General features: G+C 35.7%; 1 protein-coding gene across 1 annotated transcript; it reads left to right on the plus strand.

Moving 5' to 3' along the window:
* Positions 1–19,519: 19,519 nt before the first annotated feature.
* Positions 19,520–52,352, plus strand: LOC141680399 (uncharacterized). The gene is made up of 9 exons (XM_074486635.1): positions 19,520–19,855; positions 43,412–43,467; positions 45,675–45,942; positions 46,054–47,549; positions 47,793–48,303; positions 48,562–49,275; positions 49,405–50,133; positions 50,816–50,870; positions 52,240–52,352. The coding sequence occupies exons 1-9, from the start codon at positions 19,520–19,522 to the stop codon at positions 52,350–52,352; spliced, it is 4,278 nt and encodes a 1,425-aa protein (XP_074342736.1).
* The last annotated feature ends 19,737 nt before the right edge of the window (positions 52,353–72,089 follow it).

Consider the following 72,089-nt stretch of genomic DNA (forward strand, 5'->3'; position numbering starts at 1 on the left):
TGATGATTATATGTTGATTATTGGTGGTAGTATAAAGATTTAAGGCATAAACGAAACTCCGATCGTAACCGTAATGTCGTTAAAACGAAGAAAACATAACTTTAAGTTTCTGCAGAAAGTCCCGAAGATCTAACTGTAGTTTCTTGAAAAATAACCTTGATTATTATATAAAATGTTATAAGGATCGTTTAGGCGCTTGAATCGCTTGATTCCGGTTTACGGATCAAAAGTTATGGCCGTTTTACTAAAAAGTGATTTACGCGACAAAAACTGCTACGAATTACGAACTTCGAAAATATAAAGGATCGGCTTAAGAATGTTCATAAATCATGAAATTTTTACAGAGAGTAGTATATTGAGTTTCCTAACTGCCATAAAAATTTCAAAGGAAATTAATGATGTTTCAATTTTATAAAAATATCGGAGCCGAGACCGCGCGATTAGAAACCGTAGAATCCATAAACGGAACCGACGACGAAAATGAAAATGAACTTAAGATAATTTGAAAAAGGAAGCGACCATGATGTGAATAAGGACTTAAAAGAATAAGGGTAATATAAGTTGAGAGGGTGCATAATAATTATAACATGAGTGCGGGTAGCCGTAAATTAGAACGAGACCTAACGAAACAAATTGTGTTTATGATTATAGATTTACGAGCGGAACATAGAGCATCCTCCACCTCGAGATACCCAGGATAGTTTACGAACCAAACTCCATTTACTGTTGTGTTGTGAAAGGATTGTTTTATTATCATTGCATAAATACCATGCTTGCCATGATACGTAGTAATTAAACTTTTCGCATAATATAGCGATGTTGTACGATAAGTAAGTATCGTAGAATGTTTAATTCCGCTTTAAGCGTGACGTATAAGTATAAGACAGTGAGTCGGTCGGGATTTTAAGACAAAAATCCGGTGATCATCCCGGTGATATTATAGGATGATTAAAAGTCCATAGTTGTACGGTTTAAAAGGACTCAACGTCCACTTACAAAATACTAAACACCTCGAACTTTTATTAAAACAATTTCTAAAGATCATATTCACTCAGCTATACTTTATTATTCGAATAACAAATATCTATTTACTATTCATTTATTATGGGAGAAGTATTCTCCAGTGAATATTTATTTCAGACTCGATTAAATATTAAAGATTATTAAATTACTTGAACATAAATTAGTTGAGAAATATTATTTCAAATATTCTTTTAAAAGTATAGTTATTCGAGGTTTAATTATTCAACGATTAATATTTGATTATTAAGCATTAGTTATTTAATGGTTTAATTATGATTTAAAAATCATAGAACCTGATTCAAAATACTTTCTAATTTTCGGAAAATTATTCGAATAATTTCAGATCGTCGGAGAATATTATCTCGACTTATTTTTAATATTTGGATTATAGTTTCAAAAGAAACTCCCCCTTATATAACAAATATGTTGACAACGGTCAACTCACATCCCTAGTACTTCTTCCGAAAATTCGCGGAAGTATATATATATATATATATATATATACATACAAATCAAAGTGTACCTATCAACAAGCAATATGCTTGGGGAACAATATAAGCTCCAGATTGATGATGAGATTCTTACAAGGAGAAGGAGGGGTAGACTCCAGTACTTCGTGGACTGGGGAGACTACACATTTACTACCACATGAGAATGTATCTTATATACTGATGAACATGTGGAGTATGCGTACCTGAGAGGGATGGACGTAAAACCGTGTCTTGAGAGGGATAGACACGAAGTGTGTACCTGAGAGGGACAGACACAAAAAGGCCCAAATACGGCCAGGGTGATAACCAATAATAAAAGGGAATCGTCCATCTACATGTAGAAAAGGTTACTATTTCCGTAGTACGACTGATCATCGTATACGGTGGCTCCGATGAATGTCCTATTCTTCCAATTAGAAATGTTATGCAATATCGTAACCCAAGCCTAGGTGCTGGGTTTACTATTAAGGTATTCACAGGATAATAAATCCACTAAAGAATTGTTTTCATAAGAAGGTGTATATCACCAAGGAAAACTATTTTCAAATAAAACATAATTATCATATATGATGTTTTACGTGAGTTATCATACAGTCATTTTCATACTGTACATTTTTATGCTAGGCATTATAGCTCACACTTGTTTTTTTAAATTGACACAACACAACAGTGAATCAAGATGCCTACCATGAGAACCACAGCCAGGAAATGGGTAGGAAATGGCCAGCTGTTCCGTAGGTTGTTTGGTGCTGTATCACAGGTAGTCCGAATAAGATGGATTGGTTTTCAGTTGTTTTTAGTTCGGCTTATTTATAAGTATGACTTATGTAAGGTAATAAATAAGAAACGTATATTTGGCCACCGGACTAGCCTTACTTAAAGGTTATTCCCCGGTAAGACTTAATTACTTTTGGGTTGTAATAATTATCACTTTGTGGTTGATCTACTCTAGTAATGAATGGTTCATTTCCAAGATAATAACCTGTAAGTGTGTGTGTGTGTGTGATAAGTGTGGGGTCTTAAAGTGTGAGTATTTATATATTGTGATGCGAGGTATATGGTTTATAGTGATTGAGATGGTGTGGCCTCTGAGATCCCTGACCATGGATTTTAGGGCACCACAGAATTGTTGCTGGTAGAGCTTGAAGTTGTGAAACAAGAAAATGCATATCTAAAGAACAAGCTCAAGTGTGCAAATGAGATTGAAGCTGTGTTAAGGGAGAAGTTAGAAAAGAATGAAGTCAAGTTGAAATCTTTCAGAAATGCTTCTGAATTGGTTGGAAAATACCATGAGAAGAATAATCCATGTGCAAATATTTCTTTTGGTCTTGATTATGATACCTTGAACAACAAGAAGAAAGCTGTAGGTGAAACAGGGAAAGCAAATGAAAATGAAGATGTTCAAGCTATGCTGAAAATGGTTGGCTCACCTTTGTTCAAAGCATGTGAGTTAAATTTCAGTGAAGAGGAGTTGATCATAAAGCAAGAAATTGCTGATGAAGACAATGAGAGGAAAAGTGCAGAAACAGCTCAAACTTTAAAAATTAAAAAGAAGCTCATAGATAACGAAGATTCCATGACACCTGTCAAGGAACCAAAGACTGAAGATGCAAGAAAGAAAAAGAAGAATAGAAATGGGAAGATTGGGATAAACAAAAGCAACAATTTTGCTTATGTTGCAGATGCTCCAAGAAAGAAATGTGAAAAGTGTGACTCTATGAATCACCTAACTCACCTTTTTAAAAAGGTTATTAGTAAGCCAGCTGAAGGAGGCTACAAGTTTAATGAAGCCAAAGCAAATGATCCCTTTTCATTTTGTAATAAGTTTGACTGCATTTCTTGTAACTTAAAAGTAATGAAAAGTTGCCACAAGCTGATAGTAGATCTCAAAGAAGTCAGTATTGGATCTACAGCTGCAAGGGAAAATGCACAAACATCTATGAATGCTATTCTTTCTGAAACTTCTAACTCTACTTCTGCTAAATTAGTTAACAAGAAGAAAGTACCCAACACATCTTGGGTTGCTAAACACACTTAAAATTTATTGTGTGCAGAGAAAAATGAAGAAGGTCATATGGATCATAGACAGTGGATGTTCCAGGCATATGACAGGTGATATGGCCCTGTTATTACAGTTTGAGGAGAAGGCTGGCTCTTTGGTGACCTTTGGAGACAACAAAAAATGATTCACAATGGGATATTGCAAGATTGTTTCTGGAAATGTTGTCATTGATGATGTAGCATTGAGAGCTGGTCTTGAAGTAAATCTTCTCAGTGTTAGCCAATTTGCAGACAAAGGTTTTAAAGTCTTATTTGACAAAGAAGAATGTATTTTCATCAGCAAGAAAACAAATGAAGTTGCTCTCAAAGGAGAAAGGAAAGGAAGCTTGTTTGTTGTAGACTTGGACTCAACAAATGAGAATGGAATTTGTTACTTCTACACCAAGGCATCCATAGAGCAAAGCAAGTTATGGCACAAGAAACTCTCACATCTAAATTATAAGGCAATCAACACTCTGGTCAAGAAAGAGTTAGTGAGAGACATGCCAAAATTAGAGTTTTCTCAAATTAAAGTCTGTGAAGCCTGCCAGAAAGGAAAAATGAAAAGATCAAGTCTCAAGTCAAAAGCTGTGAATTCCATAGGTGCACCATTGCAACTTATTCATATGGACTTGTTTGGGCCATTGAATGTCTTATCAATTTCAAGGAACAAATATGCACTTGTGATGGTGGATAACTACTCAAGATATACATGGGTAAAATTTATGCATTCTAAAGATGAAACTCCACACATCATAATTGAGCACATAAAGAAGAGAGAGAAACAGGCTGAAGATCAAAACTTTGTGAAGAGATTGAGAAGTGATAATGGAACAGAATTCAGAAATGCAACAGTAAGTGAATTCTGCAGAAGTAAATGCATTGTTCAAGATTTCTCTGCTGCTAGAACACCTCAACGAAATGGGGTTGTTGAGAGAAAAAAATAGAACACTAGTAGAAGTTGCAAGGATAATGCTGCAAGATGCCAATCTGCCAACTAGTATGGGAAGAAGCTGTAAACACTGTATGCTACACTCAAAACAGATATCTCATTAACAAGGTTTATGGAAAATCACCTTACTCAATCATATATACGAGAAAGCCTATTGTAAAGAATCTTCATGTGTTTGGAAGCAAGTGTTGCATTTTAAAAGACAACTCTGAATATGTGAGAAAATTTGACTCAAAGGTCTTTGAAGCATTTTTTCTGGGATATTCATTGGAGAGAACTGCCTACAAGGTCTATGTGATTGATCAAAAGAAAATCATGGAGAGTACATATGTGACTTTTGATAATGACAAGTGTCCAGGCTTGGAATGTCTTGATGAAAATGAAGCTGAAGCCCTTGCATTTGAAAATCTCAACATTAACAGAGATTCTGATGAAGAGGATGAAGGCAATGCACAACAGATGATGAATGAAGAGACTACTGAACATGAAAATTATAAAAATAGAAGCTCATCTCATACACCTGAATTTGATTGCATAAACTCAGGGGGAGAAAGAAAAAAAGAATCTACCATTCATATAAATAATGAAGAAAATAATGAAGGCACCAGTCAAGAAACTCATACCAGGAAATGGAATAGGAGTCACAATCAAAATGCAATAATTGGTAATCCTAATGCTGGTGTAAGGACTAGAAGTGCAACTGCTAATGAGTGCCTACATGTATATTTTCAGTCTCAAGTAGAGCCCAAGAAAATTGAAGAAGATCTTGTGGATCCTGATTGGATATCTGCCATGCAAGAAGAGCATAATCAGTTTGAAAGGAACAAAGTTTGGGAGTTAGTTCCTGCACCTAAGAACATAAGTGTAATTGGAACAAAATGGGTGTTCAGGAACAAGATGGATGAGAATAGTATAGTTACCAGAAATAAGGCAAGCTTGGTTGCAAAAGGCTACGCACAGGAAGAAGGAATTGATTATGATGAAACTTTTGCTCCAGTTACAAAACTTGAAGCAATAAGGATTTTTCTAGCATTTGCTGCACATTCAAACATCAAAGTGTATCAAATGGATGTTAAGAGTGCCTTCCTAAATGGTGAGTTAGAAGAAGAAATTTATGTGCAACAACCACCTGGATTTGAAGATCCAGAATTTCCAGATTTTGTGTACAAGCTACTTAAGGCTCTATATGGACTAAAGCAGACACCTAGAGCTTGTTATGACACACTGACATATTTTCTACTTAAAGATGGTTTCAATAGAGGAACAATAGATAAGACACTCTTCTACAAGCTGCATGGTGGTGATATGATCCTATTGCAAATTTATGTGGATGATATCATTTTTGGTTCTTCTAATGAGAAGCTCTGTCTGAGATTTTCTAAGCTTATGCAGAGTGAATATGAAATGAGTATGATGGGGGAATTAAGTTACTTTCTTGGACTTCAAGTTAGTCAAAGAAGTGATGGGATCTTTATCAGCCAAACTAAGTATGTTAAAGATTTATTGAAATTTTTTGGCATGGTTGATTGTTCACCTGCATCTACACCTATGTCTACAACAACAAAGTTGGATGAATATAAAAAGGGCAAGAGTGTTGATATTTCAAGCTATAGAGGGATGATTGGATCATTGCTTTATTTGACAGTAAGTAGACCAGACATCATGTTTGCTATATGTATGTGTGCAAGATTTCAAGCCAATCCAAAAGAATCACATTTGATGGTTGTGAAGAGGATTTTCAGATACTTGAAGGGGACTCCAAACTTGGGATTGTGGTATCCTAAGGGAACTGGTTTCGAAACTGTTGGATACACAGATGCAGATTTTGCTAGATGCAGGGTTGACAGAAAGAGTACTGGTGGAAGCTGTCAGTTGCTTGGACAAAGACTTGTATCCTGGTATAGCAAGAAACAATAATATGTGTCAACTTCCATAGCTGAAGCTGAATACATTGCTGCTGGAAGTTGCTGTGCTCACGTGCTTTGGATTAGAAATCAGCTAATGGACTATGGCCTAGTGTTACACAAAATTCCAATCATGTGTGAAAATAATAGTGTTATATCTATTGTAGCTAATCTAGTTAATCACTCTAGGACAAAGCATATTGATGTAAGGTACCATTTTATCAGAGAACATACTACAAATGGTACCATTGAGCTTATTTTTGTTCCAACAGAAAAATAATTAACTGATATTTTTACTAAACCTTTGATGAAGCAACTTTCACTAGACTTGTAGGTGAAATTGGAATGCTTAATTCTTCATCCTAAGGCAAGAACTCAGTTAATGTTTTGCAGCAGATTAATTTCTAGTAAATCAAAATTAATTTGATTTAATTGGAAATTAACTGAAATATGAATTATAAATATTTCTGAAATCTCTGCATATTTATTTTTCAAAAATGCAAATTCAGCTTGGAATTTTTTAAATTCTAAGAAAACTGTCTAGCTGTTAATTTACATTCTTAATATGTAAAATTAACACAAAGCAAAATCAAAGTGATCAAAAGTATATAGAGAACTGAGTTCTCGATAAGCCTAACTGACTTATTGACAAGTCATTTTAAGACTTCTCGAGTGAGTTCTTGATAAGTCAATTTACTGACTTCTCGAGTGACTTCTCGATAAGCTTTATTATGACTTATCGATAAGTCATTGTAGAGTTCTATAGTAGTGTTAACTCACAGAGTTCTCTACAAGTATAACTTCTATACTTATAAATAACTCAGAACTGAAATAATTTAATTTAATAAATTATTTTGGTAAAATACTTTTGGCAAACTTATTCTGATTTTATTTTGATTTATTTAAATCAAAATTGAAAACAAATCAGTCCATTTTGGACAAACTGGGTATTTACTTGACATCTCGATAAGTTAATTTTTAGTTCTCTACAAGAATAAATAAAATGACTTATCAATATGTTTTTCACTTTTTAAAATGACTTCTCGACAAGTATACTCCAAACGTCTATTTTTGACTTCTCGATATTTCATTTGCTTTTACTATAAATACCCAAACATCTCGATACATATACATACTTACACCTTCGAGAACTCTAAGTGACCTAGCTTTTTCAATCCAAAACCGATTTCTCTCTCATTTCAACTCCTTTCTCACTAATTTTTCTTGCCCACTAAACTTCATACTCATAACAATGGCATCAAACAATATTGTACCCTCATACTAAAGGTGACTAACTTTCTTGCATTATTATATGTAAACCAAGCACCTGAAACTTTCAAAAGTTTTGTCAAGTTCTTGTCCGAGACTTATTTTGTAGGGGATCTTACTGCCTGTGCTTTACTTGGATGTGTTAGGGGATTTTTGGAACACAACAGTAACAAGGACAATTATGCATGAGAACCAGGCTGTATCAATTGTAATAAACTGTACAATAAACTGTACCCTCCTTATGTCATCAATTTGCCACATGTCTTTATCTTGTGGTTTGATGATGTCATAATCCCTTGGATTCTTATACAAGCTGGGTTCTTGGTCGCTTATTTGTTTTACAGTTGTCTTAACTCTCGTTCCGGTTAATAATTTGGGGGATCATATCCGGGATCTTATTACCTGGGCTTCCCTAAACTTTCCTTAATATTTTATACTCTTTTAATGATCCTCTCTTATAATCCTTGAATTTAAATCCTTTTAATCATGTTACCTTATACTTAATTCTTTCGGTATTTGGTGGATTTTCGGGAAAAATCAAAGTGTCCGGATTCGAATTCTAACGACCTTTACATACACTCATTTAGTTTATTGAATACTAATACGATCTCAGAACTTCCATAACAGTACTCTTATATAGTGTGGTCTGATAATTTTTCTTAATCAGTATAGTCAACAAAATTTACTATTCATCAGGGTTTCAAAAATTTCCAAAAATTGGGATTATTACAGTCTCCCTTTCTTAAAAGGATTCCGTCCCAGAATCAAATAGAAAACAATTGGGGATGCTTTTCTAGCATCGCGCTTTCTAACTCTCAAGTCAATTTTCCCACATTATGGTTCTGCCATAAAACCCTGACTAGCATGATAACCTTGTTCCGAAGCACTTGCTCCTTTCAATCCATAACCCTTACTGGTTGCTCCATATAGGTCAAATCTGGTTGCATGTCCATGCGCTCGTATTCTCCTATATGTCCGACATTCGGATTATGCTTCCTTAATATTGATACGTGGAACATGTTATGAATTTTCTACAGGCTCGGGGTAGGGCTAGTTCATTTGATAACTTCCCAATACGTCTTAATATATCCAACGGTCCAACAAATCGTGGACTTAGCTTTCCTTTATTTCCGAACCTCATCAATCCCTTCCAAGGGAATACCTTTAACAATACTAGGTTCCCTACTTCATACTTTTTGTCCTTTTGGGCCAAACTGATATACTTCTATAGTCGATCTTGGGCTGCTACCAGCCGTCCTCTGATTAGATGTACTATGTCCTTGGTTATCTGGACCACTTTGGACCTGAGCATCTTGCGCTCTCCAACTTCATCCCAATATAAGGGAGATCGACGTCTTCTTATTTTTTATACAGGGTCTCTTAAGGCGATATTTCGACACTGTCATATCATCTATCATCATAAGAAAACTCAATCCGTGCTAAGTGATCATTCCAAAGTTCTTTCAATTCTATCGCACAGACTCTCATTATATCATCTAGCTCTACAGCTTTCGCTTCTCAATACTCATTCTTTTCTTATTCGTAATCGTTACTATCTTTCGTACCTAATATTGTACTGGTTACACTTTTGCTTGTTAGCGTTCTATAACCCTTTAATAAACACATCAACCTTAGTATCATGAACGCGTTAGAATCGGAATACCACCCAACTGATACTACTTCATTTCTAACTGCTTCTATCTTTGAAAGCTTGGTCCATCATATAGAAGTAAAAGAATTTATTGAGAGATCACTATGATCATGAACACTTGTTATATCGCATAGTTAGTACAGAAGGTGGCCAGCCTTTAGTACTTGACAAGTAATTAGACAACATGTGGTATCCCACTAGGCTTCTATCACACAGATAGATAATCATTCGGCAATACCCCCCTTCTGGAAGGGTTGTTCTTCTCAGTTTACACGAAAATGAAAAGAAGAGAAAAGAAAGAATTTGAGAGAATCATACAAAAATATTGCCACAAAATATCTGGCTTGGAGTTTACCTCTGAACTATAGAGGTTTATCACAGGAGAACAAAACATATATATGTATATATCTTATCATCAAGTATTATAGCATCGCAATTCATATTCCTGAATATTTACTATTCCGTCCATCATCCTATGGACCCATGCTCTCGCTCGAGCTCATAAACAATCATCTTTGAAACTCCCTCGACATCGAAACTCGAGTAAGGGGTTTCATTCTAGACATTATTGTTACTCGAATTCTATGCTTCCACTGCAACCTTCCTCGTACAATAATACGACTCTCTATTCATAAAAAGGAATAAATATGCAATATGTAAATAATCCATTAGTTATTCTATCAATGATAATGTATACATCACCACGACCCGATTAGTGGTACTCAACCTTAACATCCATTATAATACAACTCTCACGGTTGTAATCAGCTCATTACTTGCAGAATCATTGCTGCATTACTATAGTCCACCGCGGACCTACAGTAGTTATTCGTTTCCCTTGGAATCTTAGTAGCTAACAATACGAAGTTCATACCTGCCATATCGAATTCTTCTAAAGAGGTAACATAATCACCATTCATGGTTCATGAAGAACACTCATGATCCTGACGTATATACATGACATGAAGCAGATAAAATTGCAGAAGAGTTTCAATGAAAGCAACGATAGCAGGTTAAAACCATTATTAACCATATGTCTTTATTAGGAGACATGAAGCTCAAAGGTTCATTTAGTCCTTTCATAACATGGTCCTAGCTTATCTCAAGATAGGGCCTTCTAAGATAGATAGCCCGCTCAAGGCGATTACATGAATTAAATCTTTACCAAACTACTATGACGGTTGAGTATCGCACAATCATCAGAAGGAATGTCAATTTTTCAAACCATAATACAACCTTCACGGCTTTAACCATCATCACTGTATTTCTCTGGCACGAGCGCCTATAATTGCTCTCTTACACTTAGAGTGTCAGCCACTTTATCGGCCTTTCCTGATAGTAATAGTTCCTTATAATCAATGTCTTTTGAATGATCTCCAATTAAATTTTCTACCTCATTTCCAATCACTGCTTGTGTGAAAATGCTCTTCCTTAAGCTTTGGTGAGAAAAAAAAATCACCATTTTTCCATAAGTTATTGCCTCAGTCTTTAGAGGTTAACATTATCACGAATAACTCTCGATCATACTTAGGACGTCTCTTATCTTGGGTCCTTCTTGTTTTCACCAATCTCAACCTTAATTGGGTCAATCTATACTTTCTTATAGTTCAACACGTGCCCACCTGGCATTATTATAATTACGTAATATTTCCTTTATCAAAATTTCTATTCTTCAGAACTTTGAATATTACCTTTCTCCTTGTAAGACCTCTAAGGTTATCCTTGAATCGTTCCTCCTGTATTCCCTAGATACAGGGCATATCAAAATACCATTTACTAATACTAGAACCATTATCTCTGTACTTCTAAAAATTCCTCCACTGATCCTTAAAGGTTGTTGTTACCCTAATCCTTTCCGATTCATACTATCGAAACTCATACTGTCCCTATTAAGGGTAAAATGCTAACCTTTATGCATTCCCCTAGGATTCATCTCAAGTTATCGAGGTTCTATCCTTAATTCCACCTTTAAAAAGGTACTTGCATCCTTCAATGGATAAATCAAGTCATATATCCCTGATAAGGGTATCTTATTCAATCAATCCCACCTCGATAGTCTATACCTAATTTCACAATAACATCCTTATCCAAACTGAGGTCAATCCATATGGCCTCCAGAAGATAACAATGGATATCCGCTTTTCTTTCCTGATTTGGTAATGATAACAGTGATGTTCTGGAAGATATTGGTTGTGTTCAAAGTGAACTTTTTAGTTTTAATTACTCATTTACCTCTTTATTTATCTTAACAATCATCTCAATGTTAGGATATCTTTTGTACCCGGTGTCTCCTTTTGGGTATCCAGTCACTGGTGTTACATACACCTCATATTCTTGAAGGTCACTTCCTTCATCCAATTTCCTAATTTCTTGCTATCCTGTCTCATCGGTCCATCCGTGTTTTCTAATTAGCCCATCGATCTATCTCAAAGTGTCTTCGAATACTCCCAACTTAAAGGGGATAATATATATATATATATATATGTATATATATATATATCATTTATGCCTTCAACCATCAACTTTAACTCATGGTGAATCACCCTCATCCTGATGATCACACACTTTTCTATTTCTATTACTACGAGTCTTTAGGGTTTCCTCATACCTAACTCCCTTATCATTCCTTAAACTCTATTGCCTTTATATTACTTTCCACTTCAGTTTTTTTATTATAATCATTTCATGAACCCATTAATCATTGACTTCAAATATCACGTCGTTTTGGGATTCGTGTCCTCAGGATGAATCTTGCCAACTGTTACAACTTAGATTCATAATTCATCATACTCGTCCGCCTTTGTTCTGACTCTAAAGCTTTTACACTATCTCTATAACCTTGGGAAGTACTTTCCCGAAAACAATTGACTGAACTTTAATCGGTTTATTATAACCTCTGGCCCCGTGTCTTTCTTGGCCTTTCACCAGCGGGGGCCTCTCTCTTAGGAAGGTAAGTGAAAAAAACAGTCTTTTGTGCTTCGTCAATCATTTAGAATCTCAAATGATTCCTATATTTCCTTTAGCCAGTCTCCTGCCTCGACTGGGTCAACCTGTTCCTTGGAACTCTAAGAGTTTAGTGACTTAAAGGTCATGAAAGAATTTCCCACCGCATTGTTTCCTCAGGGTGGTGGTTGGGGGTAAAAGTATAAGTTTTGTTTAGGTAGGTCCATGAATTGCCCCATAGGAGTACTATCTTGGTTCTCCCTATCTTGCTCGACTTCTGTTTTCTCAGTATAAAAGGTTTCATCCTTCTCCCATAATCAGGGTTATCTTATACGTTAAAATCCTTGTTATCCACTTCATTATGTTATGGGTTCTTTCTTTCTTGATGGCGACCTCCCTGACTATCATATTCAGGGTTTGCCCTAAATCTTATTCCTCGAACTATGGCTTTCATCTAAGATCCCGTCCTTAAGCTTTTGAACATTTGGAACCCAAATTCTGTAGGAATACCTCATTACTCCCTCATCATCTTTCTCGGTATTAATCTCTTCTCTATTCATTGGCTCTCTTCCTTCATTCATCACTTTTTCTTGGAACAATATGATTTTTTCAAATAACTCGGGCTGCATTACAATCTCAAATAGCTTTTCAGTACCGGCTCCGATTACCTTCACTTTTATTTCCAATTTCTCAAAATCTTTTATCAACTCTCCCAAAGACATTATCATCTTGAGTCTCTCCTTTCTACTAAGGGCATTAGCCACCATATTGGCTTTCCCTGGATGATAAAGAATCTCATAATCGTAATCCTTGATTAGCTCTAACCACCTACTCTGGTGTATGTTGAGCTCTTTCTGCGTGGAAATATACTTGAGCTCTTATGGTTTGTGTAAATCTCGCACTTCTATCCATACAAGTAGTGCCTCCAATCTTTAGGGCAAAACTATTTCCGTGAGCCCAAGATCATGGGTGGGATATCAAATTTTATATTCCTTTAATTATCTTGACGCGTATGCGATTACCTTGCCGTGCTATATAAGAAGCACCCTAATTCCTTATGTGAAGCGTCACTACAAATCAAAAAATCTCCTTTTCCATCCGGCAACGCCAACATAGGGGTCGTCACCAATCTTTGCTTCAGTTCTTGAAAGTTGTTCTCGCATTTCTCTGTCTATTCGAACTTCTCAGTCTTACGAGTAAACCGCGTTAAAGGGGCTGCTATCTTTGCAAACTTGAACGTACCTACGGTAATAACCGGCCAATTCTACCTCTTGTAGTCACCCTAACCACGATCATCGATTTCTTAACGGTCCTTTCTTCATTCTTGTCAGGATCTCCCACAGAATCCTCTTCAGCAACAATCCCTTCTGGGATAACATCCTCAACTGCTACATCCTTAATATGAACATCATATGGTCCCTCGTTAGGGTACTCCATTGGATCCACAATCTGATCCCCAATATATAGTAAAACATCATCGTGTTATTGCTCTTAAACATCAGGGTTCGGAGTCCCTCTACCATATACGATAATGATCTATGTTACTATCACGATATTTATAAGGGTTCCCGTAAGGGCTTTAATTGTCAGTAATACGTTAGGTAGTCCGACTATGAACTTGGAAAGAGTTCTTATTATCTTAGTGAACTTATTATTTTAACGACGCATCATCTCTGAGGTTTATAACGCTTAGCTCTAATACCATTTCTGTAACACCCCCAAATCCGGGGTCGGGGATCCGGGTTATCACGAGTTCCATTTCCCTTAATAACACTCAATCTTAATAAACAACCAACTACTGCGTACTGTGACTCCACAATATACACACACACCACAAGTTATAGTCTCATAGATGAATATCAAAAATAACACAAGTCATTTTATTCCACAATTATAACCCATTACACCTTAAAAGGGTTTCTGAATAAGTTTACATATTCTTTTCCATTATTACCATTCATAATATACATAAGTCTGGTACATCAACAGTTGGAAAGCCTAGCCTATTGGTAGTTCCTACCTCAGCTACAACGACATCAACGCTTGCAGGAAACTGCGGAACATTTCCTATCCGCTCGTGAATTGGGAGCTTGGTCCTGTTCATCTTGTCTAGCTGTTGTTGTGTGATAAAAGAATAAAGCAAGGGTGAGCAACAAGCCCACCGAAATGATATGTATAATAATTAACAATATATGAGCATTCTCATAGTACTCATGAAAGTCTTGGTCAAGTAGAAATGAACCAAGTTTGATATCTTAATGCGACGAAGTCACAAAATATTCAGTATATATATATATATATATATACGTATATACTTTTCAAAATCTTTGAAATCCTCTGAAATGTATAATATACACAGAGTTCCAGTTTATAACTGTATAAAAATATCGTTGCAAGGTGATCTCATATATCTAACCTTGTCTCAACGTTTTTATGAAAATCTTTGTCATGCATAAGATAATCATTAACTAGATATAAGTTGAAAAGATGAAGTTACAAGATACTCCAATATACTTATATCTTTTCCGAATACTACTCGAACTACCACCGTTCAAGCTATAATCAGTTTCAAAAGTTCATCACATAGATGAGACTACAAGATAAGACTTGAATATATTCAATCTTTGAAATATCATTCAAAAGAAATGAAGCTACGAGATACTTCATTAATCCCGCTATATATATACACACCTATATATATACATTTCATACACTCTTCTGCTATGGAAGTATTAGCAGAGTTGTCATTCCCAAGAATTTTGGAAAGAAGAAACTTTGGCATAAACCTGATATCTTGCTGATCAGGCAAAGATACCAATTAAGTCACCTTTTCTACTAGTAGATGGATGAATCCCCCACTGGTCATCACCTTGGCCGCATTAGGACCTTATGCTGGACTGCCACTCAGCCACTTACGCATTGATGGACTCCCACTGAGCCACTTATACTTTCATGAACCCTCACCGAGCCCATGTTGCTTATGCCGACGCATTTCGATTGGGCTTACTTCCCGAATGTTGGGCAAGTAATCAAACTTTTTTATCAAGTTAGCAACTTCATTGCTCCAAAAATACATCACAGAGCCGGATCCCTTAGGTTTTGAGTGAGTATTTAAATCCCCTTCAAAAGAAAGATCTTAAATCTGAAAATGAGTTTTGGGATCCGCTCTAACTTTTAAAAATCATTTTGAAGACTCGAAAACATTTTAAAGAATGTTTATAGTAATGATGATTTAATAAAATAAATCATTCCAATATGTTAAAAAATATTTGAATATTATTATTTAAATAATAATCCCATAAGGATAAGCTTTATAAAAATAATTGAAGTAGAAGTTTTAAAACTCATACTTGAAATGAATAATAAATAACAAAAGATATACTTATACGAAAGTACGATCCTTATTTGAAAAATCGAAAATAAGTTTGATTATTATTCAAAATCATCGAATATACCTTATTCGATTAATAGGTATAGAAAACTATATATATATATATAAATATACATATATTATACTCGAGAACATCGACTCCCGGTTTAGAAAATGTTCACCTTTGGGTCCCCTATACTAAGGGTATACGCAACTACTGCTTATCTCTAGCATAGGTATTATGCAGTTTATAAGCATTTGAATTGATAATAGAATATCAAGATTACGAAATAGGCATGAATATAAATATCATATCACATGCTCCAATATATCGCAAGACTTTTCTAATAATAACCATGCACTTATCTCAAGATAATGCATCAATATATTACATCACAACAACAGTATAACAGGTAAAAAACTTGCTTGAGTGTTCCGGGGTAGGCTTAAGCTTAGAGTGGGTCCGGTAACCTATGAACAACAACATAAGCCAGAATTAAACCACGGTCACTTAAGAAACTAGACTTTATTCACTTAGACCCTAATGTTCGCTTTTGCGCTAATGATTTACATAATTCGCTCGAGTACCCTCGGCTCCACCATTTTTATAAAATTAACCATTAAACGTTTTAAGGTGAACTTTTCGCGAGTACTTTACCAAATGCCTAATCCACCTTACATAATTGTTTTGTATTTCAATTAATCATTTAACAGTCTCAATTATGATCTCAAAGTTACTCGAGGTTTCGGGGTTCGCTCGCGGAACGCCGTTACTTAAAACGGTCATTTCTCGTCGCTCGTAACTCGGATTTAGGCGAACGACATATCAAAACAAAGCTCGTAATATTAACTATATAAACATGGCAAAGGTCAGAAGCTTACGGTGAGTTCATGGGTCCTAAAGTTAAGCACATAAACAGTTAAGGAATATCAGGCATTATGACGGCTAGAACTTAGCGATTTCCAATATTTTTACCACTCCAAATCAATCCCTTCCAACTACAATCCATCCACAACTTCAAGATTCAAAACTAGGCTACTGATCTTAGCCAAAAAAAGCTCTGGATCCTCAATCCAATTCAATATTATACCATCTCCATAATCAACTAATCTACTTAACAATCAAAGATCAATTCAAAATTAATCATTCAAACAACTAATCATCCATCCAAACCATCCCAAAATTCAAGCAAACAAACTTAGTACTTAAAGGTCCAGAAGTTTTATACCTTTATTTGTGAGGGAAAAGTTTCTAGGAAGCCTTAAAACCTTGATTAATCCTTATACAAGCTTGGATCTCACAAACAATCAAGAAAACACAAAGTTAGGTTTTAAAGTTTCTAAAAGTACAATCGGAAGAATTGTAAACATGAGGGTCTTATCTTGCTTATTTGGACGAGACTTGTGAACAAGAGTTGTAGGCCATCTCAAAACCTTTCCAAAGAGCTATAGAACATAATATTTGAGTGAGTATTGAAGGAGATATGGCAGTTTGAAGTTGCTGGTATTATTTTGGCCGAGAGCAATTTTGAAGAAATGAAAATGCTTCTTGTTTGTCTTTGATTAATTATGTGGTGGATGTAAGTTTTGGTTAACTTTGTGTGGCCAAAATTCAACCTAAGCAAAATATCTACTAATCTTGCTTACATCACCCTCCTTATATCATCAATTTGCCACATGTCTTTATCTTGTGGTTTGATGATGTCATAATCCCTTGGATTCTTGTACAAGCTTAGTTCTTGGTCGCTTATTTGTTTTACGGTTCTCTTAACTCTCGTTCCGGTTTATAATTTGAGGGATCATATCTGGGATCTTATTACTTCGGCTTCCCTAAACCTTCCTTAATATTTTATACTCCTTTAAGGATCCTCTCTTATAATCCTTGAATTTAAATCCTTTTAATCATGTTACCTTATACTTAATTCTTTCGGTATTTGGTTGATTTTCGGGAAAAATCAAAGTGTCTAGATTCAAATTCTAACGACCTTTACATATACTCATTTAATTTATTGAATACTAATACGATCTCAGAATTTCCATAACAGTACTCCTATATAGTTTGGTCTGATAATTTTCCTTAATCAGCATAGTCAGCAAAAGTTACTATTTATCAGGGTTTCAAAAATTTCCAAAAATTGGGATTATTACAAGAGAATTCTCTCCAATGCATCTTGTAAAGAGTCTGCACAGCCAACACTTGATCAAATTCAAGTGTATGGTAGAAGAAATAAGGATGGCACACACAGTGAAAACACATCTATTGAAACTCCCTCATCCATTCAGGGGAAGCTGTCAACACTCACTACTGAACAACAACTCTTAATCTCACAAATTTCTTCTTCACATAGAGCACTTGAATCCATTTCTCAAGTGCAAGCTCATTCAAGTGACTTGGTTCAAGAAACCTTGCTCACCACCCAGAAACCACAATTAATTGGTGAGAGGCTACATGCCGGGGTAGACCTTGATGACACCAACACCAGCATGGGGGATTCATCAGTTTTTACTAAAGACCCCATGGAGATCACAAATGCACCTTCATCTGCAAATCAACCCTCACAGGATGTTAGGTTTGAGGGTAGTACTCCTGAGAGGGAGCTATCTAAATTCTCTCCAATTCAATTAGAGGTTCCTGTTCCAGGAACAATTCCCCTCAACACCCAAGAAGAAATTGTATTATCAGTTGATGCTAGGAGTACAATTGCCAATGATCTTGTCATAGAGGAGGCAAGAATAACACATTCAGGTGACAGTGTGGTGCAAGACACACAAGGGTTTGAGACTGGTGCACATGACAGTAACCCAGTCAAATCCCCTCCAATTCAATTGAAGGTTCCCATAACTAGTGTGGTACAACAACTTGTCATAACCACAGTACCTACTGTGAGTCAAACGGTGACTTCTGTCACATGTGGTTTTGATCCAACTCCACAACCCTCAACCTCAACAACCACACCTTCTCTCCAACTAGCTACAAGAAGCTGCACCTCCATATAATCTTGAAGATTTCAGGGTTGATCAGCTGGCTGGACTTGCTCAGATCTCTCAACAACTCTTAACCTCAGATTTGTCCAACCAGGATTACCAAGCTATAATGCTCTCATATCAAACAGATGTCCAAGAACAACAAGACAAAATTGTTAATAAAGCTGAACAGGATGGCAACTGTGATGCTTGGTTGAGCAAGGACTACAATCTGGAGATGGAGGGATTCTTAGCTAAATTCAGGGAAGCAATGCTAAAGCCCTAACCCCTACTGAAGTCTATGATGCCATCAGCGAAGTTTTCATAGCCCAACTCAAAGCTTTCCATCTCTTTGGAAGATCTCTAGAACTCAAGCTGAATGGTCATGAAGACAAAGTAAGGAAACTGATAAATGAAAAGACGGATGAGATTATACCTTCACAAGTTAAGATCACTTCCAAGTTTAAACATTTTGCTGATCAAATAGCGTTGATGGATGTGACTACTATGGAAAAAGATGTCAAGAATCCCAGACTATCTTTTATTGCTCTCCATGAAGTGGTTCAATAACAAATTACAAGCTCAAATGACGCAAAGCTAAAGTTGAATCAGCTTCACCAAAGCAGATATGAGCCTTTTACATTGCTTATGGAGGGTATCAAACAGGCTGTGACAGACACATTTGGACCTTCTACTTCATTAGGCTCTCATCCACCTACCTCTACATTTACAAATCTTCAAATTCAGTCTCTTCAAGGTCAAGTCTCCACTCTGCAAGCTTCAAATAACTAGCTCACAGCACAAGTGCATGCTCTCACTACACTGGTGCAGAGTCAACAGAATGACATTCAAGCCTTGGTGGACTCCCACAAGCACCTCCAAATGCAAAACTTTGTTGCTTTAGGAGCCATCATGGGAAAGATCAACATACCATTTCCTGCACTTCCTGAAGCTGTGAGACCTGAAATTCCTACTCCCCTTCTCATGCCTTCCAACAAGACTAATGGGGAGATAGAGGCTAGGATATCAAGATCAAGATCATCTACTCAAAATGTCCAAGCTGCTGAAAAGAACAAAGTTCAAGAAGTAGATATTAGAATGGAGAGGCTCATTAAGGCAGCTGGGGGACCAAGTCTGAGCAGGGAATTTGATGAATTGCTCAAGGCTCTCAGGGCTTCTCTTAATAACAATTTCGTCACCTACAAAAAGGCCTTGGACAAGACAATAAATTCAATAATGGTGATCTTGGTGACTAAGGACAATTTTCAGGATAAAAGGATTGTGATAAATCATAATGACGTAGGGGGTAGATAGGTGTATGCAAGTGTCCCTTAACTATCTTATCTCTAGGAGGGCATCTGAGTTGGACATTCTGATAAGCAAAGTTAGAATGGTGATTCATGAAGACACTCTCTTGCTAACTAAATTGAAAAATGCTCAAGTGGCTGCTTTTCCTGAAGCATACCTACAACCAAGCAAGGGAGTGGCATACATCTGTCCTACCACCAAACACTTTAAACACTTTCAGATTTCTAAATAATGTGTCATGGCCAACAAAAAGCTAATCATGATTCTGGAGACTGAGTTGAAAGCCAAGAAAAACAAAACTGTTGAGGATGAAGAAATGATTAAGTTATTGAAGAGATACCTAAGTAACCCAGAAGCCAACTTACCTAAAACTCAAATCAATAAGGAGAACTTGGATGATGATGAGCAGGAGAAAGATGATCAAAAACCTTTTGGCTCAAATCCAAGTCAATCCTGTAAGGCAGCTGGAAGTAAGGATGAAACGGAGAAAGATGATGACAAGAAGAAAGGTGATGAGAGAAGAAGGAAGAAAAAATAGGATGGCTCAGAACCACAACAAACCCTAAAAATCCAAACAATTCAAGCTCAACCTTCAAAGCCAACAATCTCAAACATCAAACTACCTCAAACCTCTAAGCCCAAATTCCTATACAAACAAACTGCTAACTTCTTTCTGAAAATACCAATCACCAAAAGCCAAACATATCTCAAAAAAATCACAAACCTACCCTCTGTAAAGCCATCACTCAAAATTAACTACAAGTCTATTGGGAGGAAACCTAAGAAGGCCAAGCCTACTGAAAAAGTGGAAGTCACTAAAAGGGCCATCTGGAATTGTTTCAAGCAAAATGATTTTCTACCTTTAAACTGGTGCATCTCAGATGAAGATTATTTCTACAACTAGCTGAGGAAATAGTTAGAGTCTGGGTTGTAACTCTAAGGGAAGTAAAAATCTACTATGAAGATGGATCATTCACATTTGTAGGTTGTACCTTAATGGACACTCTCTCTCCCACAGAAATCAAAAGAGCGAAAGTTTACTGAAGGATAAGGATACTGCTACAAGAGCATGGAGATCTATTCTAGATGAATGGATGATAGTAAGGGAGGAAAGGAAAGCAAGGAATAAGGTTGAATATGAGGAGAAGATAAGGAAGTATGATGAGGAGATTGAAATGTTCATTAAAAGATCATAAGAACTCAAGGCAAAAGGAATGAGTAGAATTTCTAAGGATGGAAAATTTCTGAATATCAAAGTTGGCAAATTCACAAAATTTAGGATTGATATGATAAATGGTTATCCAAAGCAAGGCAGACTAAAACTTGTGGAAGCTCTAGAAGAGACACCTGTAATAGAAGAACTTGAAATTCTTGTTTACTTAAGGGACCTTATTAAAGAAGAAACAGAAGCAAAAATAGTCTTCACCTAACGTATAAATGTTGTAATTAAGTCAATTTTTATGTATTAGTCTTATTTTCCATTGTAGCTTGGGGTTAGTCTTGTTAACATGCATGCATTTGTGTTAAGCAATCTTCTCACAAATTGGGGGAGATTTTTGTGCAAGACATGCCTGTACAAGAACAAGACTAAGTCAATATGGCAACCCTAAGTAAGTTGTATGATAATCTATGTTTGTATTATGTATTGTAATTCTTAAGTCTGTAAAAATGTTCAAGGGCAGACTTGAGTCTTTTTCTGTAATTATTGTCAAGCCTAAGAATTCTATCTGGAAGAAGATCAAAAAGATCATGCCTCAGAAGAATTGTGAAGAAGCTTGGAGTTGAATAAATCTGTTTTGGGAAAAATATTCTAAGTCAAGATCTCTACAAGTCGCAGATTACGTGTTATAGAGAAGTCAATCGAGAACTCCAGAATGACTTATAGAGAAGTCAGGAAAACTATAACACCCTCCAAATATGGGGTACATATTTGAGGAATTATTAATACTAACTACTTAATGAACCTGTACAAGCATAAAATAAATAAATAATTACCCCGAACTACTACTACTCATGATCTTTTCAAGGTTAAGGATTCAAAACAAGAACGACAAACCAACTTTATTACAAAACATTCTAAACAAACTGTCTCAAGAACTCTCTTTATTACAAACCATTTTTTTTCTATTCAAAATTTTAAAACCAAACATCTTTTATTCAAATTACAACTATCACTTATCCTGCTACACCTGCTCTGACAACTCACAGCTCTCTTCTGGGATAGGGACAAACACTCTTAGAATTAGAGGGTCCCGCATCTTGACCCGCTTCTTGACTATTCAGGTTCTGATGGGTTTCATTCTAAACCTTAACTGAAAAATAAGTTGAACAACAATAAAAGGGGGTGAGCCAAAATTGCTCAACAAGCCTGCAACAATATAGATATATAGTGTAAATAGAGAAGGATAAATATACCGATAATTTGATGGTTTGGACAACCATCTGTTTCTGTAAAGAATAATAAATACCATTGCTGGCGAGTGCCAAATGAATGAGACTGGAAATAATAACCAACATATGCACTATAACCCGTTGATCAGTCATGATACAGTGCAGATCTATACCCAACTGCATAGATCCAACCAACATATGGGGTACCCAGGAAACTATGGCCTAATAATCAAGGGTCCGGTTCATACCCGGCCCGTATCGTAACCATCCAGTCCATAGCTTAACATCCGGAACAATCAGTATGCTTTTGATGTATCCCAACATCAGGATATATCAGAGTATATGTAAATAAGGGTATAAGTATTGGAATATGAATAGAGGATTCATTGAATTAGGAAAAATCAAGAATTGAAATGAAATAGAAACAAAGAATCAATAATTGTGTATCAGTGTTTGTGAACAAGAATTATCAAGGTGTAATTGTTATGGAAAGTTGGATGTAATTCACTATTCCGAACTTAGAATATGGGAAAAACTTGCCCGGTGCGCACTTCACTTCGTATGATTCACATCCTTCTATCTCCTGTTTGACTCGCGTTATTGGTACTGAATCTATCAAGGAAAGGTACTCGTTTAGATGACTTACTTCATACGCAATCTCAGGTTGATACCATGTAGCCTTAATCATCTACCCATACGATTCTATCCGACTCACATATAATTATAACACATAGAGGTCACATAATCACATAAATCATATAGCACATAAAGCACATAATTAATTTTAGACTTATAATTATTTTTAGAATCCATACTAGACTTATATTCGCATTAACAAACACTATCTGGCTCGATTCCTAATTTTTCGGGTTTTATTAGACTCGTTTTTATCATAAATAGGGTTTATAAACAAATAATTATCATAAGCCGACTAGCTTTCGATATAAATTATGATTTATAATCATTTTTAATGGAATAATATCATTTTACTGAGTCTAAGGGTCTTCGTTTTGCTCAAATCGGATAGACGGTTTAACTATTACGCAATAAACAAGATTTAATTAATTATAAATCAACTATAAATAATTAATCATAATTATTTAAGAATTATTATATTTTAAAATAATTATTTCCTAATTTTTAGAATTAATTACAATTTATTACAAATTATATAATTAAATTGATTATTTATAACTAATTAATCGATACGAATAATTATTACGAAATCTGATCGCATAAATAATTAAATTAATACTCGCACGATAATTTCCAAATTCTCGAAACATAACTCGAATAACTATGAGTTACTCGCTTAGATTGATTAATTAACGAATCACTAATCGAATTATTCGATCTAATTACTTAATCTTATTTTTTTAATAATTAATTAATTATTAAGTAATTAATAATTGAACAAATAATTAGATAAATAAATAAATAATTAACTAATTATAATTTTGAATTTTTAAATTAATAAAATAATTTAAAAATTATTTATAAAATATTTCAGATTTTAAATCTGATTTTTATTTGATTTATCTAATTTACAAAAATTATTTTCTAATTTATAAAAATAAAATAATTAATCAAAAATACAGAAACAGTTTTTAGAAACTTCAATTGGTGTTTGATGGATCAAAATCGGGTCATAATTTTCAGAAAATGGGTCTTCAAGAATTTAAACGGGTCGGGTTTGCAGGTGATCAGAAACTGGAGAAGACGACCGGAATCGGCCGTCGTCCGGCGAACTTTTCCGGCAACGTCTCCGGCGTACACAAAACGAAGCTATTCCGATCGTTCTTGGCTGGAATCGATGCAACATACTCCCATGAACTCGTTCAGATCGTCAACAACACCATCCCGTCACCCCCTCGATTTCTTCGGCCAAACAAGCCCAGAAACCGGCCACAACCGCCGGGTTCCGGCGAGAATCTTAACCCCCTCAAAACGCAACCAAATCGATCCATTTATATCTCAAAACGGTGCTCTAAGTATCCAGAATCGTTTTCAATAGTTAAAATCAATCAATAACACACATAAATTCAAGAAAAATGAAATAAAAAACACTAAAAACTAAGAACTCGGCCCATCACTCCTGGGGTTATAAAATCAAAATAAATATATAAAATCACTCCTAAACTCAAGATAAAGTTATCTGAATCAACCAATTAATCAAACGATTTCCCAATCGAAAGCCCCTAATTTCAGTCATAAACCCTAAAATACAAATTGAAAATCAAAGCAACTAAATCAAAAATTGATGATATAAACAGATGAATTGAATATCTCTATACATCTTGGTTCTTCCGAGATGAATTCAATATCTTGAGTTGTGAGCGTCTTGTAAAATTTTTGCCTTCAATCCTGGTACATTAGGTATCCAGATTCTCGAAGCAACTCGAAAAATTTCCTTCTCATCTTTCTGGCTTGGAATTTCCTCTCCTGACAAATTGTCAATTTCATGATTCATTACTTCTTCTTGACACCTTCTTATCTTTTCCAATAATTCTGGCTGGAATGTCATTGCGTAGATCATTTCAGTGGAGCTTTCTGGAACACGAACTTCAATTTCCAATTTATCGAATTCTTTAATCAATTCTTCTGAGGATGTTAACCAATTCAATCTTTCCTTTTGACTCAACGCATCTGCTACAACGTTCGCTTTACCTGGATGATAGTTGATTGACACGTCATAATCTTTAATTAGCTCTAGCCAACGTCGTTGTCTCATGTTGAGTTCCTTCTGCGTGAAAATATACTTTAGACTTTTATGATCCGTGTAAATTTCACACCTTTCGCCATAAAGATAATGTCTCCAGAGTTTCAGTGCGAATACAATTGCTGCTAATTCCAGGTCATGCATCAGATATTTTTGCTCATGAGGCTTTAATTGTCTAGAAGCGTATGCAATTACGTTGCCATGCTGCATCAAAACACATCGAAGCCCTCGATAGGAAGCATCGTTGTAAATGACAAAATCTCCTTGATCATCAGGTAACACAAGTACAAGTTCGGTTGCTAGTCGATAATAAAATTATCTGGCCCCAATTTTTATAATTTTTGGGTATTAATTATGAATTTTTAAATATTCAATAAATACAAAATATATGCCAAAAATTCCCAAAAATTGTGAATAATAATACAAAAATGCAAAGAAAAATGATGTTTGATAATTTCATAATCATATAAAAATAAAAATGTGATTTTTGTGGGACTTTTGACACCCGAAGGGGCCAGGAAAAGGCATTTTTCGCGAAAAAGGTAAATATGTAAAACGTCTAGATGTTCAGAGTATCGATGTGGTATAGGACATACTTGGAAAAATAGGGCCAATGATTTTGTTTGAAATATGGGCTTTTAAAACACTGTTTGAGCTGTACGGATTTTGATATAAAACATATAACTTATAATAAAATACTTGATAAATACACGAAACACATTCCGATCAAAACAGACAACACGGAGCACATAACAATTAGGGTTTTATGACTCAACACACTTAATCACATAAAAATACACATAAATTATCTTTATTATGCTATAATACAAGCGAAATTTCCCGGTTGTTACAAAAGCTACTAGAGATCTCAGAGATATCGACAAGCCAAATTAAAGACATGAAGATTGAAGATATCGACAAGTCATTTCTTCACTAGAGAACTCTAGAGATATCGATAAGTCAATATATCACTAGAGATTTCTGAGATATCTGTTACGACCGGCATTTTGTGTAATATTATTTGTGAACTTTGTATAATATTAGAGCCGATTATAAATATACTTAGTGATTGTACGTTTGTGTGAATGGAATTTGCTGCGTTATAAATTGCTTTATGTAGATTATAAATTTTTCAAAGTAAGATTTTTATTATTTGCCTTTATTTTTGATTTATAAGGAATATTCTACACCTTGGGAAAAATTTTCTTTTTTTAAAATTATTTCATTCACAAATTTCAAAAGTGATCTCATAAAATTTTTAAAAATCCAAGTTATTTTATGGTACAACTTTTATAATTTTTAGAATATTAATTTTATTTATAAAAATTATTCTTTACAACTAATTGTTTATTTAATTTGCAATTTACTCTTTTGCCCATGCATGCAAATCACTTCTAATTCAACTCAAGGGCACTAGAGTCAATAAACACCCCACTAACCACTCATACCAAGGCCATTTTACTAGAATACCCTTGCATGCAAGTTTGTTTTCAAGAAGAGAAGGGAGGGAAGGGTAAAAACACACTCCACTCACAATTTGTATATGAGTAGTTTCATGATCATACTCAAACTCACACTCGACCAAACTCACTCTACTCTAACTCAATTCTCTCTTTTTCTTTTCCCCCCCCTCTCTTGCTTGCTCTCGGCCGAAACCCCCATCCCCACTCCCTTCCATTTTTTTTCCATCCCATTTCTCATCTTCCCTAGTGTAATTCCCCTACCCATATTTATTTCATATACTTCCCAAGAATTTTATGATTAGGAGATAAGGTTTCATGGTTGCATGTGTAGCTTTTGTGTGATCTCCAAAGAGAAACTCTTGATTCTTGTGAATTTAAGAGCTCTCTATGAGATACATTTCATATATGTTTTAACCAAGTGTTTTATGGAGAAACCATGCCTTAAAAACCTTTGCATGCTACTTAAATTTCACTATATAATCATGTTTATCAATGCATGCTAGTTTTAAGATGTTAATATGATGATCAACCATGTTGTGTATGCTACTCTTCTCGAAATCATGTTTTCATGTTTAAAAGTCTATAAATTTGAATTATTTGTGCTTGAAATAGATTGTTACCATGATATATTGCTTAATAATAGTTAAGAGAAGATATATTTCATAATTATTAAGGTTGGGTAATAGGTTCAAGTCGAATTTACAAGAATTTAAACTCCATGTTTAGCCGAAACCTTGTTAAGTGTTTTCCATGAGTTGCATGTTGTATTTTTATTTGCATGTAGGTGTTCTAGGGCATGGATGATCTCCACTCTTGTTGAGGAACTAATTTAGGATATTGATGCACTAGGTTTGCTTTGGTAAAGGTTGGATGCTTGGTTAATAAGTGGGAGTTAAGGTGGAAAGGGTTTAGTTAGTGTTTGCATTTTTCCAGAATTTTTGCACTAGTTTATGGGGAAGTTTTGACTGGGAATTTGTTGTTCACTTTGGGAATTTTTGCACTAGTTTGTGGGGAAGTTTTTCACTAGGTGTTTTTTGGAGGTTTGTAAGACGTTTGATTAGGTGCACGAGTGGAATCACAAAATCTGTCCAGTAGGGGACAGTTTTGTTGCAACTGGAAATCGAAAGTTTTGACCATGTCATAGGTAGCCCCTCATTAGGCCCTGTTGGGACTTAGTTAGAGGGAGTGTCAGAGGAGTTTTTCCAACCATAGTTCATAGGATTTGAGTTAGAATCATGTGTCACTAGTTAGTTCAAGTCAGGACCTTCTCTGTCCAGAAAAAACAAGGGAACCATGGACTTTAAGCTTAGGCCTAGGGAGGCCCAAGCTAGGCCTTTGAGCCACATCAAGTTTGGGAGTTGCCTTATGATCAGAAAAGTCTAGTATAGAAGTTTTGGAGGTAAACTTGAAGTGTAATAGTGTCTAATGCACCCAAGAAACCATAGATGCCATTCTAAAATTTACCATAATAAGCACCTTCACTTACCAAATAGTTTTAGAGTACTTATGAGTGAGGCCTAGTTTGACCACTATAGTTTCAAGATAGAAAAAATCAAGAAGAGTGAAATACCCAAGTTAGGGTCAATAGGAATTGGATGGTTTAGTAAAGGCACATCGAGTTAGGAGGCCAAAATTTTGAGATTTTGTCTAGTTTAGCGATCAAGTGACTTAAGTTGTGGAGCGAGATCATCCAAGCCTAGTGTTGCAATATGGTGTGTGTGATATTATTTGGTACTTAAATATGGTATGTGAGCATATGTGGCTATGTGTACTATTATGCTTATAAGGTGATTATAAATTGCGTGTATATAGGCCTAAGTGCCATTGTGTTTAATTTCGATTTGCAAATAGGTTGAGTTGGTGAGAATATATTATAATGAGGCTATTATTAATTGTGTAGGATCTCGAGACGAGGGTAAACTTGCCATAAAGGTCGAGTAAAGCTTCCAGTTGCTCCTACCTGCCAGTCCAGTCCAGCCTTTCTCAAGGCAAGTGATTCAACCTGCCTTTTTCGTTTACACTGCAAGTGTGTGATAACTAGTTCATATATATGATGCGAGTATTTTAATTCACCTTGATATACATGAACCAAGTGGTTTCGAATCTATATCTGTAGTATATGAAAATGACATGAACCCTCAAGTATTTATTTCAAGTAGTTTAACTTTACTTGAAGATTGCTATGCAAGTAAATCAAAAGTCCTATCATGCTAGTATACCCAAGTAATTGTGATGTTGAACCATGTGCAAAGTTATACTCAGTAACCTTATCTTAATACCTAAAAGTAAGTTATTCCTTAACAATTATCCATGATTGTTTGATAACCCTATCTTTACCCTAAAGCATGACACTCTGTTATACCTTGAGCTGATGTTCATTTTCTCTTTTTATACCTATATCTCTTATGGAATCAATAATGCTCACCTTCTCTATATTTTAATACCTATACCTCATATGGAACCATTGATTCTCACTTTCTCTATAGAAACCTTGCAAATTCTCTTGATAAAGTATGGTTTAGTGGATCTATTTCTAGTACTTCAAAGTTAATCTAAAACCTTGTTTAAGATGTTTATTAATTATCAATCGACATCAGTTTTTCAAATGATTAAAAATTTGGATTTTCAGTCCCAAAGGGGGGTAAATGTTTTCTTTAAATAGTGGATCTGGACTGAGACGCGAGTCCTTTCCACACTTAAATTGTAGGCTTAAAAGTTGCCTAAGGATCCCATTAATGTTTTACTTCGCGGCTGATCACCGGCTGTAATTCGTAGCGTCATAAAATTGTTTTTGATTAAGAATTGATTTTGGAAATGTTTTGATATAACAAATGATGACATCACCCAAAAGTTCATCTCTTGTTATTATTAGCTCTATCTTCACATTGTCATATACCTCGATTTATGTTCTGTATCGTATTGTTTAGCACTTGTTGAGCATTTGGCTCACTACTTGCTTTCACCCTGATATTACAGCTAGCAGCTTTCAAGTAGACAGCACGTAAGACTTGTGATGCCGATGCGTATGTTCGAGCTCAGGTAGAATAAGAGATAGTTTTGTGCGAGGACTCGATATTAAAACTAGTTGTAATAGTTAATAGTGTTGGGCTGTTCCAAACCCTAAAATGTAAGATCTTGGATTCAGTTGTATTTACTTTCTTTTAACTATTGTAATAGTTTGTATATTATGTATTGTTAAGTTGGGGGTGTGACAGGTTTTGGTATCAGAGCTAAGGTTTAGAGTCCCTGGACAACCTAAATAGGTTATAGGATATATGTATAAGTTATAGATATTATGCGAGAGAGTAGGTCAAGTAAATATATTATTAATACTCTTCTTATATATCTATGCATGATTTGTTAGCAAAAGGCGCACTCCTCGTCATCCTGTGGGTCAGACGACAATATTGCTTCCTCCGTGTATGCTGAGTTGAGGCGCGAGTTTGACATGCTTCAGGGCAAGTACGACCGACTGATAGACCGATTGAAGAACGTGTATCCAGACAGCCGAAACTATGAAGGGAAGCCTAAGGAGCAGATGACTGTGAGACTTGAGAATTTGGTTCAGTACGTCAACACTAAGCTTGAGGAGATGCCATCGCACCGAGACCGTACCAGCCAGTATATCATCCAGATGGTGGTGGATGAGCTCCAGAGTATTGTGAAGACGCTTCGAGAGGAGAAGACTACCAAAACCCCATTTTGATGGAGTGGAGCCTTAGTTCTTTTCATTATCTACCTTTCATGTTGTTGTATTATCGATCTATGTAGAACTCCCTGTTGTTCCTTTAAATAAGCATGTTATTCCTAAATTCAGACCTTATTCTAATCTTGATGTATTGTGACCTTAAATTTCAATGCACTATCGTTCCGTTTGCTTTCAATTGTTTATTTTACGCCTTTATACGCATCACCCTATTTGTTTAATTTGAAACTTGACCTCATATGTGAATAAGAATGCCATGCGACACCCTCGAATTATTTCATTATTCATACCTGTTTTGACATAACTCTTATTTCAAGATCATGCCACCCAAAAAGAAGAACCCAACAACCACATCTACCACAAATCCAAATATTCTTTGATTACTGGAAACTTACAACAGCAAACAAACGCTATATCTCAACAACAACTAACTCTTCAACAACAATTTGAAAACCAAGATAACCAACCACACCAACCACCTGATCCACCAGTACCACCTCGACAAGTTGTTACTTTCAAGGCTTTTCAGAATGTGAATCCACCTGCATTTCATGATACCACTGATCTAATAATAGAAAACACATGGATTAAGGAAATGGAAAGAGCTTTTCAATTGGTACAGTTAGGGGACGATCAGAAGACACCATATGCTACTTACTTCCTGAAGGGTGAAGTCATCTATTGGTGGGATTCAGTAAAAGCTATGGAAGGAAATCAGCAAGTTTCTTGGTAATGATTTAAGAAGTTATTTCTGGAAAAGTATTACCCTAACTACATGCAAAATCAGATGGAGCTTAAATTTCTTGAATTGAAGCAAGGGAGTATGTCTGTACTGGAGTATGAGAAGAAGTTCACAGAGTTGTTAATGTTTGTGACAAAGTATGCCAGCAGTGAGGAGGAAAAAGTAAAGAGATTCCAACAAGGATTAGAGTCTTGGATCAGAGATCGAGTGGCTATGTTTGAGCTTGATACTTATGCAGGCGTAGTGCATAAGGCTACTCTGATTGAGAGTAATGGGATATAGTCAATGAAGGAAAGGGATAACAAGAAGAGAAAGGTTCCATTCTATGGAGAAAAGTCTGAAGCCAGAAACTCACAAGACAGGAATATGAAGAAGATTGGATTCCATAAAGGCGGAAATTTTCAAAAGAAGGGAAATTTGAGCAAAAGACAAGAATCAAAGAGGAACAACCAGGCAAACCAAGGACAAGTTGGAGAAAACAGATTTCAGAGACCAGAATGCAAGCATTGTGGAAGAAAGCACCCCGGAGTGTGTAATAAGCTGAGCATAACATGCTATAAGTGTAACCAGAAAGGACATTTGGCAAACGAGTGTAAGATGCCGAAGCCGGGAGTTACATGATACAAGTGTGGAAAGACTGGACACATAGCTAGGGAGTGCAAGTCAACCAGACCAGTCAAAGCTCTGATAAACGTGGAAGTACCAGGGCAAGCATGCCAGCTGAGGTATTGGCCTTACCTCCACCACCTACAATAATTCGGCAAGCAACAGCAAGGACATTTGATTTAAAAATGAAGGACGCTGTTCAGAACTCTGAGGTGATAGCAGGTACACTTTTACTAAATAATGTCAAAGCTAAAGTATTGATTGATTCTGGAGCGACGAGATCTTTCATATCAGAAACTTCTGTTGATAAACTTCAATGTGATAAAATGGTTATGAACGAGGTAGTAAATATGGTAATTGCGAACCAAGAGAAGATTCCTGTGAGTCAACTCTGTCCAAAGTGTGAGATTGATATTTCGGGGTATAAATTTTCAACCGACGTGATACTCTTCAAGTTGGGAGAGTTCAATATAATTTTAGGCATGGACTGGTTAGGGAAAAATAATGCCCAGATTAATTGTAAGTCCAAGAAGGTGTATTTAAAGACGGAGAGTGGAGAGAAAGTAGTATTTAAGGGACAGAGGCAAGAGCAACTGTTTTTTACAATTGTCCAAGCTAAGAAGTTACTTAGGAAAGGTTGAGAGTCGTTCCTAGCTTATGTAATGGATTCAGAAAGGGACAACCTCAACATAGAAGATATTCCTATAGTCAACGAATTCCCAGATGAACTACCAGGCTTACCGCCAGATCGACAAATCGAGTTCGAGATCAACCTTGCTCCGGGCACGAAACCAGTTTCGAAAGCCCCATATAGGATGACACCAGCAGAAATGAAAGTTGGCGAGCCAGTTACAAGAATTGTTGGACAAAGGAGTGATAAGGCCAAGTACGTCGCCATGGGGAGCACCTGTTCTGTTCGTAAAGAAGAAAGATGGAAGTATGCGGTTATGTATAGATTATCGGGAGTTGAATAAGGTGACGATTAAGAACCGTTACCCGCTACCAAGAATAAATGACCTATTTGATCAGCTGAAAGGAGCAAAGTGCTTTTCAAAGATTGACTTGAGATTAGGATACCATCAATTAAAGATTAAAGAAGAAGATATTCCAAAGACATCATTCAAGACAAGATACGGGCATTATGAATTCTTAGTAATGCCTTTTGGATTGACTAACGCCCCGACAACATTTATGGATCTGATGAATCGGGTATTTAAAAAGTGTTTGGACAAGTTCGTAGTGGTGTTCATTGATGACATCCTTATTTATTTAAAGTCAAAAGAAGAACATAAACAGCATCTATGGATAGCATTGGAGATACTCCGACAAGAGAAGTTGTATGCCAAGTTTTCTAAATGTGAGTTTTGGTTAAAGGAAGTTCAATTTTTGGGACACGTCATTGGAGATAAAGGAGTTAAAGTGGATATGGTAAAGATTGAGGCGATTATAAGTTGGGAGAGGCCAAAGACACCTACGGAAGTGCGAAGTTTTCTAGGATTGGCAGGATATTATAGAAGATTTGTCAAGGATTTTTCGAAAATTGCCACGCCATTGACTAAGTTAACCAGGAAGAATCAGAAGTTCGAATGGAATGCAGAATATGAGGATAGCTTTCAAGAGTTGAAGCAGAGGTTGGTAACAGCTCCGGTGTTAGTACTACCAGACGACCAAGGAAACTTTGTGATTTTCAGTGATGCTTCACATAAAGGATTGGGCTGTGTGCTAATGCAACACAATAAGGTGATCGCGTATGTGTCAAGACAGTTAAAACCGCATGAATTAAATTACCCTATGCATGACTTGGAACTAGCAGCCATAATATTCGCACTTAAGATTTGGAGACATTATCTCTACGGAGAAAAGTGTGAGATCTACACGGATCATAAAAGTTTAAAGTATATTTTCACTCAGAAGGAGCTTAATATGAGGCAAATGAGATGGTTGGAATTGATTAAGGACTATGATTGCTCGATAAATTATCATCCAGGAAAGGCAAACGTTGTAGCCGATGCTTTAAGTAGGAAGGAAATATTGAATATGATAGCAACACGAAAAGAATTGTCTGAAGAGATTAAGAGATTTGAATTGGAACTTTGTGATTGTGGAATAGTTGAAGAGGTTTGTCGTACAATGACTTTTCAGCCAACATAATTGGAAAAGATAAGGAAATGTCAGGAAGAAGTAATGAAGGAAGAGAAAAATCATTTAACTGGAGAAGAGATTGGTACTCAAAAGGATGAGCAAGGTATACTAAGGTTTTTCTCAAGAATTTGGATTCCTCATGTACTTGAATTGAAGAATGAGATTTTGCAAGAAGCCCACAATTCAAGATTTTCAATCCATCCGGGAAGCACCAAGATGTATCGAGACTTGAAGCAGAACTTTTGGTGGCTAAATATGAAGTGAGAAGTGGCAGAATTGGTTGCGAAGTGTTATACTTGTCAGAAAGTGAAGGCAGAACATTAGAGACCAAGCAGATCAATTCATCCCCTAAAGATTCCAGAATGGAAATGGGAAAATATTGCTAAGGACTTTATAGTGGGACTACCGCGAACGAAATCCGGACATGACGCTATATGGATTATAGTTGATCGCCTTACGAAGTCGGCGCATTTTCTTCCAATTAATGAGACGTCGTTATTGGACAGATTGGTTCATCTGTATGTGCGTGAAATCGTACTAAGACATGGAGTACCCGTATCGATAGTTTCAGACAGAGATCCCCGATTTAACTCGAGATTCTGGAAGCGATTTCAAGAGAGTCTTGGCACGAAGTTGAACATGAGTACGGCATATCATCCGCAGACTGATGGTCAGAGCGCAAGGACAATTCAAACAATCGAAGACATGTTGCGCAGTTGTGCAATTGATTTTGCAGGAAGTTGGGACGACCACTTGCCATTAGTAGAATTCTCCTATAACAACAGTTATCACTCCAGTATTGGCATGCCTCCATACGAAGCTTTATACGGACAAAAATGCAGATCACCAACTAGTTGGGATGAAGTGGGAGAAGGAAAGATTCTAGGCCCAGAATTGGTACAACAGTTGCATGAGACAGTCAAATTAATTCAGAAAAGGTTGCTTGCTGCTCAAGATAGACAGAGAAAGTATGCGGATCCAGCGCGTAAGGATGTTAGATTCCAAGTAGGCGAAGCCGTTTTGCTAAAGGTGTCACCAAGGAAAGGGTTGTCTAGATTTGGCAAGAAAGGGAAGTTAACACCTAGATATATAGGTCCTTTTGAAATTTTGAGTCAAGTGGGGAAGGTGGCTTACGAGTTAGCCTTACCACCTCAGTATCAGCATGTGCATAATGTGTTCCATGTGTCATTGCTTAAGAAGTACAATCCTGATGCCAACCATGTGATATAATATGAACCTGTAGAAATTCAGGCAGACCTGTCATTTATGGAGAAACCTGTCAAATTACTCGACTGGAAAGTAAAGAGTCTTAGGAATAAGTCGGAAAAGTTAGTGAAAGTACTTTGGAAGAATCCCAAGGTCGAAGAATCAACCTGAGAGTTAGAGTCTGATATGCGTTCCCGGTATCCTCATATGTTCTTTTAGATTCTGGGGACAGAATCCTTTAAGGGGGAGAGGATGTTATGACCAGCATTTTGTGTAATATTATTTGTGAACTTTGTATAATATTAGAGCAGATTATAAATATATTTAGTGATTGTACGTATGTGTGAATGGAATTTGCTGCATTATAAGTTACTTTATGTAGATTATAAATTTTTCAAAGCAAGAGTTTTATTATTTGCCTTTATTTTTGATTTATAAGGAATATTTTATACCTTGGGAAAAAATTTTCTTTTAAAAATTATTTCATTCACAAATTTCAAAAGTGATCGCATAAAATTTTTATAAATCCAAGTTATTTTATGGTACAACTTTTATAATTTTTGGAATATTAATTTTATTTATAAAAATTATTCTTTACAACTAATTGTTTATTTAATTTGCAATTTACTCTTTTGCCCATGCATGCAAATCACTTCTAATTCAACTCAAGGGCACTAGAGTCAATAAACACCCCACTAACCACTCCTACCAAGGCCATTTTACTAGAATACCCTTGTATGCAAGTTTGTTTTCAAAAAGAGAAGGGAGGGAAGGGTAAAAACACACTCCAGTCACAAGTTGTATATGAGTAATTTCATGATCATACTCAAACTCACACTCAACCAAACTCACTCTACTCCAACTCACTTCTCTCTTTTTCTTTTCCTCCCCCTCTCTTCCTTGCTCTCGGCCGAAACCCCCATCCCCACTCCCCTACATTTTTTTCCATCCCATTTCTCATCTTCCCTAGTGTAATTCCCCTACCTATATTTATTTTATATACTTCCTAAGAATTTTGTGATTAGGAGATGAAGTTTCATGGTTGCATGTGTAGCTTTTGTGTGATCTCCAAAGAGAAACTCTTGATTCTTGTGAATTTAAGAGCTCTCTATGAGATACATTTCATATATGTTTTAACCAAGTGTTTTATGGAGAAACCATCCCTTAAAAACCTTTGAATGCTACTTAAATTTCACTATATAATCATGTTTAGCCATGCTACTTAGTTTTAAGATGTAAATATGATGATCAACCATGTTGTGCATGCTACTTTTTTCGAAATCATGTTTTCATGTTTAAAAGTCTATAAATTCAAATTATTTGTGCATAAAATATATTGTTACCATGATATATTGCTTAATAATAGTTAAGAGAAGATATATTTCATAATTATTAAGGTTGGGTAATAGGTTCAAGTCGAATTTACAAGAATTTAAACTCCATATTTAGCCGAAACATTGTTAAGTGTTTTCCATGAGTTGCATGTTGTATTTTTATTTGCATGTAGGTGTTCTAGGGCATGGATGATCTCCACTCTTGTTGAGGCACTATTTTAGGATATTGATGCACTAGGTTTGTTTTGGTAAAGGTTGGATGCTTGGTTAATAAGTGGGAGTTAAGGTGGAAAGGGTTTAGTTAGTGTTTGGATTTTTCCAGAATTTTTTCACTAGTTTGTGGGGAAGTTTTGATTCGAAATTTGTTGTGTACTTTGAGGCCCAAGCCACCAGAATCTAGCACTAGGAGTATAAAATAGGTTTTAGGTGTTTGTTGGAGGTTTGTAAGACGTTTGGTTAGGTGCACGAGTGGAATCACAAAATCTGTCCAGCAGGGGACAGTTTTGTTGCAACTTAGAAATGGGAAGTTTTGACCATGTCATAGGTAGGCCCTCATTAGGCCCTGTTGGGCCTTAGTTAGAGGGAATGTCAGAGGAGTTTTTCCAACCATAGTTCATAGTATTTGAGTTAGAATCATGTGTCACAAGTTAGTTCATGTCAGGACCTGTTCTGTCCAGAAAAAACAGGGGAACCATGGACTTTAAGCTTAGGCCTAGGGAGGCCCAAGCTAGGCCCTTGAGCCACATCAAGTTTGGGAGTTACCTTATTATTAGAAAAGTCTAGTGTAGAAATTTTGGAGGTAAAATTGAAGTGTAAGATTGTCTAATGCATCCAAGAAACCATAGATGTTATTCTGAAATTTACCTTAATAAGCACCTTCACTTACCACATAGTTTTAGAGCACTTATGAGTGAGGCCTAGGTTGACAACTATAGTTGCAAGATAGAAAACATCCAGTAGAGTGAAAGGCCCAAGTTAGGGTCAATAGGAATTGGATGGTTTAGTAAAGGCACATCGAGTTAGGAGGCCAAAATTTTGAGATTTTGTCTAGTTTAGCGATCAAGTGACTTAAGTTGTGGAGCGAGATCATCCAAGCCTAGTGTTGCAATATGGTGTATGTGATATTATTTGCTACTTAAATATAGTATGTGAGCATATGTAGCTATGTGTACTATTATGCTTATAAGGTGATTATAAATTGCGTGTATATAGGCCTAAGTGCCATTGTGTTTAATTTCGGTTTGCAAATAGGTTGAGTTGATGAGAATATATTATAATGAGGTTATTATTAATTGTGTAGGATCTCGAGACGAGGGTAAACTTGCCATAAAGGTCGAGTAAAGCTTCCAGTTGCTCCTACCTGCCTGTCCAGTCCAGCCTTTCTCAAGACAAGTGATTCAACTTGCCTTTTTCGTTTACACTACAAGTGTGTGATAACTAGTTCATATATATGATGCGAGTATTTTAATTCATCTTGATATACATGAACCAAGTGGTTTCGAATCTATATCCGTAGTATATGAAAATGACATGAACCCTCAAGTATTTATTTCAAGTAGTTTAACTGTACTTGAAGATTGCTATGCAAGTAAATCAAAAGTCCTATCATGCTAGTATACCTAAGTAATTGTGATGTTGAACCATATGCAAAGTTATACTCAGTAACCTTATCTTAATACCTAAAAGTCAGTTATTCCTTAACGATTATCCATGATTGTTTGATAACCTATCTTTACCCTAAAGCATGACACTCTGTTATACCTTGAGCCGATGTTCGCTTTATCTATATACCTATGTCTCATATGGAACCAATAATGCTCACCTTCTCTATATTTCACTACCTATACCTCATTTGGAACCATTGATGCTCACCTTTTCAATGTTGTTAAATACCTATGTCTTATCTGGAAACATTACCTAGAACCTAGTTTGACCTTGTTCCTTCATACTATCCAATAACCCTGCTAAATTTCATTGTCAAAATCCTTTTAAATAGAAACCTTGTAAATTCTCTTGATAAAGTATAGTTTAGTGGATCTATTTCCAGTACTTCAAAGTTAATCTAAAACCTTGTTTAAGATATTTACTGTTTAAGTAATTAATTATCAATCGGCATCAGTTTTTGAAATGATTAAAAATTTGGATTTTCAGTCCCAAAGGGGGATAAATGTTTTCTTTAAATAGTGGATCTGGACTGAGACGCGAGTCCTTTCCACACTTAAATTTTAGGCTTAAAAGTTGCCTAGGGATCCCATTAATGTTTCAGAACCCAGCGAGGTTCGGGATTACTTCGCGACTGATCACCGGCTGTAATCCGTAGCGCCATAAAATGGTTTTTGATTAAGAATTGATTTTGGAAATGTTTTGATACAAAAAAATGTTTCCATCACCCAAAAGATCATCTCTTGTTATTATTAGCTCTATCTTCACATTGTCATATACCTCGATTTATGTTCTGTATCGTTTTATTTAGCACTTGTTGAGCATTTGGCTTACTACTTGCTTTCACCCTAATATTACAGCTAGCAGCTATGGTTAGATTCGAGCAGATAGCACGTAAGACTTGTGATGCCAATGCGTATGTTCAAGCTCAGGTAGAATAAGAGATAGTTTTGTGTGAGGACTCGATATTAAAACCAGTTGTAATAGTTAATAGTGTTGGGCTGTTCCAAACCCTAAACTGTAAGAACTTGGGTTCAGTTATATTTACTTTCTTTTAACTATTGTAATAGTTTTTATATTATGTATTGTTAAGTTGGGGGTTTGACAATATCGATAAGTCAAAATATCACTAGAGATCTTTGATATATCGAAATTCCAAATTGAAGACATGAAAATTGGAGATATCGACAAGTCATTTCTTCACTAGAAAACTCTAGAGATATCGATAAGTCAATATATCACTAGAGGTCTCTGAGATATCGATAAGTCAAAATATCACTAGAGATCTCTGAGATATCGACAAGTCAAAATATCACTAGAGATCTCTAAGATATCGATAAGTCTATTTTCCACTAGAGAACTCAGAGATATCGATAAGCCAAAGTGAAGACATGAATAAAAGAGATCTCGACAAGCCAAATTCTCTTATAGAGAACTCAGAGACCTCTACAAGTCAAAGAAACTATAAAGTAATGAGAGATCTCGATAAGCCAATATACTTATCGAGATGTCAAGTTCTCTATATACCAAACTAGAGATCTCAAGTTAAAACTCAAAGTACAAAGTGCAGACCAGTTCAATATCCGAGATTATCAATTAACAAACAATCCAATCAGTTGAACTGACAAGTCTTCAAAAAGCAGTTTGAAGAGTACAAGATCAAATGCCAAGATTAACTGGTAAAGCAAAGTCACAGGCGTGCAAGATTAGCAAAGATACACTAAGCCAAATATAGAAAGATTTGATTATCCAAAAAAAGGGTTTAGTACATGTTGTTACATGCTGTGTAATAACTAGTGTTTACTATTCTATAAAGTAAACACTGGATGCTTTGTTAGAAGTAACAATTTAGATAAGAAAAATCTTGTATTCTCTTAAGGAAGAAGTTAAGCTCTTTATCAACAAAGAGCCTAGAAATTTTCTAGCAAAACATTTTTAAGTTTAATATAAAATTAAGTGAGTTTTGAAAGATCCGTGTTCATTATTGTTACATGTTTAATTTCAGTATTAACACATTTCACTACAAGGTTTAATTTACTTTGTTCACCACCATAAACAAATCAAGAAAAGCAGAAAAAACTCAAAAACACATTCACCCCCCCTCTATGTGTTATTCATTACCTAACAGTTAATTTAGTTGAGCAGTCTTGCATTCCAAATATTTTGAGTAGATTCCTGGTGTATTTGGATTGATTTATGAAGATTCCTTCATCAGTCTGTTTTTATAACCCCAGCAAGTAACTCAATTCTCCCATCATACTCATTTGATACCTGGACTGCATTAGCTTTGCAAATCTCTCACAAAGTTTAGCATCAGTAGATCCAAAAATAATATCATCAACATATATCTGTACTAATAACAAGTCCTTAACATGGTATTTATAAAAGATAGTTTTATCAATTGTACCTCTTGTGAAACCACTCTCTAGCAGAAATAGAGAAAGTGTTTTATACCAGGCCCTTGGAGCTTGCTTCAGTCCATAAAGTATTTTATCCAGTAAGTAGACATGAACTGGATACCTTGGATCAATAAACCCTGGAGGTTGTTCAACATAAACTTCCTCTTCGAGTTCTCCATTTAAGAATTCACTCTTCACATCCATTTGGAACACCTTAAACTTCTTGTGAGCAACATAGGAAAGAAAGATTCTTATTTCCTCTAGCCTTGCAACTGGAGCAAATGTCTCATCCTAATCAATGCCTTCTTGTTGTGAGTAACCCTTTGCAACCAGTCTTGCTTTATTCCTTATAACAATGCCCTCACTGTCAGTTTTGTTTTTGAACACCCACTTTGTGCCAACTACAGATCTCTTCTTTGGTCTTGGCACAAGAGTCCAGCCTTTGTTCCTTTCAAATTCATTGAGCTCTTCTTGCATTACTGTGACCCAGTCAGCATTTTTCAGAGCTTCGTCAACCTTCTTAGGTTCAGTTTGAGATAGAAAATAATGGTAGAGACATTCATTCTGAGTGGATTTTCTTGTTCTTACACCAATGTCATAATTTCCAATGATTAAGTCAGGTGTGTGTGACTTAGACCATTTTCTTGCAGATGGAAGTTGACTCCTTGAAGACGAACCTCCACCTTGATCCATGAATTCTCTATTATTTCTTTGATTAGTATCACTGTTTGTTAGGAATATGTGTATAAGTTTGATGATAAGTTAAACAAAACACTTAAGTAGAAAGCTAGTGTTTATAGCCTCAACGGATAAGACCATCTTGGCTATCCGTTGAAGGAGTAGCTTTACTTAGCAATAAGTTTAGTATTGTAGCACATTTCATTCTCTGGATTCAAGTTGTAATTCCTAGATGTTGTAGGAAATTATCAGTCATGTTGACTACTAGTGGATATGCAAATAGGAGGGCTAATTGTAAATATTTCATGCCTTGTAATTTTGTATAAGTGAAGAAGTATCAACTGATATATAATACCTTCAACGGATAAGAAACAAAGCTTCAACAGATGTCTCTAAAGCTTCAACGGATAATATCCATCAACGGATAAGTGCTTCAACGGATAAAGACTTCAACTGCTAATGCATCAACGGATAAAGCTTTAACGGATAAAGTCTCAACGGAGAAGGCATCAACGGATGAAAGCTTCAACGGATGCTTAGTTCATTAGCAGTTGATAGTGACAATTCATAAGCTGACAGAGGCACATGGGTTGACAGAGACAAACTGGAATGTGGAAGCCTCTAGGAGGAATCAAGAAAATGCAGCATTTCCATTCTGGTACAAACAAGGAAGTATTCAAAGATTAACAGCTAAGCCTAAATTGCATTGGATAGAGAAATGAAGAAGAAACATGTGAAGAGCCTTTTTAATTGTATTTTACAGTTTTATCTTCACTTGTAAACTTGGTGATATATAAACCAAGTAGCAGCTAGTAATTAGATGTGAATTTTCCAGAGCTGTTTAGAAAAATCCAGAGAGAAAATCATCTAGTTTGTACTAGGAAGCAGCTGTGATTTAATTCTTTGAATCACAGATTTTCTGAAATAACACATCTCTGGTGGAACAACAAATCCACCAGAAAAGTTTTTAAGTTCTCTGTGTTCTTTACATTTGTGTTTGAATATATATCTGTCTGCATTAGCTTCAAGCAATTCACACACATTTGCTCACAAAAACACTTAGCCTTAGAAACTGCTCAAAACTTGAAAAAGTTTTGAGATTTACATTCAACCCCCTTCTGTAAATCTCATTGTTAGTCCACTGGGAATAACAATTGGTATCAGAGCAAGCTCTTAACATACAAAGAGTTTAAAGATATATTCTGCTAACATCATGAGTAAGAAGGATATTGGTGTAAAGATTCCGATCTTGGAAAGAGATAATTATCATCACTGGAAAGTGAAGATGCATTTACATCTTCTCTCTCAAGATGAAAGCTACATCAACTGCATTGAAAATGGTCCTCACATCCCTCACAAGGTGGCCACAGCTGCTACTGCAACAGTTGCTGTTGGACAGTCTATTCCCAAACCAAAAGCAGAATGGACTGTTGAAGATATTGAAGAGGTTCACAAGGACAAGAAAGCCATGCCATGAACATTCTGTTTAATGGCCTAGATCAAGATATGTTTGACAATGTCATTAACAGCCAAACTGCTAAGGAAATTTGGGATACTGTGCAGCTTATCTGTGAAGGTACTGAGCAAGTTAGAGAAAATAAAATGCAGCTTCTCATTCAACAGTATGAATATTTTCATTTTGAAGAAGGATAATCATTGAATGACACCTTCAACAGATTTCAGAAACTGTTGAATGGATTGAAACTATATGGCAGAATGTACCAAGTCAAGGATTCCAATTTAAAATTTCTAAGGTCTCTACCAAAGGAATGGAAGCCTATGACTGTTTCTCTAAGAAATTCTCAAGATTATAAGGACTTCACACTTGAAAGATTATATGGAATTTTGAAGATATATGATATAATACCCCATATTTTATTTGGTACATTGTTGGTGCAATAACTTAGTAAATATTTATTAATTAATTTTAGAATTCAAAATTATGGATAATGTTTTATGTAGATAATAGGCTGTTAAAAATTTGAATTTTGTAAGCTATCTTTTAGTTGTTTAAAATTTGAATATGAGTCAAACCGGGTGATAGTTAATAGTTTGTTGAGCTACTTATTATATAAACAGAGTCACCCTGTTAGTATTTTCACACAAAAACTCATCTTAGAGCGACAGATAACAAAATGGAAAATGAGTAGTATTATATAACTTATGAGTGAGATAGAAGAGTTGGTGCATAAGAAAGGAAGCTTTGGATCTACATGTGCAAGAAGGTCAACTGGAGTGTCACTGTTAAAATATTGGGTTATTAAAGATTAAGAGAAGGAGAAATAGATTTTTGGGTTATTAAAGATCAAAAGGAGGAGAAAGATAGCTAGGTCGGCCAAAACTTTCAGAGAAATGTACATCTTGAGGAGGTTTATTTAAAATTTAATTATGTAATTTATGATGATTACTATTTATATTGTATACTAATATTAATCATTTTATTTTCAGGTTTATAATTATTTGTACACATTTTTTTTACATATTAAATCAGGCTCTAAATTCAGGTAAGTTTTATCAAATTATTATATTATTTGTTTATGTATTTATATATTGTGTTAGGTTATTGTTTAATGCATGTTTAATTGATTTAATTGATTAATTGTTATTTGTACTGGCTACAAGATGTTTAATTAGTAGTATTTTAATTAGTCATGTTCCTGTTGTTTTTGTTTTTAATTTTTATGTCATTAAGTTGGTTTAAGAAATTATATGATTCTCAAGTTTTTTTTTTATATTTTATTAAGTGGATGATATGGTACATTTTAATATTGTTAGTGTCTGGCTAGTTTTGTTAATTATTATTTACTAGTTATGTGTGTGAGTTGTTCACAATATTATCATGTTATATTATGCTAGTTTGTTAATATGTAAAAATATTTGTAAAATAAAATCTATTTTTACAAGATTTAGTTTATTGAGATTTATTAAAATTGACAAAATATGTATTTGTAGGACTAATGATATGCATAGTATTTTATTTTACAGGAGATATGTAGTCAAAATATTTTGTTAAATAAGTTAAGTAATTAACAATTGGTTGTTTGTTTATCTAAAATTATAAATTGTTTACATTTGTTAATCTTATTACATTTTCCTCATAACCTATTTGTTACTTTTTTTTACCAATATGTTATTAATTAATAAATGTGTGAGAGGTGGATTTGATAAATATTGTCGGTATGTGTTGATAGACAGAGAGCATGCTATATTTATTTTTATCAATTTCTTAAATTATTGTTACAATTTAATGTGTTAAATTAATGTATAATTTAAGTTTGTCTACTTTTATAAAGTCATATATTTAAAGTTTTCTACACTACTTTTATAAATTAATAAAATATCTTTTATATTTTGTGAACCAGCTTGTATATTATTCAGATTATTTGTTAGTTATATGTTTATACTACTCTAGCATGAGATGGTGATAATCTGTATTAGTTGTGGTAGCTGTATAAAATATTATAATTTTGTTAGCTTACTTTTTAGTGGGTTTTAGAGTTTGGCGTTTATAAATTATATTTGTGTTGATATTATAGATTGGTTTGGAGGTTGATTTGGAGCTAAGTAGTGATTTAATAATTTAGACTCATTCCAGGTACGAGTATCTTTCATTCTCTCTTCATTTAAAATATATTTTCTTCCCCTGTACTTATTGTCCCATCATATTTATCTTATCAAATTTTATTTTGTTAAGTGTATATGTACACTTGTTAATTTTTGCTCAGCCATCTTTGATCCATGTTGTTGCTTAACCACTTTTGATCTATGTTGCCTATTAGTATACTTGATTTGTCACATGCAACTTTTATTTTCAATATTATTGGAAACACTTTGTAACCATTTGTTATGGGCTCTTAAACTTATCTGTGTGGGTAAATCACAGACGAGGCACATGGAGTTTTTGCAGTCTTTGATGCTCTCGGCACTAACTCGTATAAGTGCTATGAGTATACGAGCATGTCTCTGGGGTATGAGGCATGATTAAGATCATGATCATTTTGTTTGTTTGGGAAATGTTTTATACATTTCATTTTATCCTTCTTGTGGATAACCGGAGAAGGAACTGTTTGCACTGTGCTTTGCTTAGTGTTTACTAGCGAGCAAAGGTTTTATAAGATGCCCTTATTAGTACCCACCTTACTTGTTCTCAGCCATTTCTTTGATTTTGTTTGGATTAGTTGGTTCCTTGCTTCTAAATAATTACTGTCATATTACTCATCCTCTTGGCTAATTATTAAAATCAAATATATTCTTTTGCTTTACCTTTTAATGATATATTCGTACTGGGCATTTGGCTCACTCGTATTTATTTCTTTCCACAGGTAGTCGGGGGTAAAGCGAGGGTATGATGAGTGTTGCCCAGATTTTAGCTTGTTATCTAGTTGAAAATAAAGTCAAGTACATGTTTTATTCCATATTATTTTGGATCTTGTTAGAGAACTTTATTTTGAAGATTTTGAACTTTTATTAGTTTAATAAATTATGTTTAGCTTGTTTTGCTTTCATTAATAAATAAGACTTAGCTTGTGTAACATCTACTTGTTTAAGTGGGGTGTTACAACGTTGGTATCAGAGCTTAGGTTATAGTTTCTGTAGACTGTCCTTTAGGATTTGACCTGTGAGTTTTGGGTTGACTCCATACGGGTAGATTTAAGATTTTTGATATGATTTTGTGATATATATGTCTGTGCACTCATAAAATTTCATGCAGGATGGCAAGAGGTAGCAGTAGTCGAAATACCGGGGGGAATGATAATCAGCAGATTGTTATGGATAGGAGTACTTTTATGGAGATGTTGCGGGAAGTTCAACGTGGACAGAATCCCACTGCTAACGGGCAAGATCGAGATGGTCAAACTATGTTTGATCGTTTTATGAAGCAAAGACCCAATTGTTTTAAGGAGGCCAAGACTCCCATGGATGCTGAAGCTTGGATAGATCACATGGAGAAAATTTTCAGGGTCTTGGAGTGTTCAGAGGTAGAAAAGGCTCGATTTTCTACTTATCGTCTTGAGGGGGATGCTAATACTTGGTGAAAGTCTGTGGTAGCGTCGGATGCACCTGGCTATGAAAATACTCTTACTTGGCAGGTATTCAAAACTCAGTTTGACCAGAGGTATTTTCCAGCCAGCATACGTGAGGAATATGTAAGGGAGTATCAGAGTATTACTCAGAGAGATGATGAGTCGGTGGCAGACTTTCAAGTCAGATTTCAGAGGTTAGCTGGTTATGCAAGATCTGTGGCTGGGTCAGAAGCGGATAAAATCATGAAGTTTAAGTGGGCATTGAAGAATTCCATCCGCAACCATATCATCTCTAACCGCTATACATCTATGGACACCTTGGTTGACAGTGCCAGAGATCAAGAGCTTCATCAGGCTGACTTTCTCAAGAAACGAGACATGCAAAATCAGAAAAGAAAAAGAGAAGATGACTTTTCCGAGCGTCGACATGGATTTCAGAAAAATGGTGGTTCTTCAGGTGGATTCAAACCAAATGATCAGAGGTATAATACTCGGAATTTTCAGCAAAAGAATGGAAATCAAGGAAATGAGCAAAAGAGGTCTTTCAACCAAACTGGAAATAAGGAAGCATCTAAGTGTGAGCATTGTGGAAAGATGCATGGAGGAAGCACTTGCTATTGGGCTACTAGAGCATGCTTCAATTGTGGAAAGAAGGGTCACACTATTCGAGACTGTCAGATGCCACCAAAGAAGCCTTGGGATCGTAAGGATCAGGGAGAGAAAAGTAACCAGAAGACTTCCGGTCGTGTGTTTTCCATCACTACAAAAGATGCTGCAAGTACTCCAGGTACCATTTCAGGATCACTTTCTGTCGGTAATGGAAATGCTATAGTCTTATTTGATACTGGAGCTACACATTCATTTGTCTCTACATCTTATGCTAAACACTTAGACATTGCATCCACTGCACTTATATCAGATTTTTCTGTTGGCACTCCTATGGGTGTAACTATACTTGTAAATTCTCAGTATCTTGATTGTGTAGTTAGAGTAGACGATAGAGAACTACTTGTAGATCTCTTACCTATTCAGATGAGGGACTTTGATATCATACTGGGGATGGATTGGCTGGAGCGACACAAAGCTACAATTGATTGTCCAGGAAAAAGAATAATTTTTGGCGACTCCAATTCGCCCGAGTTCGTGTTTCAGGGTTCTAAGCCTAGTGGTTGTGGAAAATTCATTTCGGCCATCAAGGCTAAGAAGATGATTGCTCATGGATGTGAAGGATTTTTGGCTCAGGTGATTGACACGTCCAAAGTGCAGCCAGACTTAGAAGATGTTCTTGTTGTTCGTGAGTTTTCAGATGTATTTCCCGACGATTTGGAGGGTCTTCCTCCAGAAAGAGAGGTGGAATTTTCTATCGATTTGTTACCAGATGCACAATCTATTTCTAAGGCACCTTATAGAATGGCTCCGTTAGAGCTACAAGAGCTGAAAGAACAGCTGGAGGAGTTACTTGATAAGGGTTTTATTAGACCCAGTGTTTCACCTTGGGGAGCACCAGTTCTATTTGTGAAGAAGAAGGATGGTTCGATGAGACTCTGTATTGATTATCGAGAGTTGAACCGAATCACAGTGAAGAATAGATATCCATTACCGAGGATCGATGACTTATTTGATCAGCTTCAAGGAGCAAAATACTTTTCGAAGATTGATCTACGGTCAGGTTACCATCAACTAAGAGTGAAGGCAAGTGATATTCCGAAGACAGCATTCAGGACTCGTTACGGACACTACGAGTTTCTTGTTATGTCTTTTGGATTGACAAATGCACCTGCAGTTTTCATGGACCTAATGAACAGGGTATTCAAGGATTTTCTGGACAAGTTTGTGATTGTGTTTATTGATGATATATTGGTGTATTCAAAGTCATGGGAGGAACATGAAGAGCATCTTCGAATTGTGTTGGAAACACTACGGAATAACAAATTGTATGCAAAATACAAGAAGTGTGAATTTTGGCTTGATCAAGTTGCATATTTGGGACATATTGTATCAGCAGATGGAATCAAGGTGGATCCAGCCAAGGTTGAGGCTATTACCAATTGGCCAAGACCTAGCACTGCGACGGAAGTGAGGAGTTTCTTGGGACTCGCGGGCTACTATCGCCGATTTGTAGAAGGCTTTTCGACAATTGCGATGCCATTGACACAGTTGACTCGAAAAAGCAACAAGTTCATATGGACCGATGAGTGTGAGACTAGTTTTCAAGAATTGAAGAAGAGACTTGTGACATCACCAGTATTGACACTACCATCAGGATTGGGAGGCTATGTGATTTATAGCAATGCTTCGAAGAAGGGACTTGGCTGTGTATTGATGCAACATGGAAATGTGATTTCCTACGCTTCAAGACAATTAAAGCCTCATGAGGTGAATTATCCGACACATGACTTAGAGCTTGCAGCCGTCATTTTTGCATTGAAGATATGGAGACACTATTTGTATGGTGATAAGTGTGAGATCTTTACTGACCACAAGAGTTTGAAGTACATATTCACGCAGAAGGAGCTTAATATGAGGCAAAGACGATGGATTGAATTATTGAAAGACTATGATGTGAGCATTCAGTATCATCCCGGCAAGGCTAATAAGGTTGCAGATGCTTTAAGCAGGAAAGATTTTGGAAATTTGGCCGCTTTGGTGACGCAACAACAACCTCTTCAACGTGAGATTGAGAAATTTGGTTTGGAGTTTTATCATCAGAATACAGTTGGTATGGTAGCAAGTTTGCATGTCGAGCCTAGTCTTATCACTAGGATTAAGGCAGCTCAGGATGGAGATGGAGAATTATGGTCTTTTGTCCAGAATATTGATCCTGAAAAGCAACCAGGATTTCATTTTGATGATCATAGCATTCTATGGATGTATAATCGTCTATGTGTGCCTGCTAACAAGGAACTCAGGGAGGAATTGATGGAAGAGGCCCATAGATCACCATTTTCTATTCATCCAGGTGAGACAAAGATGTATCGAGATTTAAAGGAACACTTTTGGTGGAGCGGCATGAAACGAGATATTGCCGATTTTGTTTCGAAGTGTTTGACTTGTCAACAGGTGAAGATTGAGCACCAGAGGCCAAGTGGCTTATTACAACCATTGGAGTTACCTACTTGGAAGTGGGAGAATATTTGCATGGATTTTGTCATAGGACTGCCTAAGACTTTTAAGAAACATGATGCGATATGGGTGATTGTAGACAGACTCACTAAATCTGCTCACTTTTTGGCAATCCGTGAGAATATGAACTTGGAGAGCTTAGCGCTATTATACAGGAATGAGATTGTTAGACTACACGGGATTCCAGTTTCGATCGTGTCCGACAGAGATCCCAGATTCACTTCATGATTTTGGAAAGGATTTCAAAAGGCATGGGGCACCAAGTTGAACTATAGCACAACTTTTCATCCACAGTCGGATGGGCAGTCAGAGAGGACAATTCAGACCTTGGAGGACATGTTGCGAGCATGTGCATTAGAGTGGTATGGAAATTGGGATGACTATTTGCCTTTGGTTGAATTTGCTTATAATAACAGTTGGCAGAGCAGCATTGGTATGGCTCCTTTTGAGGCACTATATGGGCGCAAGTGTAGAACACCTATTTGTTGGAATGAAGTAGGAGAAAAGCTTTTAGAAGGTCCCGATCTAGTCCAAGTCACTACAGATAAGGTAGCAGTTGCTCGAGAAAGACTTGAACAAGCTCGATCTAGGCAGAAGAGTTATGCTGATAAGGGTAGGCGAGAATATGAATTTAAAGTAGGAGACAAGGTCTTCCTTAAGGTATCTCCTCAGAGAGGCATTCAGCGATTTGGTCAGAAGGGTAAGCTAAGTCCGAGGTATATAGGACCTTTTGAGATTCTTGAGAGGGTTGGAGCTGTGGCATATAGAGTTGCTTTACCGCCAAAATTGTCACGGGTGTACAATGTGTTTCATGCATCGGTTATGAGGAAGTATGTATATCATCCTAATCATGTTGTTCAGTATCCCTTAGATGCATTTCGTGAAGATTTGTCTTGTGAAGAAGAAGCTGAAGCTATATTGGCGAGGGAGGAGAGAGTGTTGCGCAAGAACACAATCCCTTTTGTTAAAGTTTTATGGAAAAATCATGATGTTCGGGAAGCTACTTGGGAAACCGAGGATTCAGTTCGCGCAAGATATCCGTACCTCTTCGAATCAGGTACTTCACGAGAATTTCGAGGACGAAATTATTTTAAGGAGGGAAGAATATAATACCCCATATTTTATTTGGTACATTGTTGGTGCAATAACTTAGTAAATATTTATTAATTAATTTTAGAATTCAAAATTATGGATAATGTTTTATGTAGATAATAGGCTGTTAAAAATTTGAATTTTGCAAGCTATCTTTTAGTTATTTAAAATTTGAATATGAGTCAAACCGGGTGATAGTTAATAGTTTGTTGAGCTACTTATTATATAAACAGAGTCACCCTGTTAGTGTTTTCACACAAAAACTCATCTTAGAGCGACAGATAACAAAATGGAAAATGAGTAGTATTATATAACTTATAAGTGAGATAGAAGAGTTGGTGCATAAGAAAGGAATCATTGGATCTACATGTGCAAGAAGGTCAGAGAAGAGCTAACTGGAGTGTCAATGTTAAAATATTGGGTTATTAAAGATTAAGAGAAGGAGAAATAGATTTTTGGGTTATTAAAGATCAAAAGGAGGAGAAAGATAGCTAGGTCGGCCAAAACTTTCAGAGAAGTGTACATCTTGAGGAGGTTTATTTAAAATTTAATTATGTAATTTAAGATGATTACTATTTATATTGTATACTAATATTAATCATTTTATTTTCAGGTTTATAATTATTTGTACACATTTTTTTACATATTAAATCAGGCTCTAAATTCAGGTAAGTTTTATCAAATTATTATATTATTTGTTTATGTGTTTATATATTGTGTTAGGTTATTGTTTAATGCATGTTTAATTGATTTAATTGATTAATTGTTATTTGTACTGGCTACAAGATGTTTAATTAGTAGTATTTTAATTAGTCATGTTCCTGTTATTTTTGTTTTTAATTTTTATGTCATTAAGTTGGTTTAAGAAATTATATGATTCTCAGGTTTTTTTTTACATTTTATTAAGTGGATGATATGGTACATTTTAATATTGTTAATGTCTGGCTAGTTTTGTTAATTATTATTTACTAGTTATGTGTGTGAGTTGTTCACAATATTATCATGTTATATTATGCTAGTTTGTTAATATGTAAAAATATTTGTAAAATAAAATCTATTTTTACAAGATATAGTTTATTGAGATTTATTAAAATTGACAAAATATGTATTTGTAGGACTAATGATATGCATAGTATTTTATTTTACAGGAGATATGTAGTCAAAATATTTTGTTAAATAAGTTAAGTAATTAACAATTGATTGTTTGTTTATCTAAAATTATAAATTGTTTACATTTGTTAATCTTATTATATTTTCCTCATAACCTATTTGTTACTTTTTTTTTTACCAATATGTTATTAATTAATAAATGTGTGAGAGGTTGATTTGATAAATATTGTCGGTATGTGTTGATAGACAGAGAACATGCTATATTTATTTTTATCAATTTCTTAAATTGTTGTTACAATTTAATGTGTTAAATTAATGTATAATTTAAGTTTGTCTACTTTTATAAAGTCATATATTTAAAGTTTTCTACACTACTTTTATAAATTAATAAAATATCTTTTATATTTTGTGAACCAGCTTGTATATTATTCAGATTATTTGTTAGTTATATGTTTATACTACTCTAGCATGAGATGGTGATAATCTGTATTAGTTGTGGTAGCTGTATAAAATATTATAATTTTGTTAGGTTACTTTTTAGTGGGTTTTAGAGTTTGGCGTTTATAAATTATATTTGTGTTGATATTATAGATTGGTTTGGAGGTTGATTTGGAGCTAAGTAGTGATTTAATAATTTAGACTCATTTCAGGTACGAGTATCTTTCATTCTCTCTTCATTTAAAATATATTTTCTTCCCGTGTACTTATTGTCCCATCATATTTATCTTATCAAATTTTATTTTGTTAAGTGTATATGTACACTTGTTAATTTTTGCTCAGCCATCTTTGATCCATGTTGTTGCTTAACCACTTTTGATCTATGTTGCCTATCAGTATACTTGATTTGTCACATGCAACTTTTATTTTCAATATTATTGGAAACACTTTGTAACCATTTGTTATGGGCTCTTAAACTTATCTGTGTAGGTAAATCACAGACGAGGCACATGGAGTTTTTGCAGTCTTTGGTGCTCTCGGCACTAACTCGTATAGGTGCTATGAGTATACGAGCATGTCTCTGGGGTATGAGGCATGATTAAGATCATGATCATTTTGTTTGTTTGGGAAATGTTTTATACATTTCATTTTATCCTTCTTGTGGATAACCGGAGAAGGAACTGTTTGTACTGTGCTTTGCTTAGTGTTTACTAGCGAGCAGAGGTTTTATAAGATGCCCTTATTAGTACCCACCTTACTTGTTCTCAACCATTTCTTTGATTTTGTTTGGATTAGTTGGTTCCTTGCTTCTAAATAATTACTGTCATATTACTTATCTTCTTGGCTAATTATTAAAATCAAATATATTCTTTTGCTTTACCTTTTAATGATATATTCGTATTGGGCATTTGGCTCACTCGTATTTATTTCTTTCCATAGGTAGTCGGGGGGTAAAGCGGGGGTATGATGAGTGTTGCCCAGATTTTAGCTTGTTATCTAGTTGAAAATAAAGTCAAGTACATGTTTTATTCCATATTATTTTGGATCTTGTTAGAGAACTTTATTTTGAAGATTTTGAACTTTTATTAGTTTAATAAATTATGTTTAGCTTGTTTTGCTTTCATTAATAAATAAGACTTAGCTTGTGTAGCATCTACTTGTTTAAGTGGGGTGTTACATATGAACTTGAGATGGAGCAAGATGAGCTGTTGGAAAAGGGAAAGAGAAAAGGAGGATCAATTGCACTTGTAGGTGACAGTGAGAAGGTTGGAGCCAGGAATGAGGAGAAGACAATGCCAAGTCTCAAAATTGGCACAAACAAATCAGAATCATGCAAGGGTAAAGAGCAAGTAGCTGAGGATGAAAACAATTCCAGTCAGGATGACTCTGATGATGTTGATGAACATCTGGCTTTTTTGTCCAGGAGGTTTGTAAAGATGAAGTTCAGGAAAAATACAAAATTCACTAAGCCAAACAAAAACATGGTGGACAAATCCAAGTTCAAATGTTATAATTGTGGCATTAGTGGACACTTTGCAAGTGAGTGTAGGAAGCCAACCTCTGATAAGAAGAAATTTGAGCAAGTTGATTACAAAAAGAAGTATTTTGATTTGCTCAAACAAAAGGAAAGAACTTTTCTCACTCAAGATGATTGGGCAGCAGATGGAGTCAATGAAGATGATGATATGGAATATGTCAACCTAGTCCTGATGGCTAATTCTGATGAAAATGAAACTAGTTCATCAAGCAACCAGGTAATTACTACTGATCTCTCTCAGCTTTCTAAAAATGAATGCAATGAAGCCATAAATGATATGTCCAATGAATTATATCATTTGCGTGTTTCCCTTAAATCACTAGCTAAAGAAAACACTAGGATCAAAGCGAATAATGTGTTTTTAAGTGATAGGAATGCTGTGTTAGAGGATCAGGTAATTGAGCTTGAAAAGATTAAACTTAAATGCTTGACTGTTGAGAGTGAACTAGAAGAAGCTGTTAAGAAAGTAGAAATTCTTTCTAAACAGTTAGAAAGTGAGCAAGAGGTAATCAAGGCCTGGAAAACATCTAGGGATGTTAGTGTTCAGATTGCCAAGGTTCAGGGAATTGAATCATTCTGTGAGGATGCCTGGAAGAAAAACAAAAAGGAGTTGGAATTAATTGATGGATTGTCAACGGATGTGGAATCAACGGATGTGGAATCAACGGATGATGAAAGTTATCCGTTGAAGGAAGAAAAGGAGCATCCGTTGAAGGCTCATCAATTAAAACAGGCAAGTAATTTCAAAAATAAAAATCTCAATAAGAAGGATGGTTCAACTCTCAAGAACTTTGTCAAAGAAGGAGCTAGCACATCCAAAGATGCCAGTAAGTTGAATATAGGACACATGACTTTAGATCAGCTAAAAAATAGGCTTAAGTTGGTTGAGGATAAGAAGGAAACTAAAAGAAAATCTAAAAGAAATGGGAAGGTAGGGATTAATAAACATAACAATTACACACCTGATAGGTATGCTCCTAGAAAAAGCTGTGTGCATTGTAAAAGTGTTAATCACCTATCTGATAATTGCAAATCTGTTAAAAATGCTCTCATGCCTTCAAATTCCTCCATGCCTAACATGTCTATGTCACCTCTGCATGCGATGCCTGTTATGTCTCATCAGAATCCCCATGCACATTTTGCAAACATGCCATATATTAATAATCCTTATTTTACTGCATTTAGTATGCCTCAAATGCCATACAATATGCCTATGTGGAATAACATGTTTGCACAATCTATGCCTTATCAAATTCAATCAAATATGCTAAATGATTCTGTGACTAACCCTACACTTCAACCAACCACATATGAGATCAAGGTTGACCCAAAGTTACCTAAGTCAAAAGATGCAGGAGGAATGAAGTCTAGGAAAAAGACTAACAAGGCTGGACCCAAGGAAACTTGGGTACCAAAATCAACTTGATTGATTTTGTTGTGTGCAGGGAAAAAGAATGAATCTATGGTACTTGGACAGTGGCTGTTCAAGACACATGACAGGAGATTTCACCCTGCTCACAGAGTTTAAGGAGAGAGTTGGCCCTAGCATAACCTTTGGAGATGACAACAAAGGATTCACTATGGGATATGGCTTGATTTCAAAAGAAAATGTTATCATTGATGAAGTTGCATTGGTTGATGGTCTCAAACACAACTTATTGAGCATCAGTCAACTATGTGACAGAGGGAATACTGTTTCCTTCAATTCTGAAGCCTGTATTGTCACAAGTAAGAAGGACAATAAAGTGGTTCTAACTAGAGTTAGAAAAGGGAATGTGTACTTAGCTGACTTCAACTCCACATATGCAGAATCTATTACTTGTCTTCTCAGCAAAGCAAGTTCAGTTGAAAGTTGGCTATGGCACAAGAAGCTGTCCCACTTGAATTTCAAGACAATGAATGATCTAGTCAAAAAGGACTTAGTTAGAGGAATGCCTCTAGTAGAATTCTCAAGGGATGGACTGTGTGATGCTTGTCAGAAAGGAAAGCAAAAGAAAGTATCATTCAGTAAGAAGCTTGAATCTGCAATTGATGAACCATTACAACTGCTACACATGGATCTTTTTGGACCAGTCAATGTATTGTCAATTTCAAGGAAAAGATATTGCCTAGTGATTGTAGATGACTTCTCAAAGTTTTCATGGGTTTATTTTCATGGATCAAAGGATGAAGCTAGTGAAATCATTATCAATCATATCAAGCAAGTCAACAATCATCCTGATTTCAAAGTAAGGAATATTAGGAGTGACAATGGAACTGAGTTCAAAAATTCAACCATGAAGTTGTTCTGTGAAGAAAATGGGATCATGCATGAGTTCTCAGCTCCAAGGACTCCACAACAAAATGGTGTGGTGGAAAGGAAGAACAGATCACTAATTGAAGCTGCAAGGACAATGCTTGAAGATTCAAAACTCCAAACTTATTTTTGGGCTGAGGCTGTTAACTGTGCATGTTACACTCAGAATATTTCTCTAATCAATCAGGCAAAAGGCATGACTCCCTATCAATTATTCAAGAGAAGAAAACCAACTTTAAACTTTCTGCATGTCTTTGGTTGTAAATGTTACATCTTAAGGAATCAATCTGATCACAAAGGGAAGTTTGATGCAAAGGCTGATGAAGGAATATTTGTTCGTTATTCTGCTGGAAAATCATATAGGGTCTACAATCTAAGAACCAACATTGTCATGGAATCTGTGCATGTTGTGTTTGATGATAAAAAGATTGATGGACTAACAGATGAGGGACATCATGAAGGACTCAAATTTGACAATATTGAGATATATTGTGATGATAGTGAAGATGAGAATGATGAAGAAGGCATCTCAAGAAGAATTCAAAATCTGCCTTTGAATAATGCACATAATGCTGCATCCGTTGAAAGTCATAATTCAGCTTCCGTTGAAAGAAGCAATGCAGCATCCGTTGAAAGACAAAGTGCATCATCCGTTGAAGTTCATAATGAAGCATCCGTTGATCACAGTCTGTCAACGGATAATCAATTCACTTCATCAGTTGATAGAGCTCCCAATTCCTTTCAAAGGATCAGCAACTCAGGGGGAGTTTCAACCAATCAACATTCTATCTCACATCATGACAATACAGAGGCAACCTCATCTAGAGCTAATCTACCACCTCAAAGGAAATGGACCAAGAATCACCCTTTTGAACTGATCATTGGTGATGCTACATCTAAAGTGCAAACTAGAAGGGCTACTCAAGATGAATGTCTGTATAGTAGCTTTCTATCACAGGAGGAACCTAAGAGAGTGGAAGAAGCTCTATTGGATCCAGATTGGATTTTAGCAATGCAAGAGGAGCTAAACCAATTTGAGAGGAACAAAGTATGGAAGTTGGTACCCAAGCCAAAGAACAAGAGTTCTATTGACACAAAATGGGTATTCAGAAACAAGATGGATGAAAATGGCATTGTCATAAGGAATAAAGCCAGATTGGTTGCTAAAGGCTATTCTCAACAAGAGGGAATAGATTTTGATGAAACATTTGCTCCAGTTGCCAGACTTGAGGCCATCAGAATCTTTCTAGCCTATGCAGCCCATGCCAATTTCAAAGTCTATCAAATGGATGTCAAGAGTGCATTTCTAAATGGAAAATTGAAGGAAGAAGTTTATGTAAGCCAACCTCCAGGATTTGAAGATCCAAACTTTCCAGACTATGTGTATTATCTGTTGAAAGCACTCTATGGACTAAAGCAAGCACCTAGAGCCTGGTATGAGACTTTGTCAAAATTTCTTCTAGATAATCACTTCACAAGAGGTACTGTTGACAAAACTCTTTTCTTTAGAAATGTTAATGGCTCTACAATACTTGGTCAAATTTATGTAGATGATATTATATTTGGATCTACAAATGATAAGCTTTGTAAAAAGTTTGCTAAGTTAATGCAAAGTAAATATGAAATGAGCATGATGGGAGAGCTAACTTATTTTCTTGGTTTACAAGTTAAACAAGTTAGTGGTGGAATTTTCATTAGTCAAACTAAATATATTTATGATCTTTTAAAGAAGTTTGACTTAATGGACTGTTCATCTGCAAAAACTCCCATGGCTACTGCAACCAAGCTTAAATTAAACAAGGCTGAAAAGTCTGTGGACATTTCAAGTTATAGAGGCATGGTTGGCTCACTTTTATATTTAAATGCTAGTAGACCTGATATAATATTTTCTACATGTCTCTGTGCTAAATTTCAAGCTGACCCTACGAATCTCACTTAGTGGCTATTAAAAGAATCTTCAGATATCTCAAAGGGACTCCAAATCTAGGAATTTGGTACCCTAGAGAGTCTGGTTTTGATCTAATTGGCTACTCAGATGCAGATTATGCAGGCTGCAAAATAGACAGGAAAAGCACAACTGGCACCTGTCAATTTCTATGGAACAAGCTTGTGTCATGGTTCAGTAAGAAGCAAAATTCTGTTTTTACATCAACAGCTGAAGCTGAGTACATTGCTGCTGGTAGTTGCTGTGCACAGATACTATGGATGAGGAATCAACTATTTAACTATGGACTAACTGTTGACAAAATTCCTATATTCTGTGACAACACAAGTACCATTGCCATTACTGAAAATCCAGTGCAGCACTCAAGAACCAAGCACATTGACATCAAATACCACCTCATTAGGGAACATGTGATGAAAGGTACAGTGGAACTACATTTTGTTCCAAGTGAAAAGCAGATTGCAGACATATTTACCAAGCCACTTGATGAATCAACATTCACAAGATTAGTAAGTGAGCTAGGTATGCTTAATTATTCATAAATTTATGTCCTCTATATAATCTGCCTTGAAGCCTGAAATGAATTTGCTGCAAGAATAAAGTTGGCTTTAAGTAAGACTTATTCTATCAACGGATATTCCCTATCCGTTGAAACCCAAAATTGTTCTATCAACGGATGTTCATTATCCGTTGAAAGACAAATACATTTCTAGTAATATTATCCCTCAACGGATAAAATAGTGTTGATCATCAACGGATAACTATTTACCTTATCCGTTGAAGTGTCACATCAGTTACTTTAAGTGAGTCACAGCCGTTGATTCTTTTACTTAACCGTTGATACATATATACACTGTTGTATGTATTTGTATTAAACGAAGTTTTCAGAATTTCTACAGTTTTCTTTATTCTTAAACGACTGTAATTTGTTTAAAAGTATCATTTAATCATTTTATTTACGTTTTAATTCAAGAAAGTATAAAATTCTTATTTTCACTTTACGCTTTCTTGCAATTTTTATAAACCTTCTCTCCCAAAATTCTCAAGTTTTTCTCTGCAACCTCTACTCACAACAATGGCACCAGTAGTCAAAATTATGTCTCAATCTGGATTTGTTTATGAAAAGAATAATTTCATAGCCTTGGTTGAAAAGAATGAAGCCCATTCTGATTATCACAAGATGATGGACTTCATCAAAAACTGCAAACTAAGCTATGCAATGCTGGAAGCCCCAACCATCTACTGTGAGGTGATTGAGGAGATTTGGACAACTGCAGAGTTCAACTCCACAGATATGACTATTTCCTTCTCTCTCAAAGGTAAGGATTATTGCATTAACTGTGATGATATACAGTCTTGCTTTAAGTTGCCTGAGAATAATGCCATGACACCACACACTGATAAAGATGTATCTGCTATGTTAGATTCCATAGGCTATGCTTTTGATTCTGCTAGTTTAGGTAGTATTAGAAGGAAGGGCCTTAGGAAAGAATGGAGTTTTCTTGGAGATGCCTTTATCAAGGTTTTCTCTGGGAAGATTAGCAATTTTGATGCCATAACTTCATCTCTTGTTAATATGCTCTATATGCTAGTTTCTGATAGGTACTTTAATTTTAGCAACTATGTCATGCTAGAATTAGGTTCCAGATTAGGTAACAAAGCTAATAGACCACATAACATCTACTATGCTAGATTCTTTATGTTATTGGCTAACCATGTTGCTGAAGGATTGGTTATATCTAATGAGAACAATAAACTCAAATGCTGGGCATAAGAGAAAAGGGTCCTTGCAGACCTTTTGAGAATGAACCTCAACAGCCAGGTGCCATTGGTATATTTGCCAATCATGAATGTACCACAGGTAAGTGAGGTAAATACTTCTATAACTCCTACTGTTTCCAACCCCATTGTTTCTTTGCCTTCCAGTGTGGCAATGGAATCTGTGTCTTTGTCCAAATAGGTTCCTACCAAAGCCACCAAAACTAAAATTTCAAAACACAAGTCAAAGAAAACCACCTCTGTTATTTCTCAAAAGACAACAATTGTAACAACTACCATAAACCCTAAAGGGAGTGAACAGGGTGTGAGTGGTGAGGGGAGGGGTGAACATCAAGAAACCCCCCAGGATAAGGTGGGAGAGGTGAGTGGTACCCCAGCCAGCCAAGCCACAGTCTCTCAAAAGACTGTGGTGGTTCAAAATGAGTCAAACACATCCCTAGTTGCATCCTTCCAAAAGGGTGCAACTATTGAAAATAGAAGGGTGCAACTATTGAAAATAGTCCCCAACCAGGGACACAGAACAAAAGAGGGAGGGACACTGAAGCCACAAATTCACCAATCAAAGCCTTTTCAAGGAAGAAGAAGGCCAAGACCTTAGTTTCCACACAAGGGGCACACACAACACAGATACATCCACCTGTATCTTTGCCTTCTCAAATTCAGCTTGATGTGACTCCAGCAAATATAGAGTCACAGCCCCATTCTCTCATAATAGAAACACATCCATCATCAAACTCTCCATCACTTCCTGATTCTCCCTCATTAAAACTCAGGGAGGAGCCCCACTCAAAACCTGATGATCATCATTTTTTAGATGATTTGTTGGATCATCAGCCAATTCTTTCAGATATAGTTGAAGAATCCGTGTCACCTCACTTAAAATCAATTCACACAGATTCAACAATTATGTCACTTTCAATATCTACATCTTTTCCTTCTTCAACGGATATCTCTCATCCGTTGACAAGTGGTTATTCTTCGACGGATAAGCTTAACAGCAGTTATCCGTTGATACCATCAGTTTCCACTTCAACGGATACTCCCTATCCGTTGATGGTCTCTACACATATAATAGAAACACTTCCAACTGTAGAGGACATGGTTACTGTACAATCACTCTTAGGTTTGAGGGAAGGGAGTGATAATTTGAGTGAGAGGCTGGGTTGCTCCCAGGAAAAAGGAGAGGTTGAGAGTCACCATATGCATGCTATTTCTTCCAGCATGGCAAAAGTGAGTGAGGGGAGTGCCACCTTAGAAGGTGAGGGTGTGAGGGTGTGTGTGAGCCAGGGGAAGTCCCTGATGCAAGAAAATAGAGAAAATGAGAGAAAGGCAGGTACAGAAGCTATAAGGGTGGATCCAGCCATTGTTAGTGAGTCAATAATTGTGGATGATGCAGACAAGGGAAGACAATTTCAGCAACATTACAAAGTTGTAATTGATAACATTTCCTTGGATGCTGACACTTTTACTCACCCTGTTCCAGCCTATCAATTGTTGGCTGCTCAGGGCAATGTGGAGGCAGAATAGACTTTAAACATTGTACACACTTCAGAATCTCTTCTCAGAGACAAAGCTGCTGTTAACAGGCTGCCTTCTCAAGCTGGTGAGCCACCTGAAGAATTTGGAGTAAATTCTAATGATGATGACTCTAATTCTTTGGATGAGAGCATAAACTTAGGGGGAGAAGCAGGCCCAAGTTTTGTTCCAGATCTACCTAATTGGGCTTGGGCAAAGGCATCTACACCATGAGAGTTTGGTGTAACTTTGGTCAGGAAAGTAATGACTATTCAGAAGGCCCTTCAGGAGACTACAGATGCTGGTACCAAGGCAATTCTTCAAGCTCATCTGGACTCTCTGCATCTCTTGCAGTTGCAGCATTTTAAACTGAATCTAAGTGTGGATGAACTCAAGCAGGACATTGCTGATCTGAAATCCTACAATGCTGAGAAGTTGGATTCAGTCATGCCTTATGGTCACCATTCTTCAGAATCAACAAACTCAAACAAATCTACTAATGCAGCTGGCAAAAGCACAAGGCTTGACCCCTACCCTTGATGATAACAAAAAGGGGGAGAATAAAGGGGAAGGGGAAGGAGAGCCATCAATAACAGTTCAAATATCTCAAGTGCTAGTTCCTGCCATCACCACTTCTCCAACTCTTCAAATCAAAGGAAAGCTTGATGGAATTGATCTAATCCAGATAGCAGCAGCTGAATTGCAAGTCAAAGAGCAAAGGAGGAAAATTGATGAAAAGATGCAACAAATTTTTGGTTCTACAACTTCTAGATCACAATCTGTGAAGCATAGCACAAAGGTGGAACCAATTATTATGGAGCTCAAGCCAGTAAGGAGGAATAAGGTTGGAAAGACTTCTTACAAGAATATGAAACCTATAGTTCTCAAGCCCAACAACAGATCCAATAAGGACTCTACAAAGAATCCTCTAAGCCTTGCTCAGATGAAAGAAGTGGATTTTCCTCTTCCAAAGCCTGATGAAGACAAGGTTTTGGGTGGAAGTATCATAAAGCACAAAGAGACCATGGATGTGGTTGAAATGAGGAACATGGCTATTATCTTTAGAGAGGGAAAGAGCATCTGTGTGATGCAAGGACATCCCAAATGTAACACCCCCAAATCCAGGGTCGGGGATCCGGGTTGTCACGAGTTTCATTTCCCTTAATAACACCCAATCTTAATAAATAATCAACTACTCTGTACTGTGACCCCACCATAAACACACACACCACAAGTTATAGTTTCAGAGATGAATATCCAAAAATAATCAAAAGTCGTTTTATTCTACAATTAAATGCCAATACACCTTAAAAGGGTATCTGAATAAATTTACATTTCTTTGCCATTATTACAATTCATAAATATACATAAATCTGGTACATCAAAAGTTAAAAGCCTAGCCTATTGGTAGTTCCTACCTCAGCTACAGTGACATCAACGCCTATAGGAAACTGTGGAACGTTTCCTATCCGCTCGTGAATTGGGAGCTTGGTCCTGTTCATCTTGTCTATCTGATGTTGTGTGATGAAAGAAGAAAGCAAGGGTGAGCAACAAGCCCACCGAAATAATATGTATAATAATTAACAATATATGAGCATTCTCATAGTACTCATGAAAGTCTTGGTCAAGAAGAAATGAACCAAGCTGATATCTTAACGCGACCAAGTCACAAAATATTCAGTATATATATACATATATACTTTTCACAATCTTTGAAATCCTCTGACATGTATAATATACACAGAGTTCCAGATTATAACTGTATAAAAATATCGTTTCAAGGTGATCTCATATATCTAACCTTGTCTCAACGTTTTTCTGAAAGTCTTTGTCATTCATAAGACAACCATTAACTAGATATAAGTTTAAAAGGTGAAGTTACAAGATACTCCAATATACTTATATCTTTTCCAAATACTACTTGAACTACCACCATTCAAGTTATAAATAGTTTCAAAAGTTCATCACATAGATGAGACTACAAGACCAGATTTGAATAGATTAAATCTTTTAAAATATCATCAAAATAAAATGAAGTTACGAGATACTTCATTTGATGTAAACATCATTTTGAAAACTTGACCCTGCCAACACTCAACAATCACCCAACCGTAGCCTTTCTATCGAAGTGCTCTGGGTAGTGTTGCAGAAATATCCAATTGGATGATGAACTCATTACGGGAGTTTGCCGCGCCAGGAAGACCACTTACGATGATCAGTTGTAGTAGTGCAACCCCACCATTTTCTACATGTAGAGAACCTGTCGGATTTACTTGTCAACCGAACACTGAACTCCTAAGGAATGGACCGCCTTAGCGGAACTTCCAGGCCATTTGGGCCAATATAATAAGGCTGGGCCGGCGCTACTCGACCACTTACGCCACTCCTAGTTCAGATGAAATCCATGACTCTGAAACGTAAAGCTCGTCCCCACTTTCCCCAAGTAGAAACTTGTTGATACGGCTCCACCAAGAAGTCGTATCTAGTTGGAAAGGAAAACTCACCGATATTTCCCGGGCGATGCCTGTTAATGGATTAACTTGTTCCAAGAATTTTACTTCCCGAGTATTGGGTAAGTAATTAAAAAGTCTTTTATCAAGACCGCAACCTTGTTGCGAATATAAAACACAACACAAAGCCGGATCCCTCAGATTTTGAGCGAGTATTTAAATCCCCTTTTTAAAAGGGAGATCTTAAATATAAAAAAAAATGAGTTTTGGGATCCGCTCTAATTTTTGAAAATCATTTTAAAGACTCGAAAACACTTTAAAGAGTGTTTGGAATAATGCTGATTTAATAAAGTAAATCAGTCTCAATAAAAAGAAATATCTGAATATTATTATTTAAATAATATTCCCATAAAGAATACTTGAGGTAGAAGTTGGAAAACTTACTTGAAATGAATAGTAAATAATCAAAGATATACTTATACGAAAGTAATATCTTTATTTGAATTATCAAAGATAAGTTTGATTATCGACACCTTATTCTTTAATAAAATAAGAATATATCTCAGCAAATAATCGGAGTCATAGATCCTCAAATGAATATTCAAATAATATTCAATAAATAAAATAAGCTGAGTCATAAGCCCTCGAATAAATATTTGAAATAATATTCAATAAATAAATAAGCTGAGTCATAAGCCCTCGAATGAATGTTCGAAATAATATTCATTAACAAAATAAAGTTATCGAATAAACCTTATTTGATTCATAGTTTTAAAAACTATTCATATATATATAAATATATATATATATATATATAATATACTCGGGAACATCGTCTCCCGGTTTAGAAAATATGTTCACCTTTGGGTCCCTTATACTAAGGGTATACGCAACTACTGCTTATCTCTAGCATAGGTATTATGCAACTTATAAGCAATTGAATCAACAATTAGATATCAAGATAACGAAACAGACATGCATATATACCATATCAGCATGCTCCAATATATCGCAAAATTTGCTAATAACAATCATGCACTTATCACAAGATAATGCATATACATATATTTACATCACAACAACAGTATAACGGGTAGAAAACTTGCCTGAGTGCTCTGGGGTAGACTTAAGCTTAGAGTGGGTCCGATAACCTATGAACAACAACATAAGTCAGAATTAAACCCCGGTCGCTTAAGAAACTAGACTTTAACCATTTAGAGTCCTAACGTTCGCTTTCGCGCTTAACAATTTACTTAAGTTGCTCGAGTACCCTCGGCTCCACCATTTTTAATAAATTAACCATTAAGGGTTTTAAGGCGATTCTTTCACGAGTGCCTTACCAACTGCATAATACACTTTACATAAATTATTCGTACTCCAATTAGTCCTTTAAGGTCCTTAACCAAGGTTTCAAAGTAAGGCGAGGGGTAATGGTTTGATCACGAAACGCCGTTACTTAAAACGGTCGTTTCTCCTAAACCGTACATCGGAATCAAATGAACTACATATCAAAACGAAGCTCGTAACATGAACTATCTAATCATGGCAAAGTTACAGATTGGTCAGTGAGTTATCTGGTCCGAGGTTCATGTACAACAGTCTAAGAAAAACGGGCATTACGACGGCTATGTTTACGAGTTTTCCAAGTTTCTCACTACACCAAAACCTCACCAAACAACCCACAATCATTAACACATCAAAACATCAACTAAATAATACTATACCAGTCCTTATTCTTCATATTCTTCACATCAACTAACCACAATCAAGTTCTATTAACTATAACAAGATTCATTCACCAAATCACTCCAAATTCAAATCAAACTACTAATAATCAAAGATCATGCTTCTCATTTAGAAACTCAACCTTCAAACTCACAAATAGTCAAAGTAAAGGCTAGGGTTTGAAGTTTATACCTTCCTTGGTAGGTGTTAAGTTGCTAGGAAACCTTAGGGAGCCTCCTACAAGCTTGATCTTTCCAAATAAATCAAGAACACAAAGTTAGGATTTGAAGTTTCTAAAAGTCCGATTGAAAGAACTGTAAAAATGAGGGTCTTACCATGCTAATTTGGATGAGACTTGTGAATAAGAGTTGTAGGCCATCTCAATACCTTTCGAACAAGGTATAGAACACAACATTTGAGTGAGTATTGAAGGAGATATGGCAGTTTAAAGTTGCTGGGTTTGTTTTGGCCGAGAGCTTTTGCTCTTGGAAGCAAAAGTCAACTTCTAATTTTTGTGTTTTATGATATTTGCTTGGTTGCTTCTCCTTTTTGCCTTGGAAAACGTTTTAGTTTTTTACCATGGTAAATTTTACATGGCTCAAAATCAACCAACAAAACAAAACCCCTTGTCATGCTTATGTCATCTTGCTTGTGTCATCTATTTGCCACATGTCTTTGTCTTGTGGTTTGATGATGTCATAATACCTTGGATTCTTGTATAAGCTTATCTCTTGGTTGCATATTTGTTTTACCGTTCGCTTAACTTTCGTTCTCGATACCCATTTGAGGGATCATATCCAGGATCTCATTATTTGAGCTTCCCTAAATCTTTCCTAATATTTTATAATCCTTTAATGATCCTCATTTATAATCCTTGAATTAAAATCCTTTCAATCATGTTACCTTATACTTAATTCTGTCGGTATCTGGTGGATTTTCGGGAAAAATCAAAGTGTTCGAATTCGAATTTTGACGACCTTTACATACATTCATTTACTTTATGGAATACTAATACGATCTTAGAATTTCCATAACAGTACTCCTATATAGCGTGGTCTGATAATTTTTCTTAATCATCATAGTCAGCAAAAGTTACTATTCATCAAGGTTTCAAAAATTCCAAAAATTGGGGTTATTACACCAAATTCTCAATAGCCAAGAAGGAAGAAACCAGAAGGTTGAAGGAAGAAGCCAAAAAGCTAAAGGCTGACAAAAGAGCACAAGCAAAGCTTGAAAAATAGCTAAAGTCAAGTTAAGCTGAAGAAAAGAAAGAAATTGAAGACAAAAGTGAAGATGAAGGTATGGGGGACATGGTTGATAATGATATGGAAGAAAGAAGTAAAGAAATAGAGGAATGGCAGAAAGGGAACAGAAAGAAGGCCAATGCAAAGAGAAAGATGGTAGATGAGACTGAAGAAACCCAATCAAAATCCAAACCACTACCTTCTATTCCTGAACCCATTGTGCCTGACCCCTTCATAAACATTCATGGTGAAATAATCATTCCTAAGGAGGAACCAATTGATTGGGACACCATCAAATTGCCCACCTTCTTAACCTCTTCTCCACCATCAAAGAAGCAGAAAAGAAGAATCAAATCAATACCTTCTAAAACCTCAATCAAATTCACTCAGAAGCCTAGGCCTAAGCCACAAGCCTCTAAGGATGATTATGTTCACATTTGTGACATAAAAGAATTTTCAGACATTGAACTCTATCTGGATGAGCTGGAGGAAGTAAGGGGAATAGCTGCCTACAGACAGCTACCAGAAAGACTAGTGTTCCAATACAAAGGAAGTGGGGAAAAAACTTGGCCTCTCTACAGGATTCTGAATGAAGGCTACTCTACCTTGGTTAGAGTCTACTCAGCCATACAAAGGGATTCTGGCTTTACCAGGACTGCGAAGACTGAGATTCTCAACAAGATTGCCAACATAAGGAAAACTTGGTGGGAGCCCAATGCCTTTCCTAGAACATTACTCATTCAAGAAAGAGGAATTATAGTTCACAAATCACCTCATTGGTTGATGGAGTTCAGAGACAACAAAGGAGTCAGAAGATTTTTCAGACTTGAAGATCAGCTCAAGATTGCCGGTAATGAAACTCTCAAGGATATGCAATCTAAGTTGGACATCAATGAAGAAGATGAAGCTAAGTTCTACAGACAACTTCAACTTCAAATAGAGGAGAATGACAGGAGGCTAGGAAAGAAAACAAGGGATCAAAGGAAAAGAAATTAATCTGCTCAGGCTAAAGGAGCACCCTTGGAAACAATGTAATTCTTCAATTCCATCTCAGCATACACATTTTTGCAGCACTTTTGAATTTCTACTTTATTACAATTAATATATTTGTCAAGTGTTTTGTTACCATCAAGCTAAACCCAAATTTATGCCTACAGTTCTAGTAGACATAAATAGGGGGAGATTGTTAGGAATATGTGTATTCGTTTGATGATAAGTTAAACAAAACACTTAAGTAGAAAGTTAGTGTTTGTAGCCTCAACGGATAAGACCATCTTGGCTATCCGTTGAAGGAGTAGCTTTACTTAGCAATAAGTTTAGTATTGTAGCACATTTCATTCTCTGGATTCAAGTTGTAATTCTTAGATGTTGTAGGAAATTATCAGTCATGTTGACTACTAGTGGATATGCAAATAGGAGGGCTAATTGTAAATATTTCATGCCTTATAATTTTGTATAAGTGAAGAAGTATCAACTGATATTGAAGACCTTCAACGGATAAGAAACAAAGCTTCAACGGATGTCTCTAAAGCTTCAACGGATAATATCCATCAATGGATAAGTGCTTCAACGGATAAAAACTTCAACTGCTAATACATCAACGGATAAAGCTTCAACGGATAAAGCCTCAACGGATAAGGCATCAACGGATGAAAGCTTCAACGGATGCTTAGTTCATTAGCAGTTGATAGTGACAATTCATAAGCTGACAGAGGCACATGGGTTGACAAAGACAAACTGGAATGTGGAAGCCTCTAGGAGGAATCAAGTTAATGCAGCATTTCCATTTTGGTGCAAACAAGGAAGTATTCAAAATTAACAGCTAAGCCTAAATTGCATTGGATAGAGAAATGAAGAAGAAACATGTGAAGAGCCTTTTTAATTGTATTTTATAGTTTTGTCTTCACTTGTAAACTTGGTGATATATAAATCAAGTAGCAGCTAGTAATTAGATGTGAATTTTCCAGAGCTGTTTGGAAAAATCCAGAGAGAAAATCATCTAGTTTGTACTAGGAAGCAGCTGTGATTTAATTCTTTGAATCACAGATTTTCTGAAATAACACATCTCTGGTGGAACAACAAATCAACCAGAAAAGTTTTTAAGTTCTCTGTGTTCTTTACATTTATGTTTGAATATATATCTGTCTGCATTAGCTTCAAGCAATTCACACACATTTGCTCACAAAAATACTTAGCCTTAGAAACTGCTCAAAACTTGAAAAAGTTTTGAGATTTACATTCAACCCCCCTTCTGTAAATCTCATTATTAGTCCACTGGGAATAACACTGTTGTTTCCTTATGCTCCCCCTGAATTAGTGTTCCCATTGTTATTAGTATTTGAATCATCAGAATTTAAGGAAGATGAGTCTGATGATTTTTCTACTGATGTCTCTTGAGATAAATCACTTGTGGTAGTCTCTGAATTTGAGTTATGTTGCTTCCCTCAATATATGCTTCAGTGTTAGAAGAATTTCCACTGTTCCGTAGAACCTCAGAGCTTTGAGTGATATCAGGACTTCAGAGTTAGGATTTAAAAGTTCAGCATAATCTACTTCATTTTTAAATCTCAATTTTTCATGGTCATCTGCATCTTCTAGACCTGTTATCTTCTAGTCATCAAAAGATACATGTATAGATTCCATGATCGTTCATGTTCTAAGATTGTAAACTCTGAAGGCTTTTGTAGTCAACGGATAACCTACAAATATTCCTTCATCAGCTTTTAAATCAAACTTGGTCAGCTGCTCCGGATGAGTTTTGAGAATAAAAAACTTACAACCAAAAATATTAAAGAACTTCAAATTTGGCTTCTTTCCCTTCACCATCTCAATGGTGTTTTTCCATGCTTGTTGATCAATGTTACATTTCATGTCAAGCATGCAGTTTGCACAGCTTCAGCCCAGAAGTAGGTAGGCAATCTTTCTTCCTCTAGCATGGTTCTTGCAACTTCTATCAGAGTTATATTTTTTCTTTTAACAACTCCATTTTGTTATGGAGTTCCAGGAGCAGAAAACTTTTGTTTTATCCCCTTGAGTTTGCAGAACTCTTCCATAGAGTTGTTCTTGATTTCAGTTCCATTATCACTTCTGATGATCTTCACTTTTTATGTTGATCCTTTTTCCAGCTATCTGACATGATCAAGAAGAATGGATGGAGATTCATCCTTGGTGTGCAGAAAATATACCCATATGTATCTTATATATTCATCAACAATTACGAGTGCATACCTCTTCTTGGAAATTGATATAACATTCACTGGACCAAAGAGATCAATATGAAGTAGATGATATGGTTCAAGAATTGAGGATCCAGTTTTACTCTTGAAAGAACTTTTCCTTTGCTTGGCTTTCTGGAATAAGAGTCACATAAGCCATCAGGAGTAAAAACTGCATTGGGCAATCCTCTAACAAGATCGTTCCTCATAAGTTCATTAATATTATTTAAATTGAGGTGAGAAAGTCTTTAATTCCAGTTCCAGCTGTCTTCCACAGATGCTCTACTCAGCAGAAAAACTTTTGAATTATCAATACTTGTGGAGACCCTGGCTTCATATAAACTACCATGTCTGACATGATTCAATATGATCTTGCCATCCGACTTACTGATAATTTCACAATGCTCCTCATAGAAGTTGACATGGTAACCTCTGTCACAGATTTGACTCACACTAATCAGATTATGCTTGAGTCCTGCAACTAGAGCTATATTTTCAATGATGACATTTCAGCTTTAATTTTGCCAAGTCCTAAGATTTTTCCTAAGTTTCCATCTCCATAAGAAATGCTTGGGCCAACCTTTCCCTCAAATTCTAATAGCGGGGATTTATAACCAGTCATATGTCCTGAGCATCCACTGTCCAAGACTAGAGCATTCCTCTTGTCACCCTGCAATCAGTAAGTTGAATCAGATAGTGTTTTTAAGGACCCAAACTTGCTTGGATCCTTTGGCCTTTTTAAGTTTGTAAACATATGCAGCATAAGACTTTTTATCAGAGTTTAAGTTAACATCCTTACTATCAGTATTTATACATGCAGAAACAGATTTTACTTTAATTAAAGAGGGTTTCAGTTTATAATAATCATAAACAAACTGTGATACTCTTTACATGCATATATAGAATGCCAAATACTTCCACAATAAAAACAAGGACTCTGTGGTTTATATATAACTGTTTTATTCCTAAACTCTGATTTGGAAGAAATAGTATTTATCTTTTTATTCTTCTTGCAAGAGTTAGCAAGATTATTAGTGCTACCACAGTTTGAAAAGGCCATCTATGTGCATTAGGAGGGGTTATATAATTTCCATTCTTATTAACACCTACCTTGCCATTCCTATTTTTCCTAGACCTTTTCCTCTTGTCTTTCATGTATAGATCCTTCAGCTTTTGCTTAAGCTGTTTCTGAGACATTGAACCAATATTTACTGAATTTATGTGAACTTGTTCACTCTTTTCAGTAATTAAGTTTGATCTAGGTGCTCAGGTAGTGTCTTTCTTATGAATTATCTTAACAGTATTAACACTATGATTAAACTTAATGGTCTTTATTTGAACCTTGTTCAGTTTGACCTTGCTATCAGTTTTTATTGGTTCTGTTATCTCAGTTTCTTTTCCTTTTTTCTTATCAGCATTAGATCTAGCTGAATATCATAATCCTAATCTCCAACAACCATTCTCTAGAATTTCCTTCATCAGCTTTCTGATCAAGCTTGGTCTGCTGGTCCGGATGAGTTTTGATAACAAAACACTTACAACCAAAAATATGAAATAACTTTAAATTTGGCTTCTTTCCCTTCACCATCTCAAATGGTGTTTTCTATGCTTGTTGATCAATGTTGCATTTTGTGTAAAGCAAGCAGTTTGCACAGCCTCAGCCCAAAAGTAGGTAGGCAATCTTGCTTGCTCTAGCATGGTTCTTGCAGCTTCTATTAGAGTTATATTCTTTCTTTCAACAACTCCATTTTGTTGTGGAGTATCAGGAGCAAAAAACTCTTGTTTTATCCCATTGAGTTTGCAGAACTCTTCCATAGAGCTATTCTTGAATTCAATTTCATTATCACTTCTAATGATCTTCACTTTGTATGTTGATCCTTTTTCCAGCTCCCCCACATGATAAAGGAGAATGGATGGAGATTCATCCTTGGTGTGCTGAAAATACTCCCATGTGTATCTTGTATATTTATCAACAATTACGAGTGCATACCTCTTCTTGGCAATTAACATAACATTCACTCGACCAAAGAGATCAACATGAAGTAGATGATATGGTTCAAGAATTCAGATTCAGTTTTACTCCTGAAAGATGTTTTTCTTTGCTTGGCTTTCTGGCATGGGTCACATAAGCCATCAGGAGTAAAAACTGCATTGGGCAATCCTCTAACAAGATCTTTCCTTCTTAGTTCATTGATATTATTGATATTGAGGTGAGAAAGTCTTTAATGCCAGTTCCAGCTGTCTTCCACAAATGCTCTACTTAGTAGACAAACTTTTGAATTATCAATACTTGTGAAGACCCTGGCTTCATATAAACTACCATGTCTCACACCAGTAAATGTGATATTGCCATCAGACTTACTGAAAATTTCACAATGCTCCTCATATAAGTTGACATGGTAACCTCTGTCACATATTTGACTCACAATAATCAGATTATGCTTGAGTCCTGCAACTAGAGCTATATTTTCAATGATGACATTTCAACTTTGATTTTGCCAAATCCCAAGATTTTTCCTAAGTTGCCATCTCCATAAGAAACACTTGGGCCAGCCTTCTCCTCGAATTCTAATAGCAGGGATTTATAACCAGTTACATATCTTGACCATCCATTGTCCAAGACTAGAGCATTC

The sequence above is a fragment of the Apium graveolens genome, chromosome 8 (assembly GCF_009905375.1).
Source record: "Apium graveolens cultivar Ventura chromosome 8, ASM990537v1, whole genome shotgun sequence".
In the NCBI taxonomy this organism is placed as follows: Eukaryota; Viridiplantae; Streptophyta; class Magnoliopsida; order Apiales; family Apiaceae; genus Apium; species Apium graveolens.

What these genes read in the sequence shown, in the direction of transcription:
- LOC141680399 (XM_074486635.1), top strand. Translation starts at nt 19,520, where the DNA reads ATGGGAAAGATCAACATACCATTTCCTGCACTTCCTGAAGCTGTGAGA. An exon ending in AAATCAGGCTCTAAATTCAG is followed by an intron (nt 43,468 to 45,674) that starts GTAAGTTTTATC and finishes AATTTCATGCAG; the next exon opens with GATGGCAAGAGGTAGCAGTA. An exon ending in CTCTGTATTGATTATCGAGA is followed by an intron (nt 47,550 to 47,792) that starts GTTGAACCGAAT and finishes CCTAATGAACAG; the next exon opens with GGTATTCAAGGATTTTCTGG.